Genomic DNA, 72,089 nt, shown 5'->3' with positions numbered 1-72,089 from the left:
AGCAGTCAAAACAACTCAAGACTGCGGTGGTTGACGCTCAGCGTCAAAACAAGTCAACTCCGCTGGTTGGCGAACGTCCTGAACGTCAACAAGAGCATTAGGAAGTGGCTGAACGTCCATATGCGGCTGAAAGTCAACACGTGACTGCATCGAGTGAGGCTCTACAAAGCGTGACTGACGTGACTTAGCAACGCCAACGTCAACAGGACGAGCAAAGGCTCGTTTTGGCGGCTGAAGGCCAGGATCTCGATGAGTTAAGCGGCGAGGATACATTGTGAACCTTTTCAGCAGAATAGTCTTCCATAAGGGAGGCGAGCTTGATCTGCATGTCTTGCAGCACAACCCATTTAGGATCAACGGGAATGGGTGCGGTAAAAGACGGGGTTAACGTCTGAGACTGCACAACCTTGCCTACACCAAGACTCTCTGAGCCTGTGTAACGTTGCTGCTTAGGCGGCGAGCAGTCTTCCGATGACTGCAAAGGGTCAGAGCTGTCCCAATGGCTACAACCAGGACGCTGGACCTGTCCTGAAGGGACCGACTTTCGCTTAAGGGGCCTAGAAACCTTGCTTCACGGTTTCTTATGCGAAAAGCCTTCGGATGACGAGGAGAAAATGGTCTCTCTCGTCTTATGGTAGGGGCGATCTTGATGAGACACGCCTGTTACCATAGAGGGAATGTCTGTTCGCTGATCAAGGCCTCTCGAACCCATAAGTCGTACGACATTACTTCTCCCCTGGGCTTGGGAGCTTGCAAGAGGTCTCGGACTAGGCGAACGACAGGCACGAACAGACGAACCCTCGGTCGCAACACTGAAAACACTTTACGCACTAATCACTTTCCCACGATTTTCCGCTGTGGCACTCTGACACTTTAGCTCTTTAACGTCAGCCATGAGTTGATTACGATCTGTAGCTAACGACTCAACTCTTTCACCCAAGGCATGAATGGCACGTAACATGTCTCGCATTGATGGTTCCTGAGTGCCAGTAGGGGGTTCAGGCACAACCACTACAGGGGAAGGATTAGGTTCAGGGGCATGGGGAGAGGAAAACTCTACTGATCTAGAGGAACTCCTCCTTACCCTATCTCTCTCTAGCTTACGAGAATACTTGTCGTATTCGAGCCAATCGAATTCCGAAAGGCCCACGCATTCCTCACACTGATCTCCTAATTGACAGGTTTTACCCCGACAATTAGAACACACAGTATGTGGGTCGTGAGAGGCCTTTGGAAGACGCCTATTGCAATCCCTAGCATTACACTTACGAAATCTAGGGGCTTGAGAAGCGTCAGCCATTTTGAATTAGTCAAAGAAAGTCCAAAAAACAATCCAAGTCATCAACAATTAAATCTGTCCAACAAAGAGTTCAAGAGTTTAAGTTGAGGAAAAACACCTGCACTGCGAAAGCTCAAACCAAAATGAAGTACTTCACCAAATATGTTGAGAAAACTCCAGGTTATACAGCGAGTAATGATACGTCTTGTCGTTAAGGCCGACAGAGAAGAATTGAGACTTGTTTACATGCATATGCGGTATCTGGCCGATAGTTGGCGCTGGTGGGCACACCCGCAACCTTCATAACGATCGCTCGCGAGTTTTTGTGTGTTTTTCTGTCGAGCCGCTGGAGCAGCAGCTATTATATATTCACCGGCTAAGTTAAATATTTAAAAATACAAATTATCTACGAATTTGTCATTTGTTCCGTAACTGAAATACAAACCACGCTATTTACATGGGGTGACTTAACCCTTAGGAAGGGTGGTAAGTCCCCTGCCATACTGGCTTTGGCTTGCCCGGGGACCCCGAACCCAATTTTATTAAAAGAACTCGAGGGTTGAGGGGCCCCCTGCTCCTCGCAGGCAGTTGTGAGACTGCTGCGGCCTACGTAAGTTGTGTGTGAAGGTGAGCAGTGACTCGTCCTAGGAAGTTGACCTGGAGTTCTTCAGATGGAAATCTAGGCTAGGACTCTCCCAATACCACCTCGTCAGGGTATGGGGACATGACAGTATTACAACTTAATACTAGGAACACAAGGGAGCATGGTTTACCTGCAGAGGTTCGAGGTCAGCTGTGCAAAGGACCCAGGATGCTGTTTTTCTCCAAGGGAGGAGAGGATGAAGAAAAGAAAAGGGCCAGACAGATCTTTTCATTCACAGAGACTAAAACCGGGTAACAATGCCCTCAACCTTCTGCTACTTGTCCAATGAGCCTGAGGTTTGACCAGCTGTTGTGCAGCCACCACAGGGCCGATAGAAAATGTATCGAGCCTCCTGTGTGTCACGTCTTGCAGGTAGTGGGCCGTGAAGGTGGTCTGACGCTTCCACACCCCAGCTTGCAGGACCTGCGTCACCGAAAAGTTCTTCTTGAAGGCCAGGGACGTAGCCACGCCCACTGACGTCATGCGCCCTAGGGCGACGTGACGGAGGAGGGTCAGGATTCAAGGCCAGGTGGATCACCTTACGAATCCAGGCTGAGATGGTATTCCTGGTGACCCTCCACTCCACTTCGTTTCCCCGGTGCTCACAAACAAAGCTTGCACCTGGGGGTGGACTGCAGCTGTTCTTTTAAGATACAACCTCAGACTCCTGACTGGGCACAGTAGGAGATGGACTGGGTCATCTGTTACAGAACGGAGACTCGAAACCTGGAAGGAGTCGAACCTTGGGTCCGGCACTCCCGGGTTCTGAGTCTTAGCAACAAACTCAGGGACGAAGCTGAACGTTACCTCCCCCCATCCCCTTGAATGGGCGACGTCGTAGGAGAGACCATGAAGTTCGCTGACTCGCTTGGCCGAGGCCAAAGCTAGCAGGAACACCGTCTTCCAGGTAAGGTGGCGTTCAGAAGCCTGGCGTAGTGGTTCGTAGGGAGGTCTCTTAAGAGACCTGAGAACTCGAACCACGTTCCAAGGAGGAGGTCTCACTTCCGACTGAGGGCAGGTAAGCTCGTAACTCCGTATGAGAAAAGACAGTTCTAGCGAGGAGGAAATGTCCATTCCTTTGAGCCTGAAGGCAAGACTTAAGGCTGAGCGATAGCCTTTCACTGCCGAGACTGAAAGGCGCATTTCTTCCCGCAGATAAACGAGGAACTCTGCTATTGCTAGTAAAGTGGCATCGAGGGGAGATACCCCTTCCACGGCACCAACCACAGAAAACTCTCCACTTCGCCTGATAGACTCCTGCGGATGACTTGCGCAGGTGGCCAGACATCCTTTCCGCAACTTGTTGCGAAAATCCTCTCTCTGTGAGGAGATGCTGGATAGTCTCCAGGCGTGAAGCCGAAGCGAAGCTACGGCTTTGTGGTAGATGTTGGAGTGTGGTTGTTTGAGTAGCTCGCGACGTGGAGGGAGCTCCCTCGGGATCTCCGTGAGGAGCTGCAGAAAGTCCGGAAACCACTCTGCATGATGCCATAGCGGAGCTATCAAGGTCATCGAGAGATTGACCGATGTTCTGGTCTTGTTGAGTACCCTCCTCATCAGACAGAACGGGGGAAAGGTGTACACATCGACGTTGTCCCACCGTTGTTGGAAGGCATCTTGCCAGAGAGCCTTGGGGTACGGGACTGGGGAGCAGTACAGCGGGAGCTTGGTGTTCAGCGCCGTAGGGAACAGATCCACTGTCGGGGAACCCCACAAAGTCAGGACTTTGTTGGCTATCTGAGGATCCAAAGACCACTCGGTACTCACTATCTGCGTCGCTCTGCTCAGACTGTCGGCGAGCACATTCCTCTTGCCTGGAATGAAGCGAGCCGCTAGTGAAATCGAGTGGACTTCGGACCATCTCAGGATCTCTACTGCAATATGGGATAGCTGTTCCGAAAAGGTACCTCCCTGCTTGTTGATATAAGCCACGACCGTGGTGGTGTCGCTCATCACCACCACCGAGTGGCCCGCCAGGACTTGGTGGAACTTCTGAAGAGCCAGGAATACGGCCTTCCTTTCTAGCAGGTTTATGTGAAGGTACTTTTCTGATTCTGACCACAGGCCTGAGGTCCTGTGGTTCAGAACGTGGCCCCCCCCTTTTTTTGAAGCGTCCGAAAACAGCATCAAATCCGGGGAAGGGACGAGAAGATCCACTCCCTTTCGTAGGTTCTCGTCTGCCACCCACCAACTGAGGTCCGCTCGTTCCGCAGATCCCATGGGGATCGGGATGTCCGGGGAGTCGAGTCCTTGACTCCACCGAGACTTGAGTCGCCACTGGAGGGATCTCATTCTGAGGCGGCTGTTGGGAACGAGACGGGTCAGGGAGGAGAGGTGACCGAGGAGACAAAGCCACAATTGGGCTGGGAGTTCCTCTCGATTGAGGAAAGGTTTCGCAACCTTCCTCACCCTTGCTATCCTTTCGTCTGATGGGAAGGCTTTGTGGAGATTGGTGTCTACGACCATGCCTAGATATACCAGTTTCTGAGAGGGCTGCAGGGAGAACTTCTCGAGATTTACCACGATCCCCAGATCCTGGCAAACTTCGAGGAGTCTGTCTCGGTGGCGAAGAAGGGTTGCCTCCGAGTCTGCCAGGATCAGCCAGTCGTCCAGATAACGAAGGAGACGGATGCCGATCCTGTGAGCCCATGAAGAGATGATGGTGAAAACTCTGGTGAACACCTGAGGAGCTGTGGAGAGACCGAAACACAGCACCTTGAACTGGTAGATCTTGTTGTCTAGCAGAATCTCAGGTACTTCCTTGAAGACGGATGGATTTGGATCTGGAAGTACGCGTCCTTCAGGTCCAGTGTGCACATGAAGTCTCGCGGTCTCACTGCAAGTCTGACAGTGTCTTCTGTCTCCATGCTGAATGGGGTCTGCTTGACAAACCCGTTCAGGGTCGAGAGGTCGATGACTGGTCTCCAGCCTCCAGACGCCTTTCTCACAAGAAAGAGTTGACTGTAGAAGCCTGGGGACCCGTCTACGACCTCCTGGAGAGCGTCCTTGTCCAACATGGTCTGGACTTTGGCCCGGAGGGCCTGCCCTTTTGCCGATCCCATGGCAAAAGAGCTCAATGACACTGGGTTCGCTGTCAGGAGAGGTAGAGAGGCTGTGAACGGGATGCGATATCCTAGAGAGATCACGGAGATCATCCAGGCATCCGCCCCGAGTTGCTGCCACCTTGTCGCGCAACTCTGAAGGCATCCCCCCACTGGTGGACGTGCAGCGGATTGCCAACCCTAGCGCTTCCGGCCTCGGCTGGTACCTCTAGGGTTTTTGCCTCCCCTGGAGGACTTCCTGCCCCTCCTGCTCTTGGCAGGAAAGGGCTTAGACACCTTGGGCTTCGCTGCGGTGGTCATCTTCTTTGTGTCCTTAACAGGACGGGGCTGCTGGACTGCTGGAGGCTTGTAGGGCCTCGATGTCGGGGCCCTAAGGAAGATGGAATCCTGGTTGGATTTCCTCCACCTCTTGGCAGTGAGCTCCACGTCCTTAGGCTCAAACAGGCTCTTACCGAGAACGGAAGAGTGTCTGAGCCTGCTAGACTCCGCACTGGGTACCTTATGATGGAACCTCTCAGCCACAGCGTCCCGACGCTTGAGGATCGTGTTGGCCCACAAGCTTGAGACTTGGTGGGACAGAAACTCAATGGTCTGTGTGCCCGAGAGAAGAAAGGTTTCCAGCGCCTTCCTGGTGCTTTCTTTGGAGAGGTCCTCGAACCGCACCAGGATGCCCAGAGACCCCAGCCAGATGTCAAGCCATGAAGTGGCCTGCATGGCGCACTTGATGACCTTCTCCTGGCTCAGGATCTCAGTGGCTGAGAAGGACACATGCCGGTTGGAGAGTCTCTCAAGAGGGACTCCCCTTGTGAGTTCTTCCACGGAGTGGTGCAAGGGAAGACTCAAAGAAGACTCCTCAAGGATCTCGAAGTACCTCCTCTGATGGACTCGAGGAGGAGGGAGGAGCTTATTACCGGCACTCGATCTGCTGGAGGAGGCAAGCTCAGAGAGCTGGCACTCGACCTTGTCCCTGGCACTCTTCATCCCTTGAGACCAGGGCAAAGCTGCACTGGCCCTAGAGGGTTTCTGAGTGCCGTAGACGCGGTCCAGGACCGTGTCCTTCCCTTCACGAGGTGGGACCTCATGGTCTGGGATCCCATTAAGGTTCCTCATGAGGGTCAGGACTTGCCAGAACGCGTGTTCTGACTCCTGGTGCTCTCCTCCCGAAGGACTTGCAGCGAAGTCTCCCGTCCCCAGTGGCTCTTCCTGGGGGGACACGTGGACATCCTCGACGGCTCTAGACGGTTCCTGCCTGATCCTAGCATACGATTTGGGAATCGTCTTAGAGTCCTTAGGCTCCCTCCTGGGCGGGATATAGGACTCGAGAAGCGAAGGAGGCAGGTCCTTCTCCACCTCTGGACGAGAAGACCTCTCGGGGAGAGGAGGAACCTCCCCCATTGGTGCGATGGGGGAGTATTCCGGCTCATCCGACTCTCCTGAGGAGGGGTAATCCTCCTCTGCAGGGGAGGGCGAGAAAGTCTGAGGGGGGGTAGGAGCCTTGCGTAAGGATCTGCGCGGGGACAGAATAGGCCTCGGAGGAGGATCCACGGGAGAGACTCCTCTCTTCCTCTTCAGGGGGGAGGAAGCTGCCGCTGGTTCGTGACCCGAATCAGAGAGGGCTGGCTTAATCGCCTGCACAAGGGCTCTGAGTAGGGTGCCGAACCAGGGCTGCTGTCTGACAACCCCTCTGGAGGGAAGGGGATCGAGGGATCCCTAGGAGTCAACAAACGAGGGTTCGCCTGCAGGGCTGAAAAAGAAGAACCCCTAGACCTATCCGGGGAGCGGCCCCCCTCTGGCAAGTGCGCTGATCTGCGCTAGCGGGGAGGGGAACGCGACGAGGAAGGGTCCACCTGGCGGCGATCGCGCTGGGGCTCGTGCATCGGGCCCTGATCAGGGTCGCGCGTGAATGGATGGCGCGATACTGGAAACTCGTGCGCACCCGCGTGGGCGGGGGCGGGCGCGAGGGCACGATGGCGCACAGGCGGGTGTTCAGGAGCGATGGCGCGGTGGTCCGCTGGCGACAGCGCGGGCGTGCAGCAGGAACATGGTCGCGAGAGTGCGTAGACGATGGCGTAGGCGTGCGGCGATCAGGAGCTGGAGCAGGAGGAGGCCGAACGCGCGGGCGCGCAGCGACCTGGCGCGGCCCCAAAGGGCGTGAGATAACGGGGGCGCCTGAGCGCGTGTCCGGAACAACTGGCTGAGGGCGCGTTAGGGCTGGAGCAGGGTCGCGAGCGACTTGGGGGCGAGAAGGTTGGCACTGGTCAGATAAGACCGGCATACTCGCCTGTGGGCGCGCTGGCGATCGTGGGCGCGCATCAGGATGCGGTCGCACCGGAGTGCGTTGCTGCGGCGGCCGCGCGGGGCGTGCCGTTGGAAGAGGGCGCTCTGGAGTTCGTTGGGCAACCTTAGTTGTCTTAAATACAGGAACGGGGCGGGTAGCAGGAACAGGGCGTGATACTGGAGCGTCGTGCGCGGTCGTATCAGGTGCAAGCTCGTGCGGTCTAGAGGGAGAGCCCAGAGGCGGCCGTGCGCTAACTTGGGAGCCTCTTGGGCGACGCGCTGAGCTGTAGCGACACGTGGTCGCGTTGGTGAGCGCGTGGGCGTTGGTGCTAGAACTGCGCGCGGACGCATGTCGCGCGTCTCCCTAGGTGGGCGCGATGAGTCCAAAGCAACGCGCGGGCGCGTTGGTGGGGCTGGTGCTGGAACCGCGCGTGTCGCGCTTTTCCCCCGATGGGCGCGACGAGTCCGCAGGAACCTGTGGACGCCTGTGCGCCAACTCAGGAACCTCCTGGACTGTGTGTGATGAAACAGGAATTGGGGGGCACCGAGGCGCTGGAGCTCTGTATCAGGAACTGGCCGCGTGTGCGCAGGTGAGTGCGGGGTCGCTATATCAGGCTTGCGCGCTACCTCAGGAACTGCTGGAGGGCGACGGGGCGCCGAAGGGCGTGGGCGCGCAGGGGGACCCTGGCGCGTAACAGGAACGGGGCCGCGAACGCCTAAGGGTGAGCGCCGAGGCGCTATGTCAGGATCAGCAGGAACATCGGCAGGTGGTGCCTGGCGCTTAGGGTCGAGAGGCGCAGTTTCGCGCTCAAGTCCCTGCAGCCCCGAAGGGCCCGGAGACTGCGCAGTGGCAGTATCAGGTGGCGCGTTAAATGCATCAGGAGCTTTAGAGGTAGATGGTCTGGGCGACAGGTCACAATGTCCCGAAGGACGACCATCCTCCGAAGGGGATCGCGAACGATCCCCGGAGAGGTCTAGGTTGGTAGCTGGCAGGACAGGAGAACGGTGAGTCGTCTCCTCCGCAGAGGACTGTGGTGACGCCTCGCTAAGGGAGGCAACGACCTCTCCCTCACCCCGGGATCGGTTAATAGCATTACGGTCTACGCTACCACTCGCCGGCCTCTCGGAAGAGGCCGCTCGAGTGGGAGCTTCGGAGGAGGAAAGGGCGGCGGAAGAAGAAGTCTTGGGATTTTCTCTCTTCCGAGAAACCTCCGAAGGAGAAAGATCCCTTTTAGCCTTCTTCTTACGTCGCCGGGCAAACCTCTCCCACCGGGAGGTAGACCACTCCCTACACTCAATACATACGTTAGACCTATCACACCGTTGGCCCCTACACTGAGGGCATAAGGAGTGAGGATCCGTGTCCACGGCCGACATAAAGGTACCACAAGGGCGGCCAGAAAGTCCAGGGCACGTACGCATGATGAGTAATAGAGGCCAACTTCACACACACACACACTGAAAAGAGAAAGCAAACAAAATTATGGCAGTCAAAAAGGAGGAGAGCGCAGACAGGTCTGTCGTCTCTCCGAGCCAAAAGTAAAGTGAAGTATTCACCGGTGTGTGTGAGGGGGGAGGGGTAGCTAGCTACCCCTCCCTACCCCCCGCTAACTAGCGGTGGGGTAGGAAACTACCGTTAAAACTTTATGGCTCGTCATTCAGCTACGCGGAAGTAATTACCCCATGTAAATAGCGTGGTTTGTATTTCAGTTACAGAACAAACTGTATTACTGAAACAAGGCTTTCAAGAATACGAAGGAAAATTATAGTGGCTTCCTCTCATGCAAAATTACATTATGTGAATATACTATAAGAAAGATTACTCTAGTGCCATATGTGGACGAGATCATGGTGAGGGCTCGATAGAGATGGTTTGGGTATGCTCTTCGCACTCCCCAAGAGAGATTAGTTCAAAAAAATGTTTAACCCTTTTACCCCCAGGCTCTTTGGAAATTTCCAACCCTTAACCCCCAGGGGGTTATTTTTTTCCCAGCACATTTTGCAGTATATATTTTTTTTTAAATTGCTCTAACAGCCTTAATTTTTGTCATAGAGAGGTCAGGTTGGTCTCACTCTCTTGGAAAATGCCTGAGTTTTTTAAAAAAATTATCAAAAATATGAAAAAAAAAATTTTTATAGCATTTTTTGCAAGGACGTACCGGTATGTCCATGGGGGTAAAGGGATGGGTTTTGTGAAACGTACCAGTACGTCCTTTGGGGGTAAAATGTTTAAATGATCTCTTCAAGTATTGTTTCAAAAGCTCAAGATGGAGATGAATAGTGAAATCTAATGATGATGATATATACTAAATCATATCAAAATCCTGTATAAATTCCAAATAGCAAAATTTTCTTTTGAGTTTAATGTCACTTACAAAAGAAATAGAGAAGATTTTAGCCCAGTACTTACAAGGATATTAATCAGGCCATGGAAGGAAGGTGGTGGCTTGGCATCCAGGGGCGGCAAGACAGGGGAACTCGGTGCAAAAACCTGCGACGGCCATTTTACCTGGTGAAATTACATTACATACAAATGAACACTATCAAGGAACATAATCAGATATTTAACATCTTAACAACTTTACACTAATATTAACCCTTTTCCCCCCAAAGGACGTACTGGTACGTTTCACAAAAGCCATCCCTTTACCCCCATGGACGTACCGGTACGTCCTTGCAAAAAAAAATGCTATAAAAATTTTTTTTTTCAAATTTCAAATTTTTGATAATTTTTTGAGAAAATTCATGCATTTTCCAAGAGAATGAGACCAACCTGACCTCTCTATGACAAAAATTAAGCCTGTTAGAGCAATTCAAAAATAATATACTGCAAAATGTGCTGGGAAAAAAAAACCCTGGTGGTTAAGGGTTGGAAATTTCCAAATAGCCTGGGGGTAAAAGGGTTAATTAATGTACATTATTCTTCATCATATACAGTAATTAAAAAATATATTTTTTTTTCCATGATTATAAAACCCTATTGCCAAGATACAGTAAAGAAAAACTAAAATATTTTCTGCAGATCATTCTCAATCATCATAAAGCTTTCCACATCATATATTTTGAAGAGTTCAGACTTTCCCAACCTATTCTTCACAATAAGATGGATTATATTCCTACCTCATTATTCATCGTATTACTGTATAATCTCAGTATTTATTATGCTGCCTATACAAATAAGGTAGTCTTTCTTTCCTCATCTGATATTTAGACATTATAACTTTCTTTGCATGTATACAGTAATATTGTTTCTGCATCAGTAATCATGCAACTGCCAAGAAAGGTATTTTTTGCCTTCATCTCCTGACATTAACATATGCCTGACCTCGCTTCTGAGTGGCTTCGCAACAGATTGTGCCCGGAATAGGACACTCGAGGCAAGATAATCGAACAGCGCTGTTTTTGACGAACAGTGCTGCCATTGACGTGTCCATTTCGAAGGAGATCCAGTCTTCAAATTATATTCATCACCCAGTCAACCTGCTTGCAATTAGCTAGACTCCCACTGCTGGCAATCTAGCTCAGCTATTTCATACCCCCTTTTACCCCCAAAGGACGTACTGGTACGTTTCACAAAAGCCATCCCTTTACCCCCATGGACGTACCGGTACGTCCTTGCAAAAAAATGCTATATTTTTTTTTCATATTTTTGATAATTTTTGGAAAAAATTCAGGCATTTTCCAAGAGAATGAGACCAACCTGACCTCTCTATGACAAAAATTAAGGCTGTTAGAGCAATTTGAAAAAAATATACTGCAAATGTGCTTGGAAATAAATAACCCCCTGGGGGTTAAGGGTTGGAAATTTCCAAATAGCCTGGGGGTAAAAGGGTTAACCTAATTCTGCTGTTCTTGTTACAGATCTTCCCCTTTCATGATACTTAGTATTGAGATTCTCATCACCGGACCATGGAAGAGAGAAATTAAATTCAAATTACAAAGATATTGAAATAATATTAAAGCATGAGATAATTGGAAAAGATAGGTTGTAATCCCACACAGTTCCAAAGGTATGGGAGTCACAGGAAGAGATGTTTAATCCTTAGCAGAAACACAACTGGGACCTCGGGGTCCCCATCAGGTTAGGGATTCTCCAGACAGGACAACTGGTCGTCGTTTTTTTCTTTGAAACAAGTACGACAGAGGCAAACACGGTAACTAGACTGTGAATTTAATAAAATAATCATATAGGCAATTAAAATTCAACGGCAAATTCTACTCTCTCCCCCGAGAAGCCCACTTCCAACTGATCATATAAGTGAAGCAACCTGAAATCAAGACTAAGATTAGAACTCTTTCAATGAGGTTTTCTTTTCCTTTTCATTCAAGTCTGAGGTGAGGCAATCGATGACAGTCCAGCAACGAGACTCGACGGTCTTCGTAAACTACTTAACCCTTTTACCCCCAAGTATTTGGAAATTTCCAACCCTTAACCCCCAAGGGGTTATTTTTTTTCCCAGCACATTTTGCAGTAAATTTTTTTTAAATTGCTCTAACAGCCTTAATTTTTGTCATAGAGAGGTCAGGTTGGTCTCATTCTCTTTTAAAATGCCTGAATTTTCTCAAAAAATTATCAAAAAATATGAAAAACAAATTTTTATAGCATTTTTTTGCAAGGACGTACCGGTACGTCCATGGGGGTAAAGGGATGGCTTTTGTGAAACGTACCAGTACGTCCTTTGGGGGTAAAAGGGTTAACAATGACAGGATAAAAGAGGCGGGTTTATAATGTCCCTGCTTTGTAAAAATCCAACGGTTACTAAAACTGACTCCGAACCATAACAGTCTCGTATAAGAAGCAATAGGTGAAGATGAGGATGCCAAGTAGCCAATATTTCAACCACAATCTCTAAGTGCCATATTAACTATTACACTACTCTTTTCATTTATGGATTCAAATAATGCCATGACAGATGATTTGATGGCTGGTACACATATAACAAGACAGCATAGAAAGTTAGTCACCAAACCAAATCATCAAGAATTCTGCTCTTCAACGTAAACAAGAACTGTGTTATCTCTACAAGTCCATCTGAGAGTTTGAAGAAGAGGAACATAGTATAAATAATTAACCTTTAGTATAATAATCACTACATTTTCATCTCTTCTATATTCAATCCAAAGATACAGGAGAACAGGAAGAGAATATTAAGCAAGAAAATATAATTATTGGACTTATGAATGCAAAGTCAAGATGAAAACATTCCTGTTTGCAAGAAATGATATTTTAATTATAAAATAAATTTTTGAATATACTTACCCGGTGAATATATAATAGCTGAGCCTCCGGCGGCTCGACAAAAAAACACAAAAACTCGCGAGCAATCGCTATGAAGGTTGCGGGTGTGCCCACTAGCGCCAACTATCGGCCAGATACCGCATATACATGTAAACAGACCCAATTCTTCTCATCCCGCTGGGTCTCTATCGGGGAGGAAGGGGGGGCCTTTAATTTATATATTCACCGGGTAAGTATATTCAAAAATTTATTTTATAATTAAAATATCATTTTTAAATATTTAACTTAGCCGGTGAATATATAATAGCTGATTCACACCCATGGTGGTGGGTAGAGACCAGAGTTAATTAAGTTTACAGCGTATATGCTTAGAGTTTTTGACAGTTATATCATAACAAAACCCAAATATATATAGGTACCTGGTAAGGAAGTTGACTTAGACGATTACTCTGCCTTATTAGTCTGTCTTCCTCACGAAGCCCAGCGATCCTCTTAGGATGCTGAAAGACTCCCAGGAGCTGAAGTATCAAGGGCTGCAACCCATACAACAGGACCTCATCAAACCCCTAATCTGGGCGCTCTCAAGAAATGACATTTGACCACCCGCCAAATCAAAACAGGATGCGAAAGGCTTCTTAGCCTTCTGTACAACCCAATTAAAAAACATTTCAAGAGCAGATTAAAAGGATATTGGAATTAAGGGAATGTAGTGGTAGAACCCTTACCCACTACTGCATTCGCTGTAACGAATGGACCCAGTGTGTAGCAGTCCTCGTAAAGAGTCTGGACATCTTTTAAGTAAAATGACGCGAATACCGACTTGCTTCTCCAAACGGTTGCGTCCATAATACTTTGCAGAGATTTATTTTGCTTAAAGGCCACGGAAGTTGCTATAGCTCTTACTTCGTGCGTCTTAACCTTAAGCAAGCATCGGTCTTTTTCATTCAAGTGAGAATGAGCCTCTCGTATTAAAAATCTGATAAAATATGACAAAGCATTCTTTGACATAGGCAATGATGGTTTCTTAACTGAGCACCATAATGCCTCAGATCCACCTTGTAAGGACTTAGTACGAGCTAAGTAGAACTTAAGAGCTCTAACTGGACACAGCACTCTTTCAAGTTCGTTGCCTACGATCTCTGACAGGCAAGGTATATCAAAAGACTTAGGCCAAGGACAAGAAGGCAGTTCATTTTTGGCCAGGAAACCAAGTTGAAGCGAACATGTGGCTTTTTCTGTAGAAAAGCCGATGTTCTTACTGAAGGCATGAATTTCACTGACCCTTTTAGCCGAAGCCAAGCACACTAGGAAAAGCGTCTTGAGGGTGAGATCCTTCAGGGAGGCTGAATGTAATGGCTCAAACCTGTCTGACATGAGGAACCTTAGGACCACGTCTAAGTTCCATCCAGGAGTTGCCAAACGACGTTCCTTAGAGGTCTCGAAAGACTTAAGGAGATCTTTATTGTTGGAAAGATCTAAGCCTCTATGACAAAAGACCGAAGCCAACATGCTCCTGTAGCCCTTAATCGTGGGAGCTGAGAGGGAGCGAACATTTCTCAGATGTAAAAGAAAATCTCCGATTTGGGCTACAGAGGTACTGGAAGAGGACACAGATGCTGGCTTGCACCAGTCTCGAAAGACTTCCCACTTCGACTGGTATACTCTGATGGTAGAAGCTCTCCTAGCTCTCGCAATCGCACTGGCTGCCTCCTTCGAAAAGCCTCGAGCTCTTGAGTCTCTCGATAGTCTGAAGGCAGTCAGACGAAGCGCGGGGAGGCTTTGATGAACATTCTTTACGTGGGGCTGACGTAAGAGATCTACCCTTAGAGGAAGACTTCTTGGAATGTCTACCAGCCATTGAAGTACCTCGGTGAACCACTCTCTCGCGGGCCAGAGGGTAGCAACCAACGTCAACCTTGTCCCTTCGTGAGAGGCGAACTTCTGCAGTACCTTGTTGACTATCTTGAATGGTGGGAATGCATATAAGTCCAGATGAGACCAATCCAGTAGGAACGCGTCTATGTGGATTGCTTCTGGATCTAGGACTGGTGAGCAATAGATTGGTAACCTTTTGGTCAACGAAGTGGCAAAGAGGTCTATGGTGGGTTGACCCCAAGTAGCCCAAAGACTCTTGCCCACGTCCTTGTGGAGGGTCCATTCCGTGGGTATCACCTGACCCCTCCGACTGAGACAGTCTGCCAAGACGTTCAAGTCCCCCTGGATGAATCTCGTCAACAGGGAGATGCCTCGATTTCTTGACCATAAGAGAAGGTCCCTTGCGATCTCGAGCAGCGTGAAGGAGTGTGTGCCTCCTTGCTTGGAGATGTACGCCAAAGCTGTGGTGTTGTCTGAGTTGACCTCTACCACTTAGTTTCGAAGAAAGCTTTCGAATTTCATCAAGGCCAAGTGGACTGCTAATAGCTCCTTGCCGTTGATGTGCATGCTCTTCTGACTTGAGGTCCACAGACCCGAGCATTCCCGACTGTCCAGGGTCGCACCCCAACCCAAATCCGACGCGTCTGAGAACAACACGTGGTTTGGGTTCTTGACTGCTAGGGATAGTCCCTCTCTCAGACTGATATTGCTGTCCCACCATTTCAGGCATGCCTTTACTGGTTCGGAGACTGGGAATGATACCGTCTCTAACGTCTTGTCCTTGTTCCAGTGAGAGGCTAGATGGAACTGGAGAGGCCGAAGGTGTAGTCTCCCTAGCGAGACAAACTGCTCCAGGGATGAGAGAGTCCCTACGAGACGGTTCCAACTCCTGACTGAACAAACGTTCTCTTTTCAGCATTAGTTGGACTTTGAGCAGGGCTTGTTCTATTCGGGTGGCAGACGGAAAAGCCCGAAAAAACTGGACTGCGAATCTCCATCCCCAAATATAGAATAATCTGGGATGGGATCAGTTGGGACTTTTCTAGGTTGACCAAAAGTCCCAACTCCCTAGCCAGACTCAACATCCAATGTAGATCCTGCAGACAGCGAAGACTGGACGATGCTCTGAGAAGCCAGTCGTCCAAGTACAGGGAGGCTCGGATTCCCGATAAGAGAGACCATCCAGTCGCCTTCCATTAATGCTGTCAAGACAGCCTGGTAGACTTCATTGTAAAGTTTGTCTTGACAATGAACACATTGAGCGCACTTGCCTCTTACGTACTCCTGCAGTGAACGTGGCTGCCAGATCATTGGAGCCATCCCTGATAGACTTGTTCCTGCAGAGAACGTGGCTGTCAGATTATTGGAGCCATCCCTGAAAGCCTTGTTTATGCATGACATAATTGTACAGCAAAACTTCAAACGCTCGAAAAAAAAACTTCTAACAGGAGATGGTCTAGCTCTGAAGCCGACCATAAAATCTTGGAGCGTCTCATGGCCAGGCGCCAGGGAGAGTCTATGAGGTTTGAGAAGTCTATCTGGGCAGAGGCAGGAACTCCCAAGCCGAGAACTTCTCCCGTGTCATACCAGACTCTCGCTCTATAAGCCAGCTTAAAAGTAGGGAAAGCAAAGGCTGTCTCCCCCAAACTCCTCCTGGTGATTAACCAGTCGCCTAGCAAACGTAAAGCTCTCTTAGAAGAGCGAGAGAGCACTAGCTTAGAAAACAACGGCTTCGAAGTAGCTAGGCCTAGTGTAAACTCTGACGTTTAGGCGAATGAGGAGCAGCAGTTACAAAAAGATCCGGACAAAGATCCTTAAAAATCAGCATGATTTATTTAAAGTCCATAGAGGGCTGAGCAGCTTTAGGCTCCTCTCCGTCTGACAGAGTCCTCAAGGGAATATCAGTAGGAGGGGGATCAGCAACTTCCTCATCTGAAGGAACCTTGTCCGACAATTGCCGAGTCTCAAGCAAGGGAGAGACCTGCCGTGGTGGCAATGCTTGACAAGCAGAGTCCACACGCAAAGGAGCAACAGTAGTAGTCAAGGACGCTATGTCATGTAACTGCTTAAAGGACTGACCAGCAACAACAACAGGTGCGGGAGGACGCTCGACGTCAACTCGAGACTGCCTTGACTGCCTAGACTGAGCAGTCAAAACAACTCTTGACTGCGGTGCTTGACGCTCAACGACAAAACAAGTCAACTATGCTGGTTGGCGAACGTCCTGAACGTCAACAAGAGCAAGCGGCAGCGGCTGAACGTCCACAAGCGGCTGAGAGTCAACACGGGACTGCATCGAGTGAGGCTCTACAAAACCTGATTGACGTGACTTTGTAACGTCAATGTCAACAGGACGAGCAAAGGCTCGTTTGGGCGGCTGACGGCCAGGATCTCGATCAGCTAAGCGGCGAGGATCATCGTGAACCTGCTCAGCAGAATAGTCCTCCATAAGAGAGGCAAGCTTATTCTGCATGTCTTGCAGTACAACCCATTTAGGATCAACGGGAATGGGTGCGGTAAGAGACGAGGGTAACGTCTGTGACTGCAAAACCTTGCCTAAAATAAGACTCTAGGAGCCTGTGTTACGCTTTTGTTTAGGCGGCGAGCAGTCTTCCGATGACTGCATAGGGTCAGAGCTGTCCCAATGGCTACAACCAGGACGCTGGACCTGTCCTGAAGGGACTGAATTTCGCTTTAAGGGCCTCGAAACCTTGCTCCACGGTTTCTTACGCGAAAAGCCTTCGGAGGACGAGGAGAAAATCGTCTCGCTCGTCTTATGGTAGGGGCGGTCTCGATGAGACACGCCTGAAACCATAGAGGGAACGTCTGTTTGCTGATCAAGGCCTCTCGAACCCATAAGTCGTACGACATTACTTCTCCCTGGGGCTTGGGAGCTTGCAAGAGGTCCCGGACTAGGCGAACGACAGGCACGAACAGACGAACCCTCGGTCGCAACACTGATAACACTTTGCGCAATTATCACTTTATCACTACGATTTTCTGTTTTGCACTTACTTCACTGAAATCGAATTTTTCAACAATTCACATTAGGCATGAATAAAACTGATTTCTACCTGAAGCACGCAATTCTACCCTACATCAAAAGGTTATAATTGCGAAATAAGTCGTATAATGTAAGCACATTAATACAAGCAAAAAACAGTAAACATATATTAAGATAAAAAGATCAGTGACTGGGGAGGAGACTAAACACTAGTTCATTCAAAACTACGTTTTCAATCTCTCACCGTACAGCCTTGGGACGAGAATAAAAACTAAAAACGTTTAATCCTTTCTCCCCGTACAGAGACTTGGGACGAGAGTAAAAAACTGACTCGAGAACAACGTTGATCGCTTGGGACGAGAATAAAGATCGGAACCTTCTCTCTTCCTCTCTCTCTCTCTCTCTCTCTCTCTCTTGATTTCACACCGAAGAGAAAAGCCCACTCACCTTTCGTCAATAAACAGGTTATTTGACCAAAGGAAAAAACTGAAAGGACTAAGAAAATGAAAATTAACAAGTTCCTTTAAATTAGTATTTAAAACATTTAAGTTTGAAAGAAGAACGAACAAAACGTCAGAATCGATTTACTCTTTCTGCAAAGTGAAACCGTGATTCTCTCTCTCTCTATCGTAACGATAGAGCGCAAACTGCGTAGCATAAATAAACCAAACGTTAGTTCATCTTTGAAACAGTACGAAGACTATTAAAAAAATCTTTCATAAAATATCTACTAAAAAATATTCATTTAATAAGTTTTAAATCATTTGCTCTGTAAAAGTTATTTACGATTGAAAGGGCTCAACGTTGTTTAACTTCGGTTTCCAAGTTAGGACCGCCTACTCTCGGATTAGGGGAGGAATAGGTAAGGTCGCATATAAACAAATCATTAAAATTTATCTTGATGTTTATTATAAATGGAAAGCTAATCGAAGAGGCCTAATAAAGGCGGTTGAGATATAAAATATATAGAGGAAAATCTATAATTAACAACAACAATTTATAACGTGATAAGATAATTGCTAAAAGCCTAAAACACACTTCCGTACTAAGGGAAGGGTCGGCCATTTTTAAAAGTCAAAGAAAGTCCAAAAAACAATCCAAAGTCATCAACAATTAAATCTATCCAAAAAAGAGTTCAAGATTTAAGTTGAAGATAAAACACCTGCACTGCGAAAGCTCAAACCAAAAGGAAGTACTTCACCAAGACTGTTGAAAAACTCCAGGTTAACAGCGAGTAATGGTACGTCTTGTCGATCAGACCGACAGAGAAGAATTGGGTCTGTTTACATGTATATGCGGTATCTGGCCGATAGTTCGCGCTAGTGGGCACACCCGCAACCTTCATAGCGATCGCTCGCGAGTTTTTGTGTTTTTCTGTCGAGCCGCCGGAGGCTCAGCTATTATATATTCACCGGCTAAGTTAAATATTTAAAAATAATGATACATAAAACATTTGACTGGAATTTATCATGACCAAATGGATGATTAAAATTGAAGGTATCTTGTGCATTAATGTACTCTATAGTATATCCAAATCACAAAAGTATCTATTCACATTTTTTTTTTCTTTAGGGACTTACAGCCTGCAGTTTGCCTTGCATGGTACACTGTAGATGGTGGTATAGGTTCTCTTCTCCATCCCTTGTCTACCGGCGCTGCTTTTTCTTTGGGTTCTTCAACTCTCGCCTGGTTAATCTTACGCGAGTCTTTCCATAAAAGTAATACATTCCGACTTTTAAGGTATAATCAGATTGACCTTTTTATTTATATATCTTACCATTTTCCAAATCTTGTTTCTACTGAAAATGTATCTATTTTTATATCTCATAAATCTAATTTCTATTTAAAAATAAGGTAAAACACCATCCACTAGTGACAGTGAGTAGTCTCATTCTATTAATGAGAGAGAGAGAGAGAGAGAGAGAGAGAGAGAGAGAGAGAGAGAGAGAGAGAGAGAGAGAGAGAGACTCTCTCTTTCCTCAGCTGAACATGACGATCAATAGTTAGAAATTATTAAACTTGAATATAACGTTGCAAATGTTACAGTCTTGTTGCAAACTATAATGTAATAAAAAGTACAATGAACTAACAGCATAATATTTGCATCAGGTAAAGAACTCAAATAAAAATGATAAATTCAGTTATTATCCCTTTTTCCCCCAAAGGACGTACTGGTACGTTTCACAAAAGCCATCTCTTTACCCCCATGGAACGTACCGGTATGTCCTTGCAAAAAAATGCTATAAATTTTTTTTTTTTCATATTTTTGATAATTTTTTGAGAAAATTCAGGCATTTTCCAAGAGAGTGAGACCAACCTGACCTCTCTATGACAAAAATTAAGGCTGTTAGAGCAATTTAAAAAAAAATATACTGCAAAATGTGCTGGGAAAAATATAACCCCCTGGGGGTTAAGGGTTGGAAATTTCCAAATAGCCTGGGGGTAAAAGGGTTAATAGACACCAAAACTTGAAAACAATCATTCCACTATTAGGGAATAAAAAGAATGAGAAAAGAAAGGGTATCATCTCAAAGCTATTGTATACGTTAATACACAGGGCTACTGTGTAAGGCAATACACAGGTATAGGAAAAACCAGCTGTACATATTTCAAACAACAAAATTGGCAAATAAATCACTGTCATAGCTCAGGTGAATCTCTGAGATTTCGATTGTCTTCCTAATAATTCTGTTTCAATGAAGAATAAAAAAAAAAGAAGTAAATTTATCTCATAATTTATCATAAGTCGAAAACATCTCAACACAAAATGACTTAAAAAATTTGGTTTGACTGTAAACAGAACTCATCATTAACATCCATCACGTCAAGAATGAACATTTGAACACAAACGACGTGATATTTTGTGGCACGACAATGACAATTTCCATTTCCAATAAAGCATGATGCTTTTGCAACGTTCTTCTTGCACGGACTCAATTCTGTCTTTCACATGTGCAAGTTCTGAAAGTGTGGCCAATACGTCGTGCCCCTTTCCACCAAAGCGAGGAACAGTCTGGCGCACTTATTCACTCCATAACTACATCACCATCCTTGTCTTCCATTTCCTCCTCTTCCTTGTCTTCCGTTTTCTCCTCTTCCTTGTCTTCCGTTTTCTCCTCTTTTTTCTTTGCCGGCTTATTCTCGGTCGTTCCGAGCTTGTTCTCGGTCTGTACTTTCCGATTAGCTTTCCTCTTCGCCTTCATCATTATCAACTTAACCTGACGAGGAGAAAAGTACACGTTTATGAAAGATGGGCTGCATGCGGCTATAAACAGAAAGAATAACGTAAATAATTATGGACTTAAATGTTTATACATCATCAAATAGATTGGATTTAGGAACTTTGGCCATAATGCTTGGCCCAGGGACACCATTCAAAGAGAAAGCCCTGTAGTTGCAGTTTGAAATTTAAAGTTAAGACCTCCGACGGGAAGACGGAACAAAAAAAAGTGGGAATGGAAGTGTGGTGGAAGGCTTAAAATGAGAGCAGTTAGGGGCTGAAAGGACAGTATCTTTACTTTCTTCAGGGGAATCATTTGTTGAGGCATAGCAAACTATAATACTCATATTGCACTACTTTGATTTGAACTTTGCAAGTAACAATCTACTACTTATAGCTCTCCACTCAGTTAATGCCTTTTACCCCCAAAGGACGTACTGGTACGTTTCACAAAACCCATCCCTTTACCCCCATGGACGTAGCGGTACGTCCTTGCAAAAAAATGCTATAAATTTTTTTTTTTTCATATTTTTGATAATTTTTTGAGAAAATTCAGGCATTTTCCAAGAGAATGAGACCAACCTGATCTCTCTATGACAAAAATTAAGGCTGTTAGAGCAATTTAAAAAAAATATACTGCAAAATGTGCTGGGAAAAAAATAACCTCCTGGGGGTTAAGGGTTGGAAATTTCCAAATAGCCTGGGGGTAATAGGGTTAATGCCTTTTCTGCTCTTGGTGTCATTATCATTCCTACCCTTTCCCTTCCAACTCCATCTGTTCTTCCTGAATTGATATATATATATATTTCCTTGGACTAAAGTTTCCTTACCAATCCCCTTACAACGTGTTTCACTTCAGGCCAAGATATCAAATCTATATTTCATAAATTCACTCTTCACTTGCTGTAACTTCCTAATCTGATTCATGGTTCCAACATTGTGCAAAGACCTTTTGGTAATTCCTACAGTTTATTGCTTGAGGTGCACTGACAAGAAATTATCAACTGGGTGACTTTCATCTACTTAGACTATCAATTTCAGTGTTGGGCACTGAGCCCTGAATCCCGTAATCCATCCATCCACACGTTGTCAATTTTGGATAAGACCCAAAACAATGGGTCATTAGACTTGCATGTCTGGTGACGAGATCATTTTCTTTGGCGTGCATATTATGAAATTTAAGACCAGGATAATGTACATGAAACTGATGGAGTTTGTTTGAATTAAATTCTTAAAAAACACAAACTTTTAACTTTGATAAACATCTATTACCTTGTTTGCCAACTATTCTTTTTCCTTCAACACTCTCTCTCTCTCACTCGTCATACATACACACAAAGTTTCACTCTTCTTTTATTCAACATGTGGATGTTTTAAACTTATCACACTTTATCTTAGGTACAAGAAAGTTACAATTCCCTTACAAAGCGCAGGAGATTGTGCCGGGCAAGAAGTCAAAACGAACGATAAAACATACTACATTCTAAGATTTCATGTACGATTGACATAAAAAAAAAAAAATGCAAAGATGTGCCTGCCCCGGTGTACATATTTGATACTATTTTACATACATTTTCACTACCACAAATTTTGTTGCGTACTTTATTTTGTAGATACATATAAAAAAAACTTTTGTTAATATGTTATTTTTATTAATAAAATAAATTTTTGAATATACTTACCCGATAATCATGTAGCTGTCAACTCCGTTGCCCGACAGAATTCTATGGAGGGATACGCCAGCTATCACAATACTAGAAGGGGGTGTATTTACCAGCGCCACCTGTGGCCAGGTACTCAAGTACTTCTTGTTGACACCTCCTCAATTATTCCTCGGTCCACTGGTTCTCTATGGGGAGGAAGGGAGGGTCGATTAAATCATGATTATCGGGTAAGTATATTCAAAAATTTATTTTATTAATAAAAATAACATTTTTCAATATTAAACTTACCCGATAATCATGTAGCTGATTCACACCCAGGGGGGTGGGTGAAAAACCAGTGTACAAGACTAAAGGATAGCTAAGTATCCCGTATTTCATATAATCAGTTATCCACAATAACAATGAAATAATAAGTACCTGGTAAGGAAGTCGACTTGAACCGTTACTCTGCCTTTAATAAGATCGTCTTCCTTACTGAGCGCAGCGTTCCTCTTGGGAGGCTGAATCAACTCAAAGGTGCTAAAGTATACAGGGCTGCAACCCATACTAAAGGACCTCATCACAACCTTTAACCTTGGCGCTTCTCCAGAAAGAATTGACCACCCGCCAAATCAACAAGGATGTGGAAGGCTTCTTAGCCGACCGTACAACCCATAAAAAGTATTCAAGAGAAAGGTTAAAAAGTTATGGGATTATGGGAATGTAGTGGCTGAGCCCTCGCCTACTACTGCATTCGTTGCTACGAATGGACCCAGGGTGTAGCAGTACTCGTAAAGAGACTGGACATCTTTGAGATAGCATGATGCGAACACTGACTTGCTTCTCCAATAGGTTGCATCCATAACACTCTGCAGAGAACGGTTCTGTTTGAAGGCCACTGAAGTAGCCACAGCTCTCACTTCATGTGTCCTTACCTTCAGCAAAGCAAGGTCTTCTTCCTTCAGATGAGAATTTGCTTCTCTAATCAGAAGCCTGATGTAGTAAGAAACTGAGTTCTTAGACATTGGTAGAGAAGGCTTCTTGATAGCACACCATAAGGCTTCTGATTGTCCTCGTAATGGTTTTGACCTTCTTAGATAGTACTTAAGAGCTCTAACCGGGCAAAGTACTCTCTCCAGTTCGTTCCCCACCATGTTGGACAGGCTTGGGATCTCGAACGACTTAGGCCAAGGACGGGAAGGAAGCTCGTTTTTAGCCAAAAAACCGAGCTGCAAGGAACATGTAGCCGTTTCAGATGTGAAACCTATGTTCCTGCTGAAGGCGTGGATCTCACTTACTCTTTTACCTGTTGCTAAGCACACGAGGAAAAGAGTTTTTAATGTGAGGTCCTTAAAAGAGGCTGATTGGAGCGGTTCAAATCCTGATGACATTAGGAACCTTAGGACCACGTCTAGATTCCAGCCTGGAGTGGACAACCGACGTTCCTTTGAGGTCTCAAAAGACCTAAGGAGGTCCTGTAGATCTTTGTTGGAGGAAAGATCCAAGCCTCTGTGGCGGAAAACCGCTGCCAACATACTTCTGTGACCCTTGATCGTAGGAGCTGATAGGGATCTTACGTTCCTTAGATGTAACAGGAAGTCAGCAATCTGGGTTACAGTGGTACTGGTTGAGGAAACTGCATTGGCCTTGCACCAGCTTCGGAAGACTTCCCATTAAGACTGATAGACTCTGAGAGTGGATGTCGTCCTTGCTCTGGCAATCGCTCTGGCTGCCTCCTTCGAAAAGCCTCTAGCTCTTGAGAGTCTTTCGATAGTCTGAAGGCAGTCAGACGAAGAGCGTGGAGGTTTGGGTGTACCTTCTTTACGTGAGGTTGACGCAGAAGGTCCACTCTAGGAGGAAGAGTCCTGGGAACGTCGACCAGCCATTGCAGTACCTCGGTGAACCATTCTCTCGCGGGCCAGAGGGGAGCAACCAACGTCAGCCGTGTCCCTTTGTGAGAGGCGAACTTCTGAAGTACCCTGTTGACAATCTTGAACGGCGGGAATGCATACAGGTCGAGATGGGACCAATCCAGCAGAAAGGCATCCACGCGAACTGCTGCTGGGTCTGGAATCGGAGAACAAAACAAGAGGAGCCTCTTGGTCATCGAGGTAGCGAATAGATCTATGGTTGGCTGACCCCACAGGGCCCAAAGTCTGCTGCAAACATTCTTGTGAAGGGTCCACTCTGTGGGGAAGACCTGACCCTTCCGGCTGAGGCGATCTGCCATGACATTCATATCGCCCTGAATGAGCCTCGTTACCAGCGTGAGCTTTCGATCTTTTGACCAAATGAGGAGGTCCCTTGCGATCTCGAACAACTTCCTCGAATGAGTCCCTCCCTGCTTGGAGATGTAAGCCAAGGCCGTGGTGTAGTCGGAGTTCACCTCCACCACCTTGTTAAGCTGGAGGGACTTGAAGTTTATCAAGGCCAGATGAACTGCCAACAACTCCTTGCAATAGATGTGAAGTGTCCTTTGCTCCTGATTCCATGTTCCCGAGCATTCCTGTCCGTCCAGTGTCGCACCCCAGCCCGTGTCCGATGCGTCCGAGAAGAGACGGTGGTCGGGGGTCTGAACAGCCAATGGTAGACCTTCCTTGAGAAGAATGCTGTTCTTCCACCACGTTAGAGTAGACCTCATCTCTTCGGAAACAGGAACTGAACCCGTCTCTAGCGTCATGTCCTTTATCCAGTGAGCAGCTAGATGATACTGAAGGGGGCGGAGGTGGAGTCTCCCTAACTCGATGAACAGGGCCAGCGATGAAAGTGTCCCTGTTAGACTCATCCACTGCCTGACTAAGCATCGGTTCCTTCTCAGCATGCTCTGGATGCATTCTAGGGCTTGGAAGATCCTTGGGGCCGACGGACAAGTCCGAAAAGCTCGACTCTGAAGATCCATACCCAAGGAGACAATGGTCTGGGATGGAACGAGCTGAGACTCCTCAAAATTGACCAGGAGGCCCAGTTCCTTGGTCAGATCCATAGTCCATTTCAAAATCTCCAGACAGCGACGACTTGTGGGAGCTCTTAAAAGCCAGTCGTCTGACGGAGCCGGACACAAGATCATGATACTGCTGCACAGTCTGTAAACTGTCAATCATGGGCAAGCGAGGAAGTACAGTGACAACCCGAATCTGTCTAGACTGTCTGGGTCGTACAGACAACTCCTTAACGGGTTGCTGAGGTTGCCGCACTGCGTCACAACAAGTCCCTTCTGTTGGTTGTTGAACGTCTTCCCCGTGACACATTGACTCCGTAAACAAAAAATTCTCTAACAAGGACTAAGCTTGGACTGCATGTCATGCAACACAGCTCAAGGTCTATGGGAGCAGGTGTGGTAACAGACGGGATTAGCGGCTGAAGTGGAACCATTACCTTCCCTGTAAGCATGTTATGCTTAAATAAAAGTCCATAAGAGGTTATGCAGCTAAAGGCTCCCTCCAAATGACAGAGTCCTCAAGGGAATATCAGAAGGAGGGAGAAAAGAACTTTCTCATCTACAGGGACCTTATCCTAGAAAAGCTAAGTTCTCTGAGTGAGGGTTCACTGGTGCAAAAGCAGCAGACTAGAAGGCAACGTTATGAAACTGCTTGACAGTCTAGTGAGTTGGCAACAACCCAAGATGTGTTGAGAAGCATGCGGTAAGGTATGCAGAGCATGATGTATGCAGAGTATGCTGTATGCAGAGCATGCTGTATGTAGAGCATGTTGTATGCAGAGCATGCTGAATGCAGAGCATGCTGAATGCAGAGCATGTTGTATGCAGAGCATGCTGAATGCAGAGCATGCTGTATGCTGAGCATGTAGTAAGCAGAGCCTGCTGTAAGCAGAGCCTGCTATAAGGAAAGCAGAGCGTGTGCATGGCGTTTAACATTTCTCAGAAATTCCATGACCAGTGCTAGAGTGCTTTATGCATGCTTGCATGGGGTTTAAACCATGGTATGAAAATGGAGGTAAGGTATGCTGAACAGCAGAGTCAGAACGAGCTGGAACAACAATAGTTGTGGTTTCCTCTTCAAGACTCCGATGAGGGAACACCTGAGGCTCAGTCTGCAAAGGCTGAATAAAAGACAAGCAGAAGGAAGGCGCATGGGTGGAGGAGGCTGACTCCTAGCATGAGTGGTTGAACCCAAGGGTTGCGCTTGCTGAGCGGTTGGCGGAAGCGGAGTAGCAAGTTCCAGTTCCTGTGGTGTGAGCGGAGCGCGATGAGGAAGAGGCTGCGCAGAACAAGGTAAATGTCTCGCAAGCTGAGGCTCCTGAGGCGCAAGGCTAAGGTGTTGTGGTGCTTGCCTTGTGGAGGGTTGAGCTCGCTGCAGCGAGAGCTGAGGAGACTGACTCATGGACGGGAGAGGTTGTTGTACCTCAACCGAGTGTTGCATCACTGGTGGAGCAGCAAGTGGAGGCGGAGGAAGAGAGGTATAATCCTCCTGATCCCAATGTAAAGGTTGCCTTAAGAAAGGCGGAGGCTGAACACCACAGGGAACAGCAAACTCAGCACGTGGCTCAACATCGTACGCCTGGCAGGTGGAACTGCTGGCAGGTGGTACTGCGATCAGGCGGAGCGAGTGTAGGTGGAGGGAGTGTAGGCGGAGGCGGAGGAGCAACACTCTCAGCCCGACACTCACGCATCAAGTCCGAAAGCTGTGCTTGCATGGACTGTAGTAGAGTCCACAACATCGTACGCCTGGCAGATGGTACTGTGATCAGGCGGAGCGAGTGTAGGTGGAGGGAGTGTAGGCGGAGGCGGAGGAGCAACACTCTCAGCCCGACACTCACGCATCAAGTCCGAAAGCTGTGCTTGCATGGACTGTAGTAGAGTTCACAACATCGTACGCCTGGCAGGTGGTACTGTGATCAGGCGGAGCGATCATAGGCGGGGGGGGAGTGTAGGCGGAGGCGGAGGCGCAACACTCTCAGCCCGACACTCACGCATCAAGACCGAAAGTTGTGACTGTATGGACTGCAGTAGAGTTAACTTGGGGTCGGCAGCCACTAAGTTCTGCTGAGGTAAAGCCTTAACAGCAGAGATCTGTTGTGGCAGAACCTTACTCCTCTTAGGCGGAGTGTAATCAACTGATGACTGAGGAGAGTCAGAGCTAACCCAGTGACTGCATTCGGGTTGTGAACTTTAACTTCGTACGTCTGGCATAGGTCTGGACTTAACGTTTAAGAGGTCTTGAGACCTGAGACCAGCGTAACTCTGCCTTTATTTTCTCCCCTAATCTCTTCTGCAGACGAGCAAAATAAGGGCTCAATCGTCTGCGGGTGGGAGTGACGGTCTCGGTAAGACACGCCCACAACCACCGAGAATACTTCTGTGCGCCGATCAAGGCCTGCTGAACCCTTATGCCCTTCGACATTGCTTCTCCCCTGGGCTTGGGAGCTTGCAAGAGGTCCCGGACTGGGAGGACGACTGGCGCGCACAAAAGTACCCTCACGCACTAATCACTTATCACTTTGATTTCTGTTTGCACTTATTTCACTGAACTCGAAACTTTAAGTGGTTTGTACCTGAAATACGCAATTCTATCCTTTCTCAAAGTTAGTAATTGCGAAAACAGAATTACAATGTAACAGAAAAATGTAATGAAAGATAATTCAGTGGTTGGAAAGAGACTAAACACTAGATCACTCTAGAAACGTTTAGTTTCTTCCCCTAAAGAGACTAGGGAGAAGAGCAAAAAACGATAACGACGTTACTCGTACGCCTGGCAGGCTTGAATGAAACGTTTATCCTCTCTCTCCCTCCGTCTCTATCTCTCTCTCTCTCTCTCTCTCTTGACTTAGAACCTGAGAGAAGAGCCCAATCATATATATCGTTAAAACATATTATTGTTAAAGGAAAAAAACTGAAAAGTTCCTTTATTAGGATCAAAACCATTAAGTTAAGAAAGAATGAACAAAACGCTAGACACGGTTACTCTTACTGCAACGTGAAACCGTGAACATTCTTTCTCTATCGTAACGATAGAGTGCAAGTTGAACGTTCTGAACGTCAACAACTGCAGAGACAAAACAAAACGTTAGTTCAACTTTGAAAACAGTACGAGACTGTCAAAGAAAATCTTTCAAACTCTGTGGCGGAAATAGCATAATATGTTAACAGGTAAAACCGAAATGACGGGCTCAAAGTTATTAACTTCGGTAAAAGACCGCCTACTATTAGGAAGGTCGAATATAAACAAATATAAAAATTAATTTTAATGAGTTTATAATAAAAGGAAGTTAATCGAAGAGGCCTATAAGAGGCGGAGAGATATAAAATAAATCTATAACTTTTGTTAAGCAAAATTAAGAAAGAGAGTCTATACTCTCTTAGACACCAACACTTCCGTCTAAGGGAAGGGTCGGCCATTGAAAGGTGAACGAGAGTTCATACTCTCTCGTCACCATAATTAATCAAATTAATTCCAAAAGCTAACTAAGCTAATATAGAAGTTTCCAGTAAAGCGACAGCCGAAATCAAAGAGAAATACTTCACCAAAGTCGTGAAAATACTCCAAGAACATAAGCGTATCCCAGAACGTCTTGCCGGAAGCACGACAGAGGAATAATTGAGGTGTCAACAAGAAGTACTTGAGTACCTGGCCACAGGTGGCGCTGGTAAATACACCCCCTTCTAGTATTGTGATAGCTGGCGTATCCCTCCATAGAATTCTGTCGGGCAACGGAGTTGACAGCTACATGATTATCGGGTAAGTTTAATATTGAAAAATAAAAATCTCTACTTCATACATTACAAGGTTAAATACTAAATCATTATGTTTATGTTTATGCCCTGGTTAGGCTGAAGGAACGTAGAGAGTAGAGGTCCCCTTTTTGTTTTGTTTCATTGCTGATGTCGGCTACCCCCCAAAATTGGGGGAAGTGCCTTTGGTATATGTATGTATGTACATACATACATATACCAAGGCACTTCCCCCAAATTTGGGGGGTAGCCGACATCAACAAATGAAACAAAAACAAAAAGGGGACCTCTACTCTCTACATTCCTCCCAGCCTAACAAGTTTAATACTTCCTTTTATTCAAAGGAAAGACTACATTTATACACTGAAGTCTTACTTAAAACTAAATAATCTAAATCTATCATGAAGCACACTACTAAATTTGTCCAGCATCGGGGAAACGGCTGCTAAGGTATGCTATCATCAAACAATGCTAGAAAATGTTGAGTAGAATAAGGGGTACTAATTCTTTCTAATTCAAGGACAAATTCCTCCACAAGAAAATAAATAAGATAGTTCCCAGACCCTTTCCTTTCCTCACAGTGCTATTTTTCTCTGTTGGAGCCTTTGGGCTTATAGCATCCTGCTTTTCCTACTACGTTTGTGGTTTAGCTAGTAACAATAGCAATAAGATTCCCTCCTTAATTCTATCCTGACATGGCAAGAAACTACCGTTTAAATGACTGAATTATCCAGTTGTGCTTTATGTTTTGTACTCGTGTTTTGATTTCGCTCTCGTAAAAAATGAAATCTTTCAAGAGCAATTTGTATATTGTCTAGCTATACAAACCCAAGTCCTTTCAAATAGGGATATGTCTCCTGCGGTGCCAGAACAGCAGTCCAAATCATTAACAGGGAACTCATGCCTAGAGGTGCTCCTCTCGCACAATGCACCCTAGTTCATTAGTGAAGGTCTTAAGACAATGATGTGAATTCTTTGAAATTAAAGTGTGAGATTACCAATGATAAACCAAGTTTAAATGGAATGGTAGAAAGGGCAAATAGTCGACAGTAAATTGGGATGAAAGGATAGATATACAATTTATGATAAAATAACAATTAACATCACAGTAGATGAAACGACACACTTTGTTACATACTGTAGATAGCAAAAACGAATGCCAAATACTCTTAGATGATGCCAGGCCACCCAGACATACTTATAATTATGAAGGCTTTAAAAGAGGGAGACTCACTCATTGTTGGGGGAGGGGAGGGAGAGTCTTATAACCAAACTTGATGGTTATTTCTTCCCTGGACAAATCGTCTTTCCTGGTCCTGTACGGGAACGAGGAAGGTGACTCAAACAACCGTCTAACAGCCAACCATGAGGATGCAGAAGCTGTTAGGGCCTCGTTCGGTACGGGCTTAAAATGAAGCCAGTACTAGAATACGGAAATCCTACCTCCCTAACAGGAGTAACGTCTCAGCATCAGACGTCCGACCAGCGTGTAAGGGAGGCAATTGCTACATCCCCTCGAGAGAGAGAAACAAGAAAGAGCTAGAAGAACCAGTAATTCTACTTCTTAACATTTATGTCAAACTCATTACCTTAGATGGGATGCACTCAAGTCCAGTGAGGGAACATGGAGAGCTACATTACTACTGAGTAGCCACCTCAAGATCCAGGGAATGGGGTCCAAGTAAGGTGCAAAGTGCCAAGGGTGTTCCAATACCTTCACTTCCAAGTGAGCCGACATGTAAACCGGAGGGCTAGCGAGTTCTTGCTTGATGTGGCAAAGGTACAAACTGACTAAAGCATCTGCAAGCAAACACCCTCACTAAGCCAAAAGGAACAGTATCCGGCAACTTTGTTCTTGTTAAGGGGTAATGAGAAGACTTCAACACTTGCACGCAAACCATCGAGTTCTACTTTAGTAGTACTGTAGAGCCCTGATGTGACACCAAGTAACTTTTTGTCAATTTACAGGGAGAAATAGGATCATGAGGGTACCAAACTGGTACTGTGTTTGCGTCGTACACTCGACTGAACCTGCATCCCTCAATGTTTTACTTCAAAAAGAGCCTGAAACTCTCCTACTCTCTACAGCAGATGAAAAGACTATGATCCCCTCGTCAGGTTAGCAGCAGGAGCCTGTGCCCGTGCCCTAGGGATAAGGACCATCCCACCCAAGCACCTAACCCCAAGGTAAGCAAGGAAGCTCGAAGATCCCTTTGAGCATGGATCATTTCCCTGAAGTGGTGGGATCCAAACTCTATTGAGGTGCTTCTTCGGTAGAGGCAAGTAAGGATGTCTGTGATCTACAGAAAAGTGACCTGCTTGGAGACACTTTCTTTACGACCCTTATCCTAATCTCTCTCTTTGTGACCCACCTGAAAGCTATCAGGACAGGACATCACTTGACTCGGGGGCCACATCAGTGTGTCCCACAGAAAACAGCAGAAAGGTGCAAGTACTCAATCTCTGGAGAGACCATTATCTGCTCCTGGTATATAAGTATCTGCCATACCCAGCTCCCAGTCCGGATGACAAAACCCTGGAGGAGGAGAAGGGTGGTTTCAAGTGCAGCACATATCCTACCCTTATCTGGCCTACAGTGCTGGTGATTGGTGTGTGTAGAACCGCTACCCTGCAGTGTCACACCGGCCAAGACCGTTCAACTTCATCCAACCATTTGTCCAACTCCTAAGGTACCTGTTGAACGATGAAAGGCAATACTCCCTCTGAAAGAGATGAACAGCGTCCAAAGGGACAGGCCTTCCTCCTTATTCACGACAGGAATGACGTAGGAAAGAGCAATGCTCAACCTCACCTGACCTACTGATCCACCTGATCAAGTCCCAAGGAAAAGTAATCAGAAGATCTATCACTCCCTCCAAAAGAAGAGCTTTAGTAAGGCCTTCTGCAGGATTACTGATGCTGCTTCTTCCTTCTATGAAATTTTTGAAGACGAGGATAGAATGAAGAAAGAGGAGGTGGTAGAGAAGAAGAGAGAGAAAATTCACTCTTCTCCCTTTGATATTCCCTTTTCCTTGCTATCATGAGTGGTTCAGTGGTCCCTAATGATCAGGAACCTGATATTAGTAATGTACAAATTGAGTCCTTTTGTTTGTGGTTAGAACCTTCGCCAATATATGAGAGAGAGAGAGAGAGAGAGAGAGAGAGAGAGAGAGAGAGAGAGAGAGAGAGAGAGAGAGAGAGAGAGAGAGAGAGAGAGAGAGAGAGAGAGAGAGAGAGAGAGAGCCTTACCTTATTTTTTGTTTGGGTTCCCCCAGGTCCCAGAGAGTTGCTAATGCATCTTCCGGTGTATTTTGCATCTTCCAGTCTTGGATGGTCTGGGATGCATCTTAGGTATTTATCGAGCTGATTCTTAAACACATCTACGCTCACTCCTGATATGTTTCTTAGATGAGCTGGCAGCACATTAAATAGTCGCTGCATTATCGATGCTGGTGCGTAGTGGATTAATGTCCTGTGCACCTTTCTCAGTTTACCTGGAATGCTTTTTGGCACTATTAATCTACCTCGGCTTGCTCTTTCTGATATTTTAAGCTCCATGATGTTTTCAGCAATTCCTTCTATTTGCTTCCATGCTTGTATTATCATGTAGCGTTCTCTTCTCCTTTCTAGACTGTATAGTTTTAAAAATTGCAGTCTTTCCCAGTAGTCAAGGTCTTTAACTTCTTCTATTCTAGCAGTATAGGACCTTTGTACACTCTCTATTTGCGCAATATCCTTTTGGTAGTGTGGGTACCATATCACATTGCAGTACTCGAGTGTACTACGCACATAAGTTTTGTAAAGCATTATCATGTGTTCAGCTTTTCTTGTTTTAAAGTGTCTGAATAACATTCCCATTTTTGCTTTACATTTAGCCAACAGTGTTGCTATTTGGTCGTTGCATAACATATTCCTATTCAAAATTACACCAAGGTCTTTAATTGCTTCCTTGTTTGTGATTGTCTCATTATTAGGTCCCTTGTATGCATACACCATTCCTTTTCTGTTTCCATAATTTATTGATTCGAATTTATCGGAGTTAAATACCATCCTATTTATCTCCGCCCATTCATATATTTTGTTTAGATCTCTTTGTAGTGAGTTCCTATCTTCATCACAAGTAATTTCTCTAATTATTCTTGTGTCATCGGCGAAACTTCTCACTACGGAGTTTTCAACATCACAGTCTATGTCTGAGATCATAATAACAAATAGCAGTGCAGCTACAGTAATACCGTACCTTGGGGCACACCAGATATTACCTGGGCTTCATCTGATTTCTCGTCATTTGCAACCACTATCTGTTCTCTGTTTTGCAGGAATTCTTTTACCCATTTTCCTATCTTTCCCACAATATTATGCTTTCTCATTTTTTTCTCCAATATGTTATGGTCTACCTTGTCAAAGGCTTTTGCAAAATCTAGATAGATCACATCTGTGTCTTTTTCATTTATCATATTTTTGTATATGTTTTCATAGTGTGCTATCATTTGGGTCTGTGTACTTTTTCCAGGTACGAAACCGTGTTGACCCATATTAAACAAATTATTTTTGACCAAATGGTTCATTATTTTCTTTTTTATTACCCTCTCATACACTTTCATAATATGTGATGTTAGACTAACAGGTCTATAATTGCTTGCCTCTAGTCTTGATCCACTTTTGAAGATAGGGGTTATATAAGCTAATTTATGTTTAACATATATCTCGCTCATATCTATACTCTGTCTTAGCAGTATTGCAAGCGGCTTCGCGATAGTGTTTGCAGTTTTTTTTAACAAAATCGCTGGAACTCCATCTGGTCCGGCTGCCGATCCATTTTTAATTTCGTTTATAGCCGTGACAATATCTGCTTCATTAATATCTATATCCGTTAGATATTCAACATTTTCTTCTCTCATTTCTGTTTCATTATTCTCATTCGCAATTCTTGGCGTGAACTCACTCTTATATTTTTCTGCTAATATGTTGCATATTTCCTTTTTTTCATTCGTTAGACGTCCTTCAATTCTTAGAGGGACTATTTCTATTCTCCTTTTATTCATCTTTTTTGCATAGGAGTAAAGTACTTTGGGGTTTCTTTTTATATTTTGAAGTGTCCTTTCTTCTAAGTCCCTTTTTTCATTTTCTTTCGACTGTATAATCTTTTGTTCTGCATTTTCTATCTTACATTTTATTTCTCTCATTTTCCACACATTTTTTCTTTTGCAAGATTTTTCTTCCACTTTCTAATTTTCTGAAATAAGATCCTTCTGTCTCTTGGTATGCACGTCTTTTGTTTATTGTTTTTTTTCGGTACATGTTTTTCAACAATTTTCTCCAGTATTTTGTACAGTATGTCCGTATTTACCTGTATATTATCTTATAAATACATTTTTCCATACTTTATTCAGTTCTTCATTTATTTCTGACCATTTTATATTCTTACTGTAAAAGTTATATTTTCCATATCCTTCCCAAAGTTTTGTGCTTTTATTAATTCTGTGATCACTTGCTTTGGAATGAACTATCAATTCTATGACATTGTGGTCACACACACACACACACACACAGAGAGAGAGAGAGAGAGAGAGAGAGAGAGAGAGAGAGAGAGAGAGAGAGAGTGTTACAAGGATTTTGAATGTCTCAAAAGACTTTTTAGCTCATTAGCAGAGACTCCACTTGCTCTTTGGTCGAGCGATTTTGTTTAAGCATTTAGAGAGTTCTTCTGATCTTGTCTACCTTATTCCTGAACTCGTTTACCTAAGTGTTACTGTTTACTACATCCGCTGGAAGTCTATTCCAAGTATTCTCTATTTTGTATGTAAAGAAATTGCCACATTGAGTGGTGTTGTATCTTTTCAATTCCAGTTTGTATCCTTTACCCCTGGACTGATTTGTGCTAAGCGTGAATAAATTGTTGTAATCTACATTTGTTATTCCTTTAAGAATTTTGAATGCCTCTATTAACTGTCCCCTTAGTCGTTGAGTTTGTGGATCAAATAATTTCAAACGATATATCACCCGTCTATATCCAAATTGCCTTAGTGTTGGAACTATTTTGGTGACCCCACCTTGTACTGCTTGAGAGAGAGAGAGAGAGAGAGAGAGAGAGAGAGAGAGAGAGAGAGAGAGAGAGAGAGAGAGAGAGAGAGAGAGAGTGTGTGTGTGTGTGTGTGTGTGTGTGAGTGTGAGTGTGAGTGTGAGTGTGTGAGTGAGTGTGTGTGTGTGTGTGTGTGTGTGTGTGTGTGTGTGTGTGTGTGTGTGTGTGTGTGTGTGTCAACAAAAGCATGAAGTGTTATCCTCTCCGGATGTGGATTATGGAACAAAGTTCCATTTGAACACAGCCTGAAGAGTACCCGTTTGGCAAAGATGAGTACAGATACAGTATGTCCTTGCGACGACTCATGAAGAGCCGACGGGAGAGGACTGGAGAAAATCGTTCAAGACTTACCGCGTAAAAATCTAGGATTGTTCTACCTTATGTCACATGTCCAGATATGGAATCTTGAAGGTAGGCAAGGAACAATTTTGGATTGAGAGGCCATGCGCAAAGCAGAGCATTTCCCTAGTGATGGCAGGAACCTTACCTCTGCATCAACAGCCCCCTTATTTTTCCTCTCCAACCCCTCCTTGACTGTGCCTCGGAGGGGCAAGAATGAGTGGATCAGTGTCCAATGCTTTCTGGAGGAAGGTGGTGGTGGTGGTTATGCTGAGACTAGGAGAAGGCTGTAATCCTCAAAATTGAGCCAATTGCCATAGCCAAGGACTGGCTGTGGTCTCCCTCGAGAGACTGGAGCCCTTGAAGTATACTGAAAGGTGGACGAAGGAGTACTGATACACAGTATTCCATTTCACCACTACCTTAACATCACACTCTCAGAAGTAAATGAGGAAGCCAGCTCCCATCTGATCCTAAGAGCAAGTACGTCTGTTACTAAAGGGCAATACCGAGCTTGACAAAAGACTATGTGCTCGTCAACCCGTTTTGTATTTGGTTTCACTCCCTATAATAGGAACTCTCAAACCAGAAAAGGTCTTAGTATGTATAATCAGGATGCTGTCATGAACTGGGCTGTGAATATTTTTACAGATCTGGAAAAGTCCCTGGCACCTGGACACGAGTGGTACAGTGTACGGAGAGTCAACTGTACTGCTTTTGCTCTCTGGATGTGGTTGGCTGGGCTTGGTAATTGGAGGCGCTGAGAGGGGACCAGTGACTGACCGGCTCAACACAGTCCACAGTGAACAGGATCGGTTAAGAGCAGTGGTGTATCTCCTTATTCAAATGTACCGAAGTACTTCATAAAAGAAGAGACAGAGGCTGTACTATATATGCTTCCCTCTGTTGGTCGAGGTGGAGAGTGAGTTGTGGTTGCGTAAGAATGCAAGAGCACAATGACATCCTAGAAAGGTGTTGGCTTCTCAATTTGGGGAAGCAAAGTATCCCTAACAGAGAAAGGAGCAGCACCTCCCTATCCAGGTAGAATATGGATGACCAAGCTGATCCAGATCTGCCAAACGGAAAGAGACCGCATGGCTCTGCATCTCCGACCAGCCTGGTTCCTGTGTAGCAAAACTAGCCACCTGGGATGGCGGCAAAGGGCTTCGCATCTTCAGCCGATGTGGTTCTTGCCACCTTAGAACTAAGGACCAGTAATGAACTGTCCATTTACTGAGAAGAGATGGTGTCATAAAAAGTACTACAGGACTTTTCACAACTGGGATTCCTGGACCTCTTCGACTTCTTTTCTGAGAAACACTCGTCAGAATTAGGAGGGGAACAGGAAAATAGCTTCGCATGACAATGTATCCTTACCCTCAATTGCTTAGGGGCTTGGCATTCTGTCCTGAAGGACCAATCACTTAATACTGTTTGGGTGCAAACAGTGAATAAAACACTTTTGCACAAGTTTCTTCTTGCTGAATGACCTGATAAGTACTAGTTGGTGAGAAAACTCCATAGGGGTTCTAAAAGAAACTGCGGTAGCTGTTAGCTCCAAAGCTCATGATTGCTAACCGACCCCCACAGGTACTGGTTGGCATGTGAACTCCGTCAGCTACTCTCCGTAACGGTACGAGGAGCAGTGTAAACGATACCCCAATTGGCCTACCTTACGGTACTCAAGATCGGTCCATTTAGGAGTGTTCACCATTTTCACACCAGGCCCATGATCACTAACCTGAAGGTTATGGCTGTCGGATGACTTTTGCAGACAACAGAGCAAAGACCATGGCAAGGAACAGTCCTACATATTGCAAAAGGAACAAGATACACTCCAACCTTACCCTGGTCTATAATGCAGAAGACAGCTCACGGGCTCCCGGTGCAACACAGGTAACTGTAACAGCAGATCACCCTCGCTTGACTGAGGCTAAGGGTACCAGTTAGCAAGTGAGTATCATCACTCCCTAGACCCCTTCGATGACATCATCTCAACGCTTCCTCGAAAAGTCCTTTTTCCCCTTTGGAAATTCACCAGCCAGTTTGTGAACAGATTGGAGCAACCCCCTGCAGATGAAGAAGGGATGAACGAGTACTGGCAGGTCTCCTTAAGAGATGGTTTCTGGCTCTCATGCCTTAGAGGCTAAAGGCTTGAGGATGATCATTTAGCAAAATCGGTGTTTGCGCAAGTACTATGATGACACCTGAGAAATTACATATTCCAATCCCATTCATGCGAATGAGTTGGAAGACCTTGGCGTCTGGGAATCTGTAGGGGTGCAGGAAGAATCCCTTATCCTCGACAGATTTCTGGGTGTGGGAAAATCTAAGCTGTGGAATAGTTTCTGCACGTCTGGAGATCTGGTATTAAAAGATTTCTGGTTCTGGAGGACTGGGAAGGAACAGGTAACAGGTTTACAAGTTCCCTGGCGTCTCAAAAGTAACGATCATGCAAAGAATGAATGCAAGTTCTGATTGGTGTGGTTCTCGATCGTGTGTCGCAACAGATCCAATGGGAAATGGCAATTGGGGAAAACATGGACACCTATCGTGCCAGGAAATAACACACTACAGTGAACCCTCGCTACTTCGCGGTTCGACCATCGCGGATTTTTTTCATAACCCATATATATATACATATTGGTAATAACAAAATCAACATACTGTACTGAATAATCAATATAATTGATGCAAAAACTAACCTATACACAGATGTGTACAGTAAATGCGTTTGTTTCTTCATTATGATCAGAGAAACGTAAACAAAACATTGGTTGCCATTTTTTATCGTGCTTTTTGGCGTGTTTAGGAAACGCATGATATAAAATCGCCTTTAATATTTGTGCCTGTTTTAGTTTAGGGTACTGTAGTACATGCATTAAGTGTTCTGTACATTAAAGGGTAGTTTGTTAACAGTACTACGTACAAGGGAAAGTTTTAAAAGTCTGCATATCCTTGGCTGCTGCTGCCTCCGATGCCTTAGATGACCGCGGAGGTAGCAGCAGTAAGGGGATTCAGCATTATGAAGCTTCATCTGTGGTGGATAATGTGGGAGGTTGGGCTGTGGCACCCTAGCAGTACCAGCTGAACTCGGTTGAGTCCCTTGTTAGGCTGGAGGAACGTAGAGAGTAGAGGTCCCCTTTTTGTTTTTGTTTCATTGTTGATGTCGGCTAACCCCCAAAATTGGGGGAAGTGCCTTGGTATATGTATGTATGTATGTATGTATTCTATTGACAAATCCCTCGAATAAAAAGATCTGCAAGAACATTTACTCAGTGTGAAAGGAAAAACAAAAGAGTAAATCAGACAGGTGAGGACATCAAGAAGCATGTCTGCACTGTGCAACGGCCAAGTCAAAGTAAAGCTACTCTACCAGGCGAGTGGGCGGAGCCTAACCACCACAAGCCAGCTTATTCTACCACATACAGTAGTTGAAAGTTTAAGTGGCTGTCTCAGCTTCTCTGAAGTCGTACTCATACCCATATTAAATTGAAGTCATACTTAAACCCCTATTAAACTGAAGTCCTAATCATACCCATATTAAACTGAAGTCCTAATCATACCTGTACTAAACTGAAGTCATACTAAAACACACATCAAACTGAAGTCCCGCTCATACCTGTATTAATCGATGAGTTTGTATTCGAGTAAGAACAAATAAAGCACAGCATTGTTCTGTATCTAGATAATAAACAAAAGATACAAACCTTTTTGTGGCTCAAATTCTTCTTTGTCAACTCTGCCTTGAGGCTCTGCAATGCCGCGACGGCGTCTTGTTTGACCCAAACTCCGTCGTAGAAAGTCAGCGAGCGGTCGTTAGCGTAGGAGTGCTTGGGGTCTTTCTTCTCAGAGTCTCCAGGAGCGTTCGGGGGCTTCTTCAAGACTTTCTTGGACTGTTGCTTGAAGGCTTCCTTCCTCTTCTTCCTTAGATTCTTGAACTTCTGGATCTTAGATGGATTACTTTTCTTCTTCTTCCTGTACCCCATTCTGCTGCTTCGAGTTTGACCTGGAAAGAAATGATTAATAAGATTGGATGTTCATTTCTCTTTCCATTATCCAATAAAATACTCGTGATTATGTTCAGGGTTGATTGAAAGAGGGTTTTACTATGATAGATAAGAGGATCCCTTTCATTAGGATATTTATTAATTCTATATCACTAACATACCTTCACTGGTAAGAATTCTTTGGTGCATTTGACAACAATGGCTTGTGTGAACAAACCACAATATCAGCTTGCATTTAATAAAGGTCAAGTTTAGAAAGCTGTCCTCCCAAAAACATAATCACAGAAACCATATCAGTTGCCTTAACAAGGATGAAAGAACTGAAGGGAAAATTCACAGAACACTTGTCCGGAAATCACGTAGCTATTATAAAGTGTCCACCCTGCAATCGGCAGTTCTTTCAAGTAGAGCATTTAATTGCGTAGAGCACTAATTGAAGAATGATTTCCAACAGGAGAGTACAGGTGCACACGGACAGCATAATGCACCTTAACCAAAGGGGAAGCCTATGAGATTATATTGGTAAAAAGTAAAGGATGGGGAAACATAAGCACATCCTTCTCCAAGAACGATTAATCTGGTTAACGAGAACAGCCATCTTCACTTTACACTTTTTTTTTGGCACAAAGGAGACTTCTCCTGTTGGCTGTTTGATCTGTAGGGCATGTAAAATTCCCTTTTTCATTGAAGGTTGCAGATTATTTCATAATGATAATAATGATACAGTACAGTATATCAAAGAGGGGGCAGACATTACAAAAAGCCTGTCAGAGACTTCACATAGGAAGTGGAGGTGAATGTAATCGCATAAGGAACATCTGAAAATCAATAACGAATCTCATTTACAGAGGCCTGAATTACTGGGAGGCACTGTTTCTACACAAACCTCAGAATAAGGAAAGAAAACAAGAACAATTTGGAGGTCATCAAGAAGCTGAAAGGACTAGAGGAGCCGTTCACATTCGTTTTCATGATGCATAAGACTTAACCCTTTTATCCCCAAAGGACGTACTGGTACGTTTCACAAAACTTATCCCTTTACCCCCATGGACGTACCGGTACGTCCTTGCAAATAAATGCTATAAAAATTTATTTTTTCATATTTTCAATAATTTTTTGAGAAAATTCAGGCATTTTCCAAGAGAATGAGACCAACCTGACCTCTCTATGACAAAAATTAAGGCTGTTAGAGCAATCTAAAAAAATGTATACTGTACTGCAAAATGTGCTGGGGAAAAAATAACCCCTTGGGGGTTAAGGGTTGGAAATTTCCAAAGAGCCTGGGGGTAAAAGGGTTAAAATCCGGTCTAACCCATACAAAGGTACAATGTACAAGACTGAAACCCTCATGAAGAACAGTCTATGATAACTACTGACTGCTGGAAATGAGGACCGAACTACGTTTCTGAAGAAATACTTCAAGGATTTTCTTCCTGATCAAGAACTTAACAATCCATGGACTGAAAAGCCAAAAAGAGAGAGAGAGAGAGAGAGAGAGAGAGAGAGAGAGAGAGAGAGAGAGAGAGAGAGAGAGAGAGAGAGATTTTCCAAGGGAACACTGTTGTATTATTAAGAATGCTGATGATAAGGAAAATACAAAGTTACTAAATGAGAAGTTGTTAAAAATTGAAACGGGGGGCACGACCAGCCAGAAAGAAGGAATTGGCCAACAGCTGAACTTGTCCAGTGCCGAGTGTAACTCAGTCCCTTGTTTTAAACAGTCCTGGTAATACAAATATACTAAACTTTGCTTTTACTGTACTTATATTTTAATGTTTTCCAATTAATTTTCATTGAACACTACGACTAACATAATGAAATTAGGAAGTAAATAAACAGAATATGTAGAAACAAATTTCTGTACTACTATTGCAATCAATAAAGTTCTTTAAAGTAAGAAACCTTTTGACATCGCTGTTATGAATAATTTTTGGCTTGTACAATTTATTGGAATGAATATAAGATTACTTCTCTATATACTTAAAACTACTGCTACTTTCGACCTTATTAATCTCACTGTATACAGGGTCGGCCACTCGGTCAACTATTTCCATCCACATCTATTCCTTGCATTCCCCCCCCCCAGCCCCTCCTCACCCATATCCCTCCTCAACCACAAAAATTCATCTTGTTTCCTTGAAACCAGGTGACTTGACTAAAAGATAATAAAAATCAAAATATAGAAAAAAATCTCCATTACTTCACAAGGTATAAAATTCCAGGGAAGTAGACCTGCTTATCGCTTTCAATCTCATCTGCCACACGAATAGATTTATGAGAGATAAACCAGGCCGTAAAAGGGTAAGTCTTAATTAAGTCGTCTTAGCATAAATATGACATATTTTGAAATGATTTGTATTCTTCTAACCATAAAAACCTGAAGCTCTTTAAAATCGAGATATATTTCGGCGACAGCTGAAACTAGCCGTAAAACTTTTAGCAAGGTGCAACTACCCTTCGCTAGTTGGGGGGGGGGGGGCAGACCAACCACCCTGCTCACACATACAGTAGTCAACAAAGGCCACTTTGCAATTGCAGGCAGGAATTCCCAGGGGTAGGTGATGGTAGGGTCGTATGTGTAAAGAGCTTCAAGTTTGTAGAGTTATGAAAATTACAAATGATTTCCAAAACTTTAACTTGTTCCGGCACCAAATGCAAACCTTTAAGCTCTTTATTACGGAGACTAATGTTTAGGTGGGTGGAAATCCAAGACCAACTGGCACTTGCCTCATGAATTTTGAGACGAATGCGTCGCGTTGCAACATTCCAATATTAGAAGACAATGAGTATCCTGGCAACCTTTAGCAACTTGCCACGGAGTCCTGTTTAAAAGACGGTCTTAAATGGCAGAGGCGAGGGACAATGTCATTGCCCTCACTAGTAGGACAATGCCCTTGAGACTGACCATATATTCGTATAATCAGCGACCAAGTCCACTCTCCATCCAAGCTACGACCAGGGAGGGCTAGGCAATGGCTGCTGAAGACTTAGCAAGTAGACCTATAGGCTCCCCCAAAACCCTCAATCCTTAGCTCACAAGGTTGGTGAGGTTACAGAGGATACAAAATATCAAGTTTGAGCTGGACTCAAACATCTGTCCAGCCTCTGTATTTCCTTTTTGGGCGGAATGAGAGGCGTCACTATTGTACTTAAAGGTGTTTTGAACAGTTTTGATGACTTTAATCATTGGAGAAAAATATTTCTCTATTCTAAGGAATGGGATAAACTAAGAAACACATCTGAAAAACCCAGTTTCTCAATGGAAGCTAGTTAGGAAGTAAGCACAGGGTTAAGAGTTGTCTTAAGGTTACAAGTTGTCTTTGGGTTAAGGGTTGTCTTAGGGTTAAGGGTTGTCTTTGGGTCAAGGGTTGTCTTAGGGTTACAGGTTGTCTTAGGATTACGGATTGTCTTGGGGTTACGGGTTGTCCTTGGGTTACGGGTTGTCTTGGGGTTACGGGTTGTCAGGGTTACGGGTTGTCTTTGGGTTACGAGTTGTCTTGGGATTACGGGTTGTCTTGGGGTTACGAGTTGTCTTGGGATTACGGGTTGTCTTGGGGTTACGGGTTGTCTTGGGGTTACGGATTGTCTTGGGGTTACGGGTTGTCCTTGGGTTACGGGTTGTCTTGGGGTTACGGGTTGTCTTAGGATTACGGGTTGTCTTGGGGTTACGGGTTGTCAGGGTTATGGGTTGTCTTTGGGTTACGAGTTGTCTTGGGATTACGGGTTGTCTTGGGGTTACGGGTTGTCTTGGGGTTACGGGTTGTCTTGGGGTTACGGGTTGTCTTTGGGTTACGAGTTGTCTTAGGATTACAAGTTGTCTTTGGGTTACGAGTTGTCTTAGGATTACGGGTTGTCTTGGGGTTACGGGTTGTCTTGGGGTTACGGGTTGTCTTTGGGTTACGAGTTGTCTTAGGATTACGGGTTGTCTTGGGGTTACGGGTTGTCTTGGGGTTACGGGTTGTCTTTGGGTTACGAGTTGTCTTAGGATTACAAGTTGTCTTTGGGTTACGAGTTGTCTTAGGATTACGGGTTGTCTTGGGGTTACGGGTTGTCTTGGGGTTACGGATTGTCTTGGGGTTACGGGTTGTCCTTGGGTTACGGGTTGTCTTGGGGTTACGGGTTGTCCTTGGGTTACGGGTTGTCTTGGGGTTACGGGTTGTCTTAGGATTACGGGTTGTCTTGGGGTTACGGGTTGTCTTTGGGTTACGAGTTGTCTTAGGATTACGGGTTGTCTTGGGGTTACGAGTTGTCTTGGGGTTACGGATTGTCTTGGGGTTACGGGTTGTCTTGGGGTTACGGGTTGTCCTTGGGTTACGGGTTGTCTTGGGGTTACGGGTTGTCAGGGTTACGGGTTGTCTTTGGGTTACGAGTTGTCTTGGGATTACGGGTTGTCTTGGGGTTACGGGTTGTCTTGGGGTTACGGATTGTCTTGGGGTTACGGGTTGTCCTTGGGTTACGGGTTGTCTTGGGGTTACGGGTTGTCTTAGGATTACGGGTTGTCTTGGGGTTACGGATTGTCTTGGGGTTACGGGTTGTCTTAGGATTACAAGTTGTCTTTGGGTTACGAGTTGTCTTAGGATTACGGGTTGTCTTGGGGTTACGGGTTGTCTTGGGGTTACGGGTTGTCAGGGTTATGGGTTGTCTTTGGGTTACGAGTTGTCTTGGGATTACGGGTTGTCTTGGGGTTACGGGTTGTCTTGGGGTTACGGGTTGTCTTGGGGTTACGGGTTGTCTTTGGGTTACGAGTTGTCTTAGGATTACAAGTTGTCTTGGGGTTACGGGTTGTCTTGGGGTTACGGGTTGTCTTTGGGTTACGAGTTGTCTTAGGATTACGGGTTGTCTTGGGGTTACGGGTTGTCTTGGGGTTACGGGTTGTCTTTGGGTTACGAGTTGTCTTAGGATTACAAGTTGTCTTTGGGTTACGAGTTGTCTTAGGATTACGGGTTGTCTTGGGGTTACGGGTTGTCTTGGGGTTACGGGTTGTCAGGGTTATGGGTTGTCTTTGGGTTACGAGTTGTCTTGGGATTACGGGTTGTCTTGGGGTTACGGGTTGTCTTGGGGTTACGGGTTGTCTTGGGGTTACGGGTTGTCTTTGGGTTACGAGTTGTCTTAGGATTACAAGTTGTCTTTGGGTTACGAGTTGTCTTAGGATTACGGGTTGTCTTGGGGTTACGGGTTGTCTTGGGGTTACGGATTGTCTTGGGGTTACGGGTTGTCCTTGGGTTACGGGTTGTCTTGGGGTTACGGGTTGTCCTTGGGTTACGGGTTGTCTTGGGGTTACGGGTTGTCTTAGGATTACGGGTTGTCTTGGGGTTACGGGTTGTCTTTGGGTTACGAGTTGTCTTAGGATTACGGGTTGTCTTGGGGTTACGGGTTGTCTTGGGGTTACGGATTGTCTTGGGGTTACGGGTTGTCTTGGGGTTACGGGTTGTCCTTGGGTTACGGGTTGTCTTGGGGTTACGGGTTGTCAGGGTTACGGGTTGTCTTTGGGTTACGAGTTGTCTTTGGGTTACGAGTTGTCTTAGGATTACGGGTTGTCTTTGGGTTACGAGTTGTCTTAGGATTACGGGTTGTCTTGGGGTTACGGGTTGTCTTGGGGTTACGGGTTGTCTTAGGATTACAAGTTGTCTTTGGGTTACGAGTTGTCTTAGGATTACGGGTTGTCTTGGGGTTACGGGTTGTCTTGGGGTTACGGGTTGTCAGGGTTATGGGTTGTCTTTGGGTTACGAGTTGTCTTGGGATTACGGGTTGTCTTGGGGTTACGGGTTGTCTTGGGGTTACGGGTTGTCAGGGTTATGGGTTGTCTTTGGGTTACGAGTTGTCTTAGGATTACAAGTTGTCTTTGGGTTACGAGTTGTCTTAGGATTACGGGTTGTCTTGGGGTTACGGGTTGTCTTGGGGTTACGGGTTGTCAGGGTTATGGGTTGTCTTTGGATTACGAGTTGTCTTGGGATTACGGGTTGTCTTGGGGTTACGGGTTGTCTTGGGGTTACGGGTTGTCTTGGGGTTACGGGTTGTCTTTGGGTTACGAGTTGTCTTAGGATTACGGGTTGTCTTGGGGTTACGGGTTGTCTTGGGGTTACGGGTTGTCTTTGGGTTACGAGTTGTCTTAGGATTACGGGTTGTCTTGGGGTTACGGGTTGTCTTGGGGTTACGGGTTGTCTTTGGGTTACGAGTTGTCTTAGGATTACAAGTTGTCTTTGGGTTACGAGTTGTCTTAGGATTACGGGTTGTCTTGGGGTTACGGGTTGTCTTGGGGTTACGGATTGTCTTGGGGTTACGGGTTGTCCTTGGGTTACGGGTTGTCTTGGGGTTACGGGTTGTCCTTGGGTTACGGGTTGTCTTGGGGTTACGGGGTTGTCTTAGGATTACGGGTTGTCTTGGGGTTACGGGTTGTCTTTGGGTTACGAGTTGTCTTAGGATTACGGGTTGTCTTGGGGTTACGGGTTGTCTTGGGGTTACGGATTGTCTTGGGGTTACGGGTTGTCTTGGGGTTACGGGTTGTCTTGGGGTTACGGGTTGTCCTTGGGTTACGGGTTGTCTTGGGGTTACGGGTTGTCTTTGGGTTACGAGTTGTCTTTGGGTTACGAGTTGTCTTAGGATTACGGGTTGTCTTGGGGTTACGGGTTGTCTTGGGGTTACGGGTTGTCTTTGGGTTACGAGTTGTCTTAGGATTACGGGTTGTCTTGGGGTTACGGGTTGTCTTGGGGTTACGGGTTGTCTTGGGGTTACGGATTGTCTTGGGGTTACGGGTTGTCTTGGGGTTACGGGTTGTCCTTGGGTTACGGGTTGTCTTGGGGTTACGGGTTGTCAGGGTTACGGGTTGTCTTTGGGTTACGAGTTGTCTTGGGATTACGGGTTGTCTTGGGGTTACGGGTTGTCTTGGGGTTACGGATTGTCTTGGGGTTACGGGTTGTCCTTGGGTTACGGGTTGTCTTGGGGTTACGGGTTGTCTTAGGATTACGGGTTGTCTTGGGGTTACGGATTGTCTTGGGGTTACGGGTTGTCTTAGGATTACAAGTTGTCTTTGGGTTACGAGTTGTCTTAGGATTACGGGTTGTCTTGGGGTTACGGGTTGTCTTGGGGTTACGGGTTGTCAGGGTTATGGGTTGTCTTTGGGTTACGAGTTGTCTTGGGATTACGGGTTGTCTTGGGGTTACGGGTTGTCTTGGGGTTACGGGTTGTCTTGGGGTTACGGGTTGTCTTTGGGTTACGAGTTGTCTTAGGATTACAAGTTGTCTTTGGGTTACGAGTTGTCTTAGGATTACGGGTTGTCTTGGGGTTACGGGTTGTCTTGGGGTTACGGGTTGTCTTTGGGTTACGAGTTGTCTTAGGATTACGGGTTGTCTTGGGGTTACGGGTTGTCTTGGGGTTACGGGTTGTCTTTGGGTTACGAGTTGTCTTAGGATTACAAGTTGTCTTTGGGTTACGAGTTGTCTTAGGATTACGGGTTGTCTTGGGGTTACGGGTTGTCTTGGGGTTACGGGTTGTCTTTGGGTTACGAGTTGTCTTAGGATTACAAGTTGTCTTTGGGTTACGAGTTGTCTTAGGATTACGGGTTGTCTTGGGGTTACGGGTTGTCTTGGGGTTACGGGTTGTCTTTGGGTTACGAGTTGTCTTAGGATTACAAGTTGTCTTTGGGTTACGAGTTGTCTTAGGATTACGGGTTGTCTTGGGGTTACGGGTTGTCTTGGGGTTACGGATTGTCTTGGGGTTACGGGTTGTCCTTGGGTTACGGGTTGTCTTAGGGTTACGGGTTGTCCTTGGGTTACGGGTTGTCTTGGGGTTACGGGTTGTCTTAGGATTACGGGTTGTCTTGGGGTTACGGGTTGTCTTTGGGTTACGAGTTGTCTTAGGATTACGGGTTGTCTTGGGGTTACGGGTTGTCTTGGGGTTACGGATTGTCTTGGGGTTACGGGTTGTCTTGGGGTTACGGGTTGTCCTTGGGTTACGGGTTGTCTTGGGGTTACGGGTTGTCTTTGGGTTACGAGTTGTCTTTGGGTTACGAGTTGTCTTAGGATTACGGGTTGTCTTGGGGTTACGGGTTGTCTTGGGGTTACGGGTTGTCTTTGGGTTACGAGTTGTCTTAGGATTACGGGTTGTCTTGGGGTTACGGGTTGTCTTGGGGTTACGGGTTGTCTTGGGGTTACGGATTGTCTTGGGGTTACGGGTTGTCCTTGGGTTACGGGTTGTCTTGGGGTTACGGGTTGTCAGGGTTACGGGTTGTCTTTGGGTTACGAGTTGTCTTGGGATTACGGGTTGTCTTGGGGTTACGGGTTGTCTTGGGGTTACGGATTGTCCTTGGGTTACGGGTTGTCCTTGGGTTACGGGTTGTCTTGGGGTTACGGGTTGTCTTAGGATTACGGGTTGTCTTGGGGTTACGGATTGTCTTGGGGTTACGGGTTGTCTTAGGATTACAAGTTGTCTTTGGGTTACGAGTTGTCTTAGGATTACGGGTTGTCTTGGGGTTACGGGTTGTCTTGGGGTTACGGGTTGTCAGGGTTATGGGTTGTCTTTGGGTTACGGGTTGTCTTTGGGTTACGGGTTGTCTTGGGGTTACGGGTTGTCTTGGGGTTACGGGTTGTCTTGGGGTTACGGGTTGTCTTTGGGTTACGAGTTGTCTTAGGATTACAAGTTGTCTTTGGGTTACGAGTTGTCTTTGGGTTACGAGTTGTCTTAGGATTACGGGTTGTCTTGGGGTTACGGGTTGTCTTGGGGTTACGGGTTGTCTTGGGGTTACGGGTTGTCCTTGGGTTACGGGTTGTCTTGGGGTTACGGGTTGTCCTTGGGTTACGGGTTGTCCTTGGGTTACGGGTTGTCTTGGGGTTACGGGTTGTCTTAGGATTACGGGTTGTCTTGGGGTTACGGGTTGTCTTTGGGTTACGAGTTGTCTTAGGATTACGGGTTGTCTTGGGGTTACGGGTTGTCTTGGGGTTACGGATTGTCTTGGGGTTACGGGTTGTCTTGGGGTTACGGGTTGTCCTTGGGTTACGGGTTGTCTTGGGGTTACGGGTTGTCAGGGTTACGGGTTGTCTTTGGGTTACGAGTTGTCTTGGGATTACGGGTTGTCTTGGGGTTACGGGTTGTCTTGGGGTTACGGATTGTCTTGGGGTTACGGGTTGTCCTTGGGTTACGGGTTGTCTTGGGGTTACGGGTTGTCTTAGGATTACGGGTTGTCTTTGGGTTACGAGTTGTCTTAGGATTACGGGTTGTCTTGGGGTTACGGGTTGTCTTGGGGTTACGGGTTGTCTTGGGGTTACGGGTTGTCTTGGGGTTACGGGTTGTCTTGGGGTTACGAGTTGCCTTAGGTTAAGCTACACAGGGCAATGTAACCTAGGAAAAAAAACAACTACTTTTTCTTATAGAAAAAAATACACTCTCTTCGAAAATGACACTCGTTCCCGTCGCAAATGAATAGTTTCAGAAATATATATACATCTATATCCTCCGATAATGGGGGACCCCAAGAGGGAACTCGGGGTTTTGGGTGGGGAAAACATACTAGGGAATCGATATATAAACGTAAAACAAGCCTTTTCTTCTCTATACATTACCTTCTTGAAATTATAATAACCGGAGGAAAATACAAAACAGTATATCTGGATAAACTTTGGAGGCGCCGTTACAAAGATTGTATCATGAAAAAATACAGTAACCAGTACTGCCAACGTCCGATGTAGATCAAATGTTATTTTGTGACCTGTCATACTACTAGGCTAGGTTAGGTGGGTTTGTTAGGTTCTGTGCCCTTTTTGTACTTTTTATATATTGAGTAAAACTTATATGGAGAAATTATTTAAAATACATATGGAAATATCTATCATTACTATCTTCAGTAATGTCAGTGTGCCGTTGGTAACTCTGTGTACCATACGTCAACGTTGGTAACACTGTGTATTATTGGTAACGTTGCTAATGTTATCGTTCGTTCGTAAGAGAAGTAACACTGTGCAACTCAAGGTTATCCGAATTGGTTGATCTGTTTGTTGCCGATTGAAATGAACATCAAATTCGGTTAATTCACGTTATTTACTATAGGAAAACAATTATATATCATTTCCCCAGTATGTTTTCCCCACCCGAAACCCGGAGTTCCCACTGGGGGTCCCCCATTATCGTAGGATATAGATGTATATATATTTATGAAACTATTCATTTGCAACGGAAACGAGTGTTATTTTTGAAGAGAGCGTAATTTTTTCTATAAGAAACAGTAGTCTTTTTCCTAGGTTACATTGCCCTGTAATTCACTACAAAAATACCGATATGGAACCTTAGTTGAGGTGTTAGGCATGAGGAGTCTTTGTAGTTCGTATGGACAGACTGAAAAACCACAAAAACACCACCTAACCTAACCCAGGACCCATTCCCCCTCCCTACTTGAGTAATCGGGGGGTCTATGGCCCTCCCCACACAGACCCCCATCCTACCTACTGTATTCGTAGCTTACCCTAAGCTTGATGTTTACAGGGGGGTAAGAGGGTTTAAGCCTAATAATAAACACTTAATATATAAAATAAACATTTAAATACACTTCACAAACCTCTTGTCTACACTTTACACCTTCTAAATTTGTTAAAATGTCTAATAGTTAACAAAGTAACGAGATTTAAAATTAGAAAAACGTGTGTGTGGCGTGGTAGGCTGGTAGCGGTCACAGTCGGACTCACAGCGGAAGTCCAGTCTGTGGGATAAGCCTTTGCATCGGCTCCTCCCACATCTCGTTTTGTTTAGTCGCGCTCTTCAATGTTCTTGTATCTTGTCTTCCAGATTTCTTTAATGTAGTTTTTCTTCTCTTGTATTTCACTATTATTGTTGATATTAAAAAAGCATAATTTCTTCTAATCATTTTTCTTTACTTTCACTCTGGTTTTCCGTTGGAATGTTGAACCTGTGTCTTATGTTGTCATAACCTTTACACTCTCAATATAAAATGTTTTAATGATTCTTTATCTCACTTTTTCCTTGGTCATGATTCCTCCAGTTCAAGTTTAATGTATTCGTTCTTGCTCTTACCGTTAGTGTTGCATCTTCAGTATTATCTACCCAACCTTCTTCTTTTATGTTGTTCTTATGTTTCCTGTATATACTTAATTTGTAGATTTCTGTTCTGCTTCCGTTCTCCACCTTGCTGTGTCCCACTCTTTGATCTTCGATATAATACTTTCCGTCTTTAAGTCTTTTATTTCTCTCAATGTCAAATTCATGCCGTGTATATAAACCTTCAACCTCTTTATCCAAGTGGTTTTTCCTTTTTCATATTCCTCGAGAAAAATTTCTTTCATTCGTTCATTTCTGTTATCCTGTTTGGAAAATATGATCTTAATTTTTCCATCTCTGGGTACTGTTGAAGTTGCTCCTACCTCAATCTTAGTACACAATTTGCTGTATATATCGGCACTTGTAGTATGCATCTATATACTTTATTTTCTATACGCTGGAGCTTTTAAAGTTCTTCTTTACTATAGTCAAGTATCTCAGCCCCCTATAATGTTGCAGCAAGTCCGACTCTTTTCCAATATCCCTTCCCAACTAGTAACCTGTTACAGCTCCTTTCTGTGACACTATATGTCATGTTTGCCAGTTGTTTAGCTTTGTTCAACTTCTCTTTTTTTGTGTGTTTTAAAACAATTGTTCTTATTTTCTTTTGTTATTCCTAGATACTTAAGTTTGCTGCATATTTTGATGTTGGCAATTGTGTCTTGCTGTTCTTGCTGGTTGTATATTAATATTGTAAGGACACCGCTCCCATCGTCGTCCAGAAAATCAACAAACTGTTTATTTATTTGAATTCTCCTTTCGCCAAACTGTGGTTTCCCATGTATATATATTCCGCTCTACCAGAGCTACATTTTGACATATGTATCATTTCATTACATGTTTCTGTTAACTCATAATTCGTATATTTGTAAGTGTAAGAAAACACATATATTTTGGCGGGCAATCCAATCTGATTTGGCGCCAGCGCCATCCTACCTTTCCGTCCGCACCTTGTAATATACTCCCTCTGCAACATGGTACAAATGGGCATCGGAACTAGAACCCCCTCCCATAGACAGATACACCCCAAGAAAACTGGCAGTATGTATACACAGACTCCGGCTGGGTTACAAAGCAAACTGGGAACTCCTAGATGACATCCAGACAAGGTGTGAACACTGTGATGTCATACCACAACAAGCTCTCCTGCACTACCTACTAGAATGCAGAGAAACAGCACAGCTACGAGGTGATCTACTTGTAGACACCAACACACCACATGCCATGAAAGAGGCAGCCACACTGGCAAAAGCAATTGTCGAAAGCATAGACACACATGCACAGTTGCTTTCAACACTACCTCCACCAAGGTAAGACCTCCTCATTCCATGCACCATCTCATCCCCTCATTGTAAGGCTCTATTCACATCACCCCCTTTCACTTCTCAACTAATCTACCACTTAAAATCTCTCTGCAGGGACCCTAGGGAGTAAAGGGTTGGACAACCCCACCTGCACAATTTTTCTCTAATCTTCAAAAGCCTTACACCCCCACTTTTCAAACTACCACTATCCGAGAAATGATGGCCCTCTACCACTACCACCATCATCCTTACCCTATCCACATCTTTTTCTACTAATAAAAACCTTTCAAATTTCCATTAATGCAACTACCTTATAAATTTTTACAGATCACCTACGGGCCAACCAAGGGAAAGGCCCGTGCCAACAACAAGTGTTGGCTTTAATACCCCAACAACAACAACGAATAAAGTATCAGTTGATCTTGGTGACGCTTGTCTCTCTGTCCTTACAATATATTACTTTTCTCTTTGTTTATCTGTAAGCCACACTGCATTACGAGGTTGTCTATAAGTTTGATGCCGTAGCTCGCCTCTTCTGTTGTTCTTGAAAGTAGTAATCCATCATCTGCATAATATAATATTGGTATCTTAAACTTGTCATTTCTAAAGCCAATTTGTTCTTCTTCTAGTTTCTGTATAATTTCATAAGTCATTAATAGGAAAAGTACAGTTGAGCCATTACATCCTAGACCTAGTCTTACACCATTGGTTATGTGAATTGTTGCCTGTTTCTCATTATCAATATGCAGGTGTGTCTTATCATTGCTGTATATTTGTGCTATAATGTTTATGAGACTTGAATCAATTTTATTTTTCATGACTAACTTTATTAAGTTCTCTCTGTTCATTGAATCAAAGGCCTTTTTAAAATCCAACAATGTTACTATAAGTGTGTCCCTGTTCTTAAACGTTTCAGAAATACAGTATTTTAATATATATATATATATATATATATATATATATATATATATATATATATATATATATATATATATATATATATATATATATATATATATAAATTGTCTGTGACTCTTTCCTCTGTAAAACCTGCTTGCAAATCGCTTCTTAGTCCACCTCTTCTCTTATGTTCTTCAATCTTTTGTCTTACAATACCCATGAATATTTTATATGATGCATTTGCTAGCGCTATTGGTCTCAAGTCTGCCACTGTTGGTTTGCATTTCTTGGGTATTAGTGTTGTGTTAGTCTCCTTCCAGCTTTCTGTGACACATATTCTTCATTGATAATATTGTTTTAAGACATTCCATTCACTTGTTTACACATATTTCACTTGTACTCATTACCTTAAACAAATCTGGTTTCAATTTGTCTGGTCCTGATGCTTTACCTTTTTTTTTTGTTCTTATGAGCTGCCTCTTTACCTCTTCCTTTGTTATTTTTATTTTGCTTTTATCCACTGGTTGAGGTGTCAGTATGTTGCAGTGGTAGACCATGTCTAAATGTTCTCTTCAAACTGATGGAAAGTGTAAGTCATTTGGTTCCTATCTTTCCCCTATTATTAAACAGAGTTTTCCTTCCTCTATTTCTTTCTCTAAAGATTGTTCATATGTTCTTCTACTCTCTTCATTCCACCCTTCTTCTATTGTGTTTTCTCTTTCTCTAAAGATTGTTCATATGTTCTTCTACTCTCTTCATTCCACACTTCTTCTATTGTGTTTTCTCTTTGTCTGTAGATTGTTCATATGTTCTTCTACTCTCTTCATTCCACACTTCTTCTATTGTGTTTTCTCTTTCTCTAAAGATTGTTCATATGTTCTTCTACTCTCTTCATTCCACACTTCTTCTATTGTGTTTTCTCTTTCTCTAAAGATTGTTCATATTTTCTTCTACTCTCTTCATTCCACACTTCTTCTATTGTGTTTTCTCTTTCTCTAAAGATGGTTCATATGTTCTTCTACTCTCTTCATTCCACCCTTCTTCTATTGTGTTTTCTCTTTCTCTAAAGATGGTTCATATGTTCTTCTACTCTCTTCATTCCACACTTCTTCTATTGTGTTTTCTCTTTCTCTAAAGATGGTTCATATGTTCTTCTACTCTCTTCATTCCACCCTTCTTCTATTGTGTTTTCTCTTTCTCTAAAGATGGTTCATATGTTCTTCTACTCTCTTCATTCCACACTTCTTCTATTGTGTTTTCTCTTTGTCTGTAGATTGTTCATATGTTCTTCTACTCTCTTCATTCCGCACTTCTTCTATTGTGTTTTCTCTTTCTCTAAAGATTGTTCACATGTTCTTCTACTCTCTTCATTCCGCACTTCTTCTATTGTGTTTCTCTTTGTCTGTAGATTGTTCATATGTTCTTCTACTATCTTCATTCCACACTTCTTTTATTGTTTTCTCTTTCTCTAAAGATGGTTCACATGTTCTTCTACTATCTTCATTCCACACTTTTTCTATTGTGTTTTCTCTTTCTCTAAAGATTGTTCATATGTTCTTCTACTATCTTCATTCCACACTTCTTCTATTGTGTTTTCTCTTTCTCTAAAGATTGTTCATATGTTCTTCTACTATCTTCATTCCACACTTCTTCTATTGTGTTTTCTCTTTCTCTAAAGATGGTTCATATGTTCTTCTACTCTCTTCATTCCACACTTCTTCTATTGTGTTTTCTCTTTCTCTAAAGATGGTTCATATGTTCTTCTACTCTCTTCATTCCACACTTCTTCTATTGTGTTTTCTCTTTCTCTAAAGATTGTTCATATGTTCTTCTACTCTCTTCATTCCACACTTCTTCTATTGTGTTTTCTCTTTCTCTAAAGATTGTTCATATGTTCTTCTACTCTCTTCATTCCACACTTCTTCTATTGTGTTTTCTCTTTCTCTAAAGATTGTTCATATGTTCTTCTACTATCTTCATTCCACACTTCTTTTATTGTTTTCTCTTTCTCTAAAGATGGTTCACATGTTCTTCTACTATCTTCATTCCACACTTCTTCTATTGTGTTTTCTCTTTCTCTAAAGATTGTTCATATGTTCTTCTACTATCTTCATTCCACACTTCTTCTATTGTGTTTTCTCTTTCTCTAAAGATGGTTCATATGTTCTTCTACTCTCTTCATTCCACACTTCTTCTATTGTGTTTTCTCTTTCTCTAAAGATTGTTCATATGTTCTTCTACTCTCTTCATTCCACACTTCTTCTATTGTGTTTTCTCTTTCTCTAAAGATTGTTCATATGTTCTTCTACTCTCTTCATTCCACACTTCTTCTATTGTGTTTTCTCTTTCTCTAAAGATTGTTCACATGTTCATCCACTCTCTTCATTCCACACTTCTTCTATTGTGTTTTCTCTTTCTCTAAAGATTGTTCATATGTTCTTCTACTCTCTTCATTCCGCACTTCTTCTATTGTGTTTTCTCTTTGTCTGTAGATTGTTCATATGTTCTTCTACTATCTTCATTCCACACTTCTTCTATTATGTTTTCTCTTTCTCTAAAGATGGTTCATATGTTCTTCTACTCTCTTCATTCCACACTTCTTCTATTGTGTTTTCTCTTTCTCTAAAGATTGTTCATATGTTCTTCTACTCTCTTCATTCCACACTTCTTCTATTGTGTTTTCTCTTTCTCTAAAGATTGTTCATATGTTCTTCTACTCTCTTCATTCCGCACTTCTTCTATTGTGTTTTCTCTTTGTCTGTAGATTGTTCATATGTTCTTCTACTATCTTCATTCCACACTTCTTCTATTATGTTTTCTCTTTCTCTAAAGATGGTTCATATGTTCTTCTACTCTCTTCATTCCACCCTTCTTCTATTGTGTTTTCTCTTTGTCTGTAGATGGTTCATATGTTGTTCTACTCTCTTCATTCCACCCTTCTTCTATTGCGTTTTCTCTTTCTCTAAAGATGGTTCATATGTTGTTCTACTCTCTTCATTCCACCCTTCTTCTATTGCGTTTTCTCTTTCTCTAAAGATTGTTCATATGTTCTTCTACTCTCTTCATTCCACACTTCTTCTATTGTGTTTTCTCTTTGTCTGTAGATTGCATTCCAGCAACAGGTTAATTTATTTGGGACATCTTCAGGTTCTATTGGCCTTTCAGTGTCCCCATAAAGTATTATCTTCTTACTTTCCTTCAGGTTTTCTCCTTTGAGTCTTTTAATGTGCTCCCATAGCTTTTTTTGTCATATTTCGATCTCGTCTAATATCATCAGTTACTTTTTTTTTTCATGCTTCCAAATGGCATCTTTTATCATATTTTTCGCAATAATTTTCTGTTCTCTGTATAGTGTATCATATGTTTTTATATTCTTGAGAGGTATTTTGAAGCTTCCTTTTTTCTTTATTATAGGTTCGTCTTATGCTTATTGCTTTCTTTATCTCTGTTGACATCCATATGGGCTCCACTTCCCTTACTTTCCCTTGTAATGTTTTTCTCCAAATTTTTCTTTTTATTATTATTATTATTATTATTATTATTATTATTATTATTATTATTATTATTATTATTATTATCATTACTACTATCTAAGCTACAACCCTAGTTGGAAAAGCAAGATGCTATAAGCCCAGGGGCTCCAACAGGGAAAAATAGCCCAGTAAGGAAAGGAAATAAGGAAATAAATAAATGAAGAGAACAAATTAACAATAAATCATTCTAAAATAAGTAACAACGTCAAAACAGACATGTCATATATAAACTATTAACAACATCAAAAACAAATATCTCATAAATAAACTATAAAAAGACTCATGTCCGCCTGGTCAACAAAAAAGCATTTGCTCATATTTTTTTCTGATATAGCCTATTTGTTATTAGATTTTCATAGGCTTCAATGTCCTTCACAGTGCTTCTTCTTAGTTCATTTTCTAGTTCTAATATATATTTCTCTAAAGTATCTTCAGTTATTTTCATTTGTTACTATATTTACATTTTTTTAGAGAAATTCGTATGAGTACACTAAGTAAATTGTGGTCAGACAAGTCATAATTTTCTTCTTTTTTTTTTTTCATTTATATTCATACACACAAACCTCTTATATAGTTCTTGATTCATCATTACAAAATCAATGGCACTCTTCATATCCCTACTTTCCCATGTACTTTCACCACTGCAATTTGGGTCTCCCTTTAGCAAAATTAAATTTTTGTTTTCAATCCAGTTTAGCACTCTCTCTCATCGTTTGTATTGACTTCTTGGTTTCCTATAAATCCTATATGATCATTGAAATCACCCCAAAAAATAAAAGATTGTTCTTCAAACTTATCTAAAATGGGATTTATTTCCTTTTCCGTAATTTTATTCCTTACTTGGTCACTTGTAGACATGTATACAAGTAAAATAATAAAACTAAAGTTTTTCAGTGCACACTTCACATATATGTGGATGTATACAATGTGTATAGTTGTTTTAGATTGCTTGGAGCTTGTCTCCGGGCGAGGCCTTTTATTATTATTATTATTATTATTATTATTATTATTATTATTATTATTATTATTATTATTATTATTATTATTATTATTATTATTATTATATGCTAAGCTACAACCCTGGTTGGAAAAGCAGTATGCTATAAGCCCAGGGTCTCCAACAGGGAAAATAGCCCAGCGAGGAAATGAAAAGGTGAAAAATAAAGTATTTTAAGAAGAGTAACATCATTAAAATAAATATCTCCTATATAAACTATATAAACTTTGTTTCTATTTCCTCTGTAACTAAAAAGTCATTTTTTCTATGCATGATACATAAACCACCTCCTTTCTTATCTCCTTCATCCCTATTTGAATCTATATCTTTTAAATTTTCAGAAATATTAACTTTCATATATTTTTGCTGTGTTTCAGTAAGGCACAGTATTGTATTTTCTGTTATAATTTTTTTCTATTTCACATTGCTTGACTTGAGTTAAACCTTGTACATTGAGTAGTTTTATTTCTAATATGGAATTGTGTTTCTTACTTACAAAAAATTTCTCCTCTGTAATTTTCCTCTCCTTATAAACCATCCTTCTTCACCGGCATCCCTTTTCTCTTGCAATTCTCGTCTTAATTCTCTATCTCGCTCCCTTTCTCTCGTCGTTAAGTCAGGGACTATCCATACAATTTTTTAGTGCATCCATCCTAGATTGTCTGATTGTTTTTGCTTTCTTTATGATACTCAATTTAGTTCTCTCATCTCTTAGTTTTACTAGGATGGGCCTAGGCCTTTGTCTAGCTTGTGCTTGTCCCTCATTGCCTCTTTCATCGTTTTCCTCCACTCTTCTATGCTTACCAATTCTGAATATTTCTACTGTGTCTTCATTCTTTGCCTCACTTTGTATTTCTTCAAATACTTGCACACATATATCTATAGTCTATTTCTTTTAGCGATGCATATTTGCACCGACTCGCAGCGGTGCCCTTTTAGCTCGGAAAAGTTTCCGGATCGCTGATTGGTTGGACGAGATAATTCCAACCAATCAGCGATCAGGAAACTTTTCCGAGCTAAAAGGGCACCGCTGCGAGTCGGTGCAAATATGATCGTCCAACCAATCAGCGATCCGGAAACTTTTCCGAGCTAAAAGGGCACCGCTGCGAGTCGGTGCAAATATGCATCGCTAAAAGAAATGGACTATAGTTCCTTATCAATTCTCTCTTGTCGACTTGTGTAGTCTGCTTCTTCTATACCAAATATAATTAGGTTGTTCTTCTTTCTTTCTTCTTTCATTTTTTTCTTCCAGCTCCTCAAAAACTTCCTCTAGTATTTCCTTTTTCAGACGTATCCTTAAGTTCTCTATCTTAGCTTCAAGAGTTCTGACTTGGTCAGTGAGTTGTTTATTGTTTTCTCTCAAGTCCATGTTCTCTTGCTCTATCTCTTTATTGGATTGTTTCAATGCAAGATTTTCCTCTTCTTTATCTTTATAAGCCATCTTTAAAGCCAACATACGCCGGGGTTACGACTAAGGCCCTCTGTTGTGCGTATCTACGCTGTGACGTCACGAGCATGGCGTGCGCCACTGTCAACAAGTTTAAGTTTAGAATAGTCCTCCCTATGTTTCGTTAAAGAAAATTAAATGTAGAAGAGAACATTTAAGGGGTAGCTTTAGTATTAGTAGAAGAGAGCTAAAAATACGATTGAAAGAAGAAGAGTGAAGAAAATTCTTCAGAATATGGTACCACCAGTCACAGAGCTCACACTGTAGTCCTCTTTGGTTGTGTTGTACCTTCTTTTCACATTGGCCACAGTCATCCGGCTGCTTCCCTTCTTTCACGTCTAGGCATCGTGGTCCTCCTCCGGTGGTCTGTCCACTTGTTTCCTCTTCACAATTCTTACACCTTGAATCCTCGTTCAGTTTTCCAAACTGACCGCATCCCGTACACTTTCGTCTTTCTAATTCTCTTTCCCCAATAATTTTTTGGGTTAATTTGTAGCGCTACGGCCAGGCGTCCTAATTTGCTTATTATCGCTCCAACTGTTATCTTGTATAGAATAAAAACGTTTGGAAATGATCTACGGATCTTAAATATGTTGTGTAAGGGGGGTGGGGGGGGGGGGTCCGGGGGGGGGGGGGGGGGCACAGCCCCCCTGGGTAAGGACACGGCTTTTAGCATAGGTTAGGTGGGTTTTTTAAGTTAGCTTCTCCCGTTGTACTCGTAGGTAAGGAAACTGTTGTGTAAGGGCGGGTGGGGGGGGGGGGGGGTCCGGGGGGGCGAAGCCCCCTGGGTAAGGATATGGCTTTTAGCATAGGTTAGGTGGGTTTTTTAAGTTAGCTTCTCCCGCCAAAATCGTTTTTAGAACGACGGCCACAGATCAGAATATTCCCGTTTTCTACGGGATCTGGCCGTCACCCTACAAACGCTCCCATTTTTGTTATGGGTTTCTTCATAAATTTATGCTTTTCACTAGTGTCGCGTCACGTCACGTCACGCCACGCCACGCCACGCCACGCCACGCCACGCCACGCCACGCCACGTGGTAGTAAATTTTGTAACGACTCTTCTCAATTTCATTCTTCATTTTATTTATTCATTTATTATCATCATCTAAGCTACAATACTAGTAGAAAATGTAGGATGTTAGAAGCTCTTGAAGAAAGGAAATAAACTACAAGTAATGAACAATTGAAATAACATTTTATGAACAGTAACAACTCTAGAATAGATCTTTCATATATAAACTAAAAAAAGACACGTAATAATTCTAATATTTTTTTTTTGTTAATTAATTGCCATATGAATATAATTGATCTATTGGAGTGTTAAAATTACACACACACACACACACACACACACACACACACACACACACACACATATATATATATATATATATATATATATATATATATATATCTATATATATACATGCATACATACATACACAAAACAGTAGAAAAAGCTATTTATCATAGATGTTCCAATCTCCTAGCTGCCAACTGCAGATTGATGTCAGTACAGGATTATCTTTCTATTGTAAAATCAAAGTTGGAAAAGATAATAAACAACTGGAATGGAGATAAAGTAAATGATAAAAAAAATGGCCGGATGCTGGAAAAAAAGGCAGTTTTAATTATTACAACGGACTTTGTAAGATCATATCTTATCCACTGCCAATATATGAAGTCATATTTTTCCATTTATAAAATCTGTTATGTCTTTTAAAGAGATTTTCTCCCAAATACGACAAATTTGGGAATAATTTTTATTATTTCTTACTATACAAAATTAAGTAATTTACTATGGATATGTTACAGTCTAAGTAACAATAAATGATTTCATTGGTTATTTTGAAGAAAAAAATAAATCAAATTTGCTCCAGTTTTCGCAACATCGGCACAACAGAACGAAGGAATACACCAGGAACAGGTGTAAATAAGCTAAGGGTATTCAAAGAGTTAAGTCAGAGTGATTATATGAGAATAATAAAGAAAGTAAAAAAACCTACTGCGGAAATGACCCATTTCCAATTAACGATGTAAAAGATGCAGAAAATTTCACCAGACTTCAAGAGACCTACCGAAACATGGTAAATATGAGTCTAACACAAGCAGTTTTCCCTGGTTGTGAGAAAGTTGCACGTATCAAGCCTGTCTGTAAAGAAAAAGGTGATATAGACAATTTAAGTTCATATAGGCCAATATCAAATCTGTCATATTTTTCGAAAATCATTGAAACTGCTGTACACGAACAAACCTGGAAACATCTGAAAAAATCTAATGCCATACCTGATGATCAATCTGCATACAGAGAAAATGACTCCACAGAAACAACAGTGTTAGCGATTAAAAATGACATAACAGAAATTATAACGAATGGCAAGTGTTGCATTCTTGTAATGCTTGATCTAAGTGCAGCATTTGATACTGTAGAACATACATATCTGATGGAAGACCTTAAAGCTGTGGGCATCGTAGAATGAGCACACGACTGGTTTGTGAGTTATCTTGAAAAGCGCAAAGTTAAAGTAGTAATATCAAATGTTGAATCTGAGACAAGAAAACTAACCAAAGGGGTGCCTCGAGGCAGTGTACTAGGTCCTCTCCTGTTTGAAATTTACACGATTGAACTGGCAAATATACTTGAAACTCACAGAATTAAATTTAAAATATACGCTGATGATACACAATTCTATTTCCCAATAGAATCAGTTGATGAAGCTAAAAGAAAGATACATGAAATAATGAATGACATTAAGGCTTGGATGTTAACAAAAAAGCTCAAGCTCAATGAAGATAAAAGTGAATGTATCATTTTTGGAAATGAAAAAGATATAAAAAGAATCGAATGCTTCCAAAGAATTGAAATAGGTCAATCGATCATTGACCTAAAGAAATCTGTCAGAAATCTTGGAGTAATCATGGATGACAGACTGACAATGAATGAACATATAAATAATATGGTAAGAAATTGTAACTATCATATTAGAAACATAGTATTTATTAGTAAATACTTAGATGAAAAATCTATGGTCATACTCATTAATCACCACATATTTTCAAGAATTGATTACTGCAACTCACTGTTCTATGGATTACCAAATTATCAGCTGAAGAAAATTCAGAGAGTACAAAACAGAGCCGCTAGATTACCGCTAGAGTTACCCCTGCACTAATTAAATTACACTGGCTGCCGGTAAAGGCGAGAATTGAATACAAGCTACTCTTACTAACGTTTAAGATACTGAACCAAAATATCTAAAAGAATGCCTTTACAAACTAGAACTAGAAACAAATGTCAACATAAGACACATGAGTGACAAACATAGGCTATCTGAACCAAGAACAAATAGTAAATTTGGTGAAAGGGCTTTTAGTTACTGTGCGCCTAGACATTATAATAAACTGCCAACTGAAATGAAGGACCTAAAGGGAGCAATTGAATTTAAGAAGAAACTAAAGACATTACTTTTCCCAAGATCATATGATTTGGAAGATGCTACAATCAAAGAATTGTATAAGTTATAATGAAAATGTTTCGTTAGATGATTGATATGGACCCGCCCGAGAAGTAGTTCACTCGACTTCAGTGGAGGGTTGGATTTAAACCCAAAACAAGTAAACAAGTAATATTGTACGTCTGACAATGAATTTTTGACATTTTCTTTCTTTCAAAGAAAACGTTTTATGGTAGACTTTGATAGTGTAAGGACAGTGAGACAAGCGTCACCAAGATTAACTAATACTTTATTCGAATGTGCACGGGAGTATATTACAAGGTGCGGACGGAAAGGTAGGATGGCGCTGGCGCCAAATCAGATTGAAGTGCCCGCCAAAATATATGTGTTTTCTTACACTTACAAATATACGAATTATGAGTTAATAGAAACATGTAATGAAATGATACATATGTCAAAATGTAGCTCTGGTAGAGCGGAATATATATACATGGGAAACCACAGTGTGGCGGACAGAGAATTCAAATAAATAAGTAGTTTGTCGATTTTCTGGACGACGAAGGGATCGGTGTCTTTACAAGTATTCCCCCCCCCCAAGACATCGGGCGGCGTAGAGGGCTGATGATCAATCTTCGTATCTTTTCGGGCGTCGGAGGGTTCCTCTTGTTTTTGAACGGAGGGGCGCGCTGGTGGTGGGCGTAAGGATCTCTTCCTCTTGTCGTCGTTTGATGATTTTTCTTTCGTTGAGTGGCTTGTTTTGAGGTGGAACTCTGGATCTGCCAGGTCCGGCGGAGGCGGTGTCGCTTCCTTCGAGAAACGCTGGTTTCACGCGGTCTATTGAGACCCAGTCCTCTTGGCCATGGACGTCGAGAAGGAAGGCTTTCATTGTCTTTTTAATTACCCGGTAGGGGCCTCGATAAGGTCTAGTTAGTGGTTGTCGATGAGCGTCAACACGGACGAAAACGTACCCGCAGTCATCCAGGCTTTTTGGCTTGAAGTGCTTGGTTTTGTCCTGGTAAGTTTTGAGACACGGCCTGAACTTCCTGGCGATGTCCCTTAGGTGATCCAGCTGCGTGTCGTCGGTTGATGAGGGAAAGAATTCGCCAGGAACTGCGAGCGCTTCCCCGTAAACCTTTTCGGCGGGTGAAGGTTCGCCGTCTGCGCGAGGGGCGGTGCGAAGGCCGAGGAGTACCCAAGGAAGTCGTGATTTCCAGTCCCCGTCGGTGCAGCTCGCCATCAGGGACGCCTTGAGGGCGCGGTGAGTTCTTTCAACCATGCCGTTTGCCGCGGGGTTGTATGCCGTGGTGCTGTGGAGCGCCGTCCCCATCCGGTTCGCCAAAGCGAGCCATATTTCTGAGAGGAAAGCGGGGCCTCTGTCTGTCGTGATGTCGTCAGGAACGCCAAACCTGCTCACCCAGCTTGACAGGAGGGCTTCGGCGCATGCTTGAGTCGTAGCTTCGGTCATCGGCGATGCCTCCAACCACCTCGTGGAGCGATCGATGATCGTAAGCAGGTAGCGAGCAGGTCCAGAAGGGGGCAATGGTCCCACGACGTCGATGTGTATATGACCGAAACGTCTTTTTGGCTGGGGAAAATTGCCTACCTCGATTCGGTGTGACGGCTGACCTTGCTTGACTGGCAGTTGATGCATGACTTTGCCCATTCCCGGGCGTCCTTTTTTATCCCTGGCCAGACAAACTTTTCAGACAGAAGGCGAGCGGTGGTGCGTCCTGAGGGGTGTGAAAGTCCATGGATGATATCGAATATTTTCCTTCTGCAGGAGGCTAGTATCCAGGGACGTGGGCGGCCCGTGCTGGTGTCGCAAAGAATAGTTACTCCTGCTGGTCCGAGGGGAATCGCACTTATCTTGAGCGCGGATGGCCCCATCAGGTGATCCTGTGCTTCTCGGTCGGTGCGTTGTTCAGTTGCGAGATTGGCGTAGTCGATTCCCAGGTGGATCGCGGCAATTTCAATCCTTGAAAGGGCGTCCGTGACTGGGTTTTTCTTTCCTGGGACGTAACGTATGGTGCACCCGAATTCGGCGATTGATGCGAGATGACGTTGTTGTCGGGAGGACCATGCGTCCGTCGATTTCGTGAAGGCGTGTACAAGGGGTTGATGGTCCATCGCGATTGTGAAGGGGGTACCCTCCAAGATGTGCCTGAAGTGGCGGACGGCGAGGTAGATGGCGAGGAGTTCCCTATCGAAGGTGCTGTATCTTGTTTCGGCGGGTTTCAATTTCTTGCTGAAGAATGCCAGCGGTCGAGGAGAACCATCGACGAGTTGCTCCAGCACAGCCCCACAGGCGACGTTGCTGGCGTCGGTCGTCAGTCGCAGGGGCGCGTTGTCGTCGAAATGAGCCAGGGTGGTGGCATTCGCAAGGGCATCCTTCGTCCAAGCGAATGCCTGTTGCTGGGGCAAACCCCACTTGAGTTTTTTTGCTTTTCCTTTCAGGACGTCGTCGAGGGGTGACAGGGTTTGTGCGATGTTGGGGATGAAGTGCCTGCAGTAATTGACCATTCCCAGGAACTCCTGAAGTTAGCGGATGGTCGTAGGCATCGGGAACTTCCTGATGGCGTCGACCTTGGTTGTCATGGGTTTTACCCCGCGCGAGGATACGCGGTGACCAAGGAAATCCACTCCCTCCGCACCGAACGTGCATTTGTCGAAGCGTACGACCAGGTCGTTCTCCTGTAGGCGTTAGAGGACGGTGCGAACGTGCCCCCGGTGTTCCTTCTTGGTTTTCGAGAATATCAGGATGTCGTCGACGTAGCAGACGCAGAAAGGTAGGTCACCCAGAATGCTATCCATTAGTCGTTGGAAGGTCGCCCCGGCGTTGCGTAGACCGAAGGTTGAGTATGCGAAGGTGTAGGATCCAAACGGCGTTACAATGGCAGTTTTCGGGATGTCTTCCGGGAATACGGGGACCTGGAAATAAAACTTGAGGAGGTCCATCTTGGTGAAATACTTCGCGCCGTGCAACGCGTTCGTTAGGTCCTGCATGTTGGGCAGCGGGTAATGATCGGGCGTTGTGATGAGGTTGAGGCGCCTGTAGTCGCCGCAAGGTCTCCAGGACCCGTCCGGCTTTTTAACCATGTGCAGGGGTGATGCCCAGGGGCTCGATGCTTTCTTACAGATACCCATGCGTTCCATGTCCTCGAAGGCGTGTTTGGCATCCTTCAGTTTCTGGGGCGGGAGGCGGCGGAATTTGGCGTGAGTGGGAGGTCCTGTCGTTGGGATGTGGTGGTAGATTCCATGCTTGGACGGGGAACCTGGCGAGTGTCGGAGCTCGGGCTTGAAAACCTCGGGAAATTCTCGTAGGAGGTCGGCGTAGGGGTGCGTCGTTACGGCGGATACGGACATTGTTGCAGGGCCGTGTTCTAGGGCGCGGGACTGGCAGGTTCCCGTGTCGATGAGACGTCTGTTAGCGACATCGACGAGGAGTCCATGGTGGGCGAGGAAATCCGCACCGAGGAGGGGGCGATTGACGTCAGCGATAGCGAAGGGCCAAGAATACGAATGGCCCATGATAGATATCTTGAGGGTCTTGATCCCAGAGCACCGTATGGGAGATCCGTTGGCGGCGATGAGTGAGGGAGCATCTTTGTTGGGACCACAGTCTAGGTCGGACTTGGAAGGTGGGAACGTTGACTGCATTGCGCCGGTGTCCACCATGAGTCTACGGTTTGAAATGGTATCGAGGATATAGAAACCATTCTTGTTTTGGTTAACTGCGGCTGCGATGGTGGCAGGTGGATGCTTCTGGCGTCATCTTCTAGGGAAACTGCATGGTGCTCTACATTTCTTGGCGTCACTGCCGAACTGTTGGTGGTAGAAGCACCATGCTGGGTTAGTCCTAGGGTTCGGTCGCGTCGGTTGCGGTCGTTTCTTTCTTGATAGAATGTTGATCTCGTCGTCCTCAAGGGCCATTGCCGAGGAGTCTATGGAAGAGCAGCTGCTGAAGGAGGAGAACGGAGGCGGTGTTGACGAAGATGCTCCGAGGCGAGATGCTTTGGAGGCCTCGTGGAGCTTCTGAGCCTTCGACAGGAGTTCGTTCATCGGGAGCGTGTCGGCGTCTGTCAATTGGGCCCGTACGTCCTGTGGTAGGCGTCGAAGAAAGATTTCGCGAGATAAGCTAATCTCACGTCGTCGGCTGTTGCTGTCTGTTTCCGGGAGCATAAGCAGGCCGGTTAGCTCGTCCCACGCCTCGACAGGAGAGGTGTCACCCATGGGCTTGCCGGCGAGGTCCAGTACTTTCTGTGCCCTTGCTGAGACGGAGAGGGAGTAGATACCGATGAGTTTCGTTCTCAGGTCGTCGTATGAAACTTGGCCCGCCTGGGCGTCGAGCCATGGGGAAATCTTGTCGAATACCTCTTCAGGTATGGAGGTGAGAACGATGTCAGCCTTGGCGCAGGAGTCGCTGAGTCTAGCGACGCAGAAGAGTACGTCCGCTCTCAGGAACCAGGAAGCGGTGTTGTGTTGAGAAAAGGGCGGCAGTTTGACTTTGGGCGTGGAGGCGAGGCCGTTGGGTGCGATGGGCGTGTTGCTTCCTGCATCGTGGCCAGACGACGAGTCGGCGAAGAGGTGAGAAGTTGATATGTCGGTTAAGCTCATCCTACTGCCTTACGTTCACCGAAGTGTGGGAGAACCAAAGGCAGGCTCGTGCCTAAGGTAACGGAGTATGGAGAAGGTAGCACGGCCGTAATAAGTCCGTTAATGGCAAAGCCAAAACTGCTGATGCTACTTTCAACTCCGGGGTCACCAGTTGTAAGGACAGTGAGACAAGTGTCACCAAGATCAACTGATACTTTATTCGAATGTGCACGGGAGTATATTACAAGGTGCGGACGGAAAGGTAGGATGGCGCTGGCGCCAAATCAGATTGAAGTGCCCGCCAAAATATATGTGTTTTCTTACACTTACAAATATACGAATTATGAGTTAACAGAAACATGTAATGAAATGATACATATGTCAAAATGTAGCTCTGGTAGAGCGCAATATATATACACGGGAAACCCCAGTGTGGCGAACAGAGAATTCAAATAAATAAGTAGTTTGTCGATTTTCTGGACGACGAAGGGATCGGTGTCCTTACAATAGACTTTATTGGACCTTTCTTTGTCAATATTTATATTTCATTTTAATTAAACTAAACTTTCCATGATATTTTATCGAGGATAATACCATGAACTAATGACTCTGCGCATTTATAAGCTTATGCTTAGCTAACTACACCCATAGATTTTATGATTGCTCAATTATGTAAGGTATTTAAGTAATTAATTAAATGAAAAACGAGGCTAAAAAGGCAAATAAATGTAAACTTATACTGTATGGCTAATAAAATTTTTCAGTTATAGTTATGTCTAATTATTCCATATGAGATTAGAGCTCTAAATTAGTAGGAATTAAACTCCTATAGATTTATAATTCCTGAACAGCTAATTAGCCACTTAGAAGAAATAGAAGCATTGTCAAACAGCTAGTCAGTATGCATATAATTATATTCTAAGGAGACAGCAATTTGCTCTGTTGAAAAAGATCTTCTGGAAATGATAGATGAGAACAAATGTATTTTGATATTATTCGATTTCAGTGTTACTTTTCATATAATTGTGCATGACCTGCTGCTCAATTATTCAAGACCAATTGTTTTGGGTATCCAAAAGACTACTTGATTGACAGAAACTGTTCTGTACGAATTGGAAACAGAGGGGTACCTCAGGGAAGTGTACTAGGCCCTATCTTATTTTGAGTCTATACTAAAGGTCTATAAAAAGTAACAAATATTTATAAAGTGAAGTTTAAACTATTTGCGGATGATACACAAATTTACTTTTCCATAAATGACATAGATGAAACTGTTGAAACTTCAGACCAAATTCTTATCAGTTTATGGAATGGATAACAGTTAAACGACTAAAATTAAAAGGAAATTAAAATAAGTTTATGGCAATTGGGAGGTAAAAAAGCTAAAGAAACTTAAGAGACATCCAAATAAAAATTGTAGGTAGCAGGTTGGTCAGGGCACCAGCCACCCGTTGAAATATTACCGCTAGAGAGTTATTGGGTCCTTTGACTGGCCAGACACTAATGCATTAAACCTCTCTCTCTGGTTACGGCTTATTCTTTTTCTTTTCTTGCACATACACCGGATAGTCTGGCCCATTCTTTCCACATTCTTCTCTGTCCTCATACATCTGACAACACTGAGATTACCAAAGAATTCTTCTATCAAGAGGTTAACTACTGCACTGTAATTGTTCAGTGGCCACTTTCCTCTAAGGGTAAGGGTAGAAGAGACTCTCTAGCTATGGTAAGTAGCTCTTTTAGGAGGACACTCCAAAATCAAACCATTGTTCTCTAGTCTTGGGTAGTGCCATATCCTCTGTATCATGGCCTTCCACTGTATTGGAATGAAGATAATTTGGAATTACTCTCTAATGATGGCAGCCCATATAAACAAAACTCTTCCCTAAAATACCTATTGCTCCTAAATGGTAAATTGTTACCAAATTAAGAAAATGAAATATTATTAGACTCGTTAATTGTGTATGAGTAAAGTTTTTCAGTCTGAACCAAACTTACAAATTATTCCATTATCCATTATTTAAGACAATAACTTTCCTGTTAGAGAGTTATATCAAATGACAACCAATGGGCCTATAACAACATGTTATTATTTTGGATCATTTCCAAAAAAAGTATAATATTGATGAATCAATATTGAATAAATTTCATAGAAAATGTCTCCCTTCCTCTAATAGCTCCAACACCTAGATCTACTCTCCCACCCCCTACAATTTAGTCCTTTAAAATCACACTCCACACACACACACACACACACACACACACGCACACACACACACACACACACACACACACATATATATATATATATATATATATATATATATATATATATATATATACCACATCGTTATAAATTATAATCATTATAATGATAAAATTAGTAACTGATGAAACTTTATTGAATTTACAGTTAAACATATTTCTTTGCTTTCCCTCACCTTCACACAGCTTATATGTTACTTATATGGACCACATACAGTAAATTGTACTTATATAGATCACGTACAGTAAATGCTACTTATATGAACTATGTACAGTAAACAGTATCTATTTGAACCATGTACAGTAAATAGTACTTATATGAACCATGTACAATAAACCGTATTTACATGGACCATGTACAGTAAAACGTATTTTTGGGTGAGATAGCCATGTCGTCCTGATGGAAGGTTCCTAATAGTAGCTTCCTAAGGGATATATGTACTACAGTGATATTCCCAGAGAATTTACCTGTAGGTCTCCAGAATTCTAACTCCTGGCATGAATATCCTTAAAATTACTCTCAAGGATATCGCATAATATCAGGGGACGTATTCTTGACACGCCACATAGCAATCTGCACCCCGAATAGCGTTTATGCTTCGAGGGGGAAAGTGGCAAAATTAGAAGGGGAGCCGTATCAAGGCTACCCCAGTTCCCATACTACTATTGAGTATCACGACAGCACCATATCCAAGATGGCGGACATTCCTTGTAGCATTGAGCATGGTGTTACAGATACAATACCTCAGGGAAGGATACTGTGAAGATCTTTTCTTTTAGAAAAGAAGGGTGGGTCCATCAGGATGACATGGCTATCTCACCCAAAAATAGATTTTTCGCTTCGCTCAAAATCCGCTTTTTGGGCTCAAGCCATGTCGTCCTGATGGAAGCATGCCAGAGCATTACTGTATCTGTGGATTTTCATCAGTGCTTTAACCTTGGGACAATATTTCTATGGTCTTCTGGACCATTTGAGACAAATGACGTTACTGTTATCCGTCATTATTACTAATCGTAACGATGTTAGTGCTTCCTGCCCCCTACAGGGAAGAGTCATACTAGACGGTAGAAAAGGGGCCTCAAGGTTAGCATATATTGTATGAACAAACATAAGTATACACTGGGTATACAAACGGTCTCACGGTTTGTATATATTGTCGGAACAATGTCAGTGTCCATTATATCCATTGCTTGTAAGCATACAATGATATGAAGTTTACTTACATGAGTAAGTCAAAGAACTCTGGCATCTTAAATATGCAAATTGTCGGGCGAATTAGGACGCAATTACATTCTGATAGACATTTATTTCTAATAAATGACTAAATGGATTAACAAATAAAACGAATGTAGCATGATAAAGGAATTATACATGCAACATATACAGAAATTATTTTCCTTTTTTTTGAAAGGGAAGAAATGATGAGTGCCACTCTCAGACTGAAGAAAAATTTTTAATAAAATTTTCTTTAATAATTTCTGTACATGTTATATCCTATCGACGCTGTGTACTACCTGAGATTTTGAACAGATTTAGTGTCACCATGGTAACACTCATTTAAAAGGGGATCACACTAAAAGTGCTGACACCTTCTCCCTTTAATTGACAGTCCCAATCAATTAACTGTTCATCGCAGAATTAGACGACAGGTTTTAATACACTACCTGCCGCCACTACATAATGCTTCAGTTCATGGACCTGCTTAGCATAGTGTTTGTAGAACACTCAGGATGATTTCCATCCAGTATATGAGCGAAGCCGCTCAAAGTCCATACACTGAAAAAACTTTAGTGATGAAGCAATTTTTCTCGGATCATGACCTGCGGGAGTACTGTCAGGATCTGCTTTGCGAATAAAGTAGGTGAGCTTCGCCTTCAGTTGTTTTAGGGATAAGTTTGATCCAGAGGTTTCTCCTTTAAAGAGCTGTCCTCCCCTGAAATCTGAAGTTCTACGAAGATAGACCTTTAGACACTCTACAGGACATAGAGAGACATCTTCCTTCAGAGGACAGATTCTCTAGGGACCCCACCTCTTAGAGGGTAGCTCGTTCTTAGCGAGATAGGCTGGATCAGGAAAGAGATTCAGTTCTCCCACTTCTGTGAACTGAATGTGGCCCTCATCTCTAGATAGAGCCACTATTTCACTAACTCTAGCTCCAGAGGCTATAGCGAACAGAAAAATAACCTTTTGGGTTAGATCCTTGAGGGAACAATCTTCATTATTCACAGAAGAGGCATAATGTAGGACCTTATCCAAATACCATGAGATGGGCTTTGGCGGTGCTGCAGGCCTAAGCCTTGCACATGCCTTCGGAATCTTATTAAAGATTTCATTCGCCAGATCCACTTGAAAGGCATATAGAAGAGGTCTAGTCAAGGCTGACTTGCACGTAGTTATCGTGTTGGCCGCCAGACCTTGCTTATGAAGGTAGACAAAGAAGGACAGACAGAAGTTCATTGAAATTTCTTTCGGTCCTTTTGCTTTTACAAAAGCAACCAACTTTTTCCAAGATGACTCATATTGTCTTCTAGTTGACTTAGACTTGTATTCTACTGAGAATTCTATATTGCCTTCTGAGATCCCAAATCTTTTCCTAACCGCTAAGGCAAGAAAATCATGAAATGAAGGGTTTGAGGTCTCTGTGATAAATCGAAGGCAATTAACTTCTGAACCTTCTGAGATAGTACTGGGTTCAGAACTAGGGCCAGCCTCAGCCTCAGTTTCTTCACTAAAGGGAACCGGTTGCTCTTGGTCTACTTGGGAGCCAACAGAGCCACTCCTCCCTGGAAGGATCTCAGCATGTTGAGGACCTTCAGCAGGAGATTGGATGGGATGAACAGGAATTCCTGAGTCCATCCCTTCCATACTAGAGACATGATGTCTGTTATCTCCACTAGAGGATCCTCGTATGGGGCTACATATCGAGGTAGTTTCTTGATGACGCTCGTGACGAAGAGGTCAATCTGCAGCTCGGGGACTTGTTCCCATCTGGGAGAGAATGGGTCTGCGTCTGTGGACCATTCTAACTCTATCGGCTTGAGCCCGAGTAGAGCATCCGCTGTCACATTGCAGATCGATTGTACATGAACTGCTGATAGGTGCCATCCTTTTAGGTAAGGGATGGCTAACATCACCTAAACTATATGAGACGCTCTCTAGCCTTGTCGGTTCCGACGTCTCATTATCGCTTTAA

The 72,089-nt window shown here is 43.6% G+C and overlaps 1 protein-coding gene across 1 annotated transcript; it reads right to left on the bottom strand.

Annotated features, from left to right (window-relative positions):
* Nucleotides 1-20,095: 20,095 nt before the first annotated feature.
* LOC137635637 (nucleolar protein 58-like) lies at nucleotides 20,096-50,022 on the bottom strand. Its single transcript, XM_068368100.1, has 3 exons — nucleotides 49,902-50,022; nucleotides 39,059-39,357; nucleotides 20,096-20,594 (listed from the first exon to the last, which is right to left on the bottom strand). The coding sequence occupies exons 2-3, from the start codon at nucleotides 39,335-39,337 to the stop codon at nucleotides 20,403-20,405; spliced, it is 471 nt and encodes a 156-aa protein (XP_068224201.1). The 5' UTR covers nucleotides 39,338-39,357; nucleotides 49,902-50,022; the 3' UTR covers nucleotides 20,096-20,402.
* Between the last annotated feature and the right edge of the window lie 22,067 nt (nucleotides 50,023-72,089).

Source organism: Palaemon carinicauda, unplaced genomic scaffold (assembly GCF_036898095.1).
Source record: "Palaemon carinicauda isolate YSFRI2023 unplaced genomic scaffold, ASM3689809v2 scaffold152, whole genome shotgun sequence".
Classification (NCBI taxonomy): Eukaryota; Metazoa; Arthropoda; class Malacostraca; order Decapoda; family Palaemonidae; genus Palaemon; species Palaemon carinicauda.
The sequence above is the reverse complement of the archived record's forward strand: the minus strand, read 5'-3'. Positions and strand labels throughout refer to the sequence as shown.

Bases quoted from the DNA above. Each gene is read 5' to 3' on its own strand.
- LOC137635637 (XM_068368100.1), bottom strand. From the start codon at position 39,337: ATGGGGTACAGGAAGAAGAAGAAAAGTAATCCATCTAAGATCCAGAAG. The intron at 20,595-39,058 runs GTTTGTATCTTT...TCTCCTCGTCAG, and splicing joins AGAATTTGAGCCACAAAAAG to GTTAAGTTGATAATGATGAA.